A 72,089-nucleotide genomic window follows, 5' to 3' on the forward strand; every position below is an offset into this window, starting at 1 on the left:
GATACAGTCTTTGATGGATTCGAATTCGGACTGGGCCTCCTTGTCCCATTCGAATTTCGTATTGTGCCTGATCAGTTGCCTCATCCGGTGCGTCCTTGTGGCAAAATGTCTTACAAACTTGCTGTAATACTCGGCCATTCCGAGGAATGACCGCACCTCTTCTTTGGTCGTGGGGGCTTTGGCGTCCTTTATGGCCTTGACATTCAATTCTTTCGGCAAGATGCCATGCGTTCCTATCTCGTGCCCAAGGTAGGTCACTGAGCGAGACCCGATTCTGCACTTGCTCCACTCTGCTGTCAGTCCTCTGTTCTGTAGCACTCCCAACACCTGGTGCAGTTTCCTGTCGTGCTCATTCTTGTCGGAGCCCATCACCAGGATGTCGTCTTGGAAGTATTGCACTCCCGGAATGTCTTTGAATAGCCTGTGCATGAGCTTCTGGAACACGGCCGCGGCGGATGCCAGTCCGAAGGGCATTCTTCTGAATTGGTAGCATCCAAATGGCGTTATGAAGGCCGTGTATTTCCTGCTCGCTGGGTGCAGTTCTATTTGGTAGTAAGCGGACGTGAGGTCTATGGTGGAGTAGTGCGTAATCCCTTTAGTCTTGGCTAACATCTCTTCTATTCTGGGGAGTGGGAACCTCTCCACTATGAGATTTTTGTTGAGCTCCCTCAGGTCCACGCAGAGCCTGACCTTGCCGTTGGGCTTTTTAACTACCACCAAGGGCGATAGCCATTCCGCGCTGTCCACCGGCTCGATGATCTCCAGCTCCTCCAGCTTCCGTAGTTCCTGGCGCACTGCCTCGCTAGTGGATATCGGTATGTTCCGAACCTTGTGCACGACTGCTTTTGCTCCCTCTTTGAGGACCATTTTATGCACGAATTTCTCCAGCTTGCCAACCGTGCCTTCAAATACTTTGGAGTAAGCCGCCTTCCAGTCTTCCTCCTTCGAGAGGGGCCATTCCTCTGTCAGCAAGATCTGTTCTCTCCCTCCTGGGTTAAGTACGATGCCGAGGGCACCCGCATCTCTCCATCCCAACACCGACGGGCCCTTCTCCGCCACATATAGTGTGCACGTGGCCGTCCTTCCTCTGAATTCGAATTTCAGGTCTCTGCATCCCACTAGGGGAATGGCATTTTCAGTGTACGAGATGGGTCTGATATCTGGTGGCCATAGGTCGGGTCCTAAAACCGGGGCAAAATCTTCCTCCCATATCGACCTCTGCACTATCGTCCAGGGGGATCCTGAATCCACCGCTACATGTACCTTGACGCCTCCGATGTGCATGTCAGTGCGGGGCTTGTCCTTTCGTTTCCCCGACACGTCCAGCACTTGGTCCTCTATGCATAGCACCAGGTCGTCTTCTTCCGGTTCATCTTCCCCACTCGCTTCGGCTGTGGCCGCTTCGATGCACTTTACCGTCGACTTCATCCCTTTCTTCCGGCAGACTTTTTCGAAATGCCCCGTCAGTCCGCAGTATGAGCACTTGGCGCGAAACGCGGGACAACGTCTGTCCTGGGCCGCGTGTGCGGCGCTGCCACACCTGTAGCACACGAACTTCGTCCCCTGGCTGGAGCGAGGCATCTGCTTCCCAGGCCCTCTCGCGTCCTTCCTCAGGTCTCCACTGACACTTCTCTGTTTGCTGGAATGGGGTGCCTCATCGATTTTATTGATCATCTGTTTTGGCGCGCTTTCTCTTTTTGCCGCGTCTGCGCCTCTCTTCGACATTTCCGCCTTTTTGACCATTGCCACGACTTCCTTCAGGGTAGTCTCATTCATTGCCCACAGCTTGTCTTGGACTGCTCTGCTGGTGGTGTGCATTACGATTTGGTCCTTGATGTATTCGTCTTGCAGGTTCCCATACCTACACGTGATTGCTAGTCGGCGGAGGGCAGCCACATAGTCGTCGATCGATTCTCCCGCCTCTTGTTTCCTCTGCTGGAAGTTGTAGCGGTCTATCGAGACACAGACCGCTGGGCGATAGTGGCTGTCCAGGTCGTCCAGTGCATTCACGAAGACATCCGTTTCTTCTGCACCCCTCTCCTTAGGCACCAAGTTCTTATAGACCCGTACCCCTTCTGGGCCTAAATTGTGGAGCAATAGTCTTTTCTTTCTATCCGGTTTGTATTCACCTTCACTTTCGTCCTCTAGTGCCTCGATGTAATTGAGGAAGTACTCTTTCCAGTCTTCCCATTTTAGTTGAGGTTCGCCTGGTCTGGTCAGGAACGGGACGGGCGCCATTAGTGTTGACGCTTGACTCGTCATTCTGGCTTCTCCTCTGGGTCCTCCTTCCTGGGCTCTTTGGGTAGGCTCACCGGACGCTCCTGCGTTCCCTGCCGTGTCACCTTGGCCCCTTGGGCTGCCCGGAGTATTGTCCCTTGTGGTGTGCGCTGTCTGTGCACCCTTCCCCCCTTCCTCTGGAGTGGGGGCGTCTCCTTTGGTTGCCAGGGTGCTGCCTGGGGGTTCCTGGAGCCTTGGGCCGCACTGACTTGCTGCTATGCCTGGGAACGTTCCTTCCTTTGCTGTTGCGCTGCTGCCACGCCCTTGCTCGTGTGTGGTACCTGTGCTTCACTGGCCCGTGGGTGCAGGCTGTGGAGGTGTCTTATGTTCTTCTTCTTTTATTTTTCAAGCACCTGGTGGTGTTCGAATCTCAGCCTCGTCGCCACTGTAATGTTACTTGCTCCCCCACAGTATACACGGAGACTTCTGGTATCAGGAAACAGGTTTATTCATACAACAAGAAATTCAAATAGCTAAGGGCGCCGAGCGTCTGGCTATGACCATCTCCAGCCGCCAACTGTCACTCTCCTGTTCGCGCCTTTCCTTTCATAGTCCTGCGCGTGCGCCGTGCCGCTCTAGCTTATGACGTAACGCGTCCTCGCGTAAGCGTCCATAAGCTAGAGCGCATACCACATCTTGTTTTATAGGTGCAGTTTCTGTTGTCGTTGGCACAGTTGGGTTGGATACATTCTGGTTCTTTCTGGCATCCTGCTACCGATAGGACTGTGATCAGAGGGAGGAAGCAAGCAGCTTACATATCCTCAGCCCTGGCATTGGCCTCTTGCCAAGCTTTGGATGGTTTAAAAAGGTGGCAATGATTTGGTCATGCAAATGAGTTGCAACGTCACTTCGGGATAAGTCTGAGCTACTGAAGAGAAGTCAAGTGGGAAATTGTTCTTCTAATGTTCAGCAAGATGGTAAATTGATTTAAGATAAGCACAGTTTGGTTGCCCATGTTGCTGTGTAGAGAAATATATCTGCCAGCAAAAACCATAGAACCACTGATCGGCATTAGTGACCAAAATGGGAGCAGGGCCCAGCGGGACAGGCACAATGCAACATTCACGAAAAAGGAGAGATAATTTATTGGGACTGACACAATGAAGCATTCATAGTAAGGAGGGATAATCTGTGAGGTGCCTTTTTTCCAGCATCATTCATCACGCCTAATGAATGGTAAGGTCGTCAAAAGCAAAATGTGTACAACAGATATCTCGAGCAATTAATTATATGATATTGCGAGCTACAGCACGCCATCCACACGTCGGTGCATTGCAACAAAACAAAAACACACACAAAAAAATGAGCATAGATGACAACCTGTGAAACGGCAGTGGGTGTCACAAACAGCCACTTGTAAGCCCTCTCAAGACAGAAGTAGTAGGCAAGACGTGGTGTGCCCATGTATTAAGCACAATAGGCCGGAGTGTTATGGCTTCAACGAGACGACATTCAGTCATGTGCTCAGCTGATCCGTGGTCGATGACAGCAGGTGGTTTGAATTAAATTAAAAACGAGATTGCATTTTTTAAGGTCTTCTACCCTTCTACCCAGCTAGGTTAAAATGTAGGACGGATATAAGGACTTCCATTAATAGAAATTGACACTACTCACTTTTCTTAAAACTAACAGGAGAGTGTGTTTTGTTATTAGAGAGTGTTTTTGTCAGATGACTGTTTCATAATTTTGGAGTCAACATTGGGAGAAAAAAACGGGGGTATCGGATTTTATACTGCATCTCACCTAGTGTTTTCAATCTTGCTTCTGTAACACCAACAAAAAAGCGTAACAGGGAAAATACAATAAAAAAAATTCCCCTCCCCGTCACCCGTGATTGAGTGTGCATCAACCCTTCAACTAGCTATGTTGTTGGGTATCTTGTGGTATATATCAGCATCTGGTGGGCACACGAGAGTTATTAATCTGAGTTATTTATCTATTGACATCAACCCATTGCTCTGGATCTAGGGTGGCAAAGCACTTACGAGTCACATGGCTCAACACCTCTAACAATGGTTTTCATACACCTTTGAACTTCATATGAGTGCCATTGTCAAGATAGACCACAACTGATGATACCACTGGGATATAAGAGGTGTATCACTTTTCTTTCAGTTGCAAGCAATGGATATCTTTGCCACCCATAGACATTGCAACATCATGTTAACACTTCTGCCTGGTGAGGCTTTCACTTCCCTCTGAGCTAAGCCAGAGTACCATCGTTTTGAGTTGAAGTGGTAAAGTGTACCCTAGTACACTATTAATATTCTGGCGACTTCCACCAAAAAGAGTTTTATTTTGATGCCTGCTGGGTCTGGTATCTGTGTCTAATAGAACTGAATTCACATTTGAAATGACTCCACTAGTATCTATTAGTTAGAGAAAGAGGGTTTCAAATCTCGCCTAGTCCCTGGTGAGTGCCTGCTTGAGTTAGTGTCAAGCACCCAATGTCTAATTTGAGCTTATCTCAGTCTCTCCAGATCTTCTAGATGTGATTCTCTTACAATGTAAATATGATTCAATTTGGTCTCTGTGGTATATATCAGAGATCATTCTACACTCACCCTTCTACCATTTCTGAAGGGGAATTTCATACAGGGCTGGACAGATTTCAGGAATAAATTAGTTTGGCATGTAGGGGAAGGTGGTTAGTCCCATCCATATTAGCAAGTTCGTCCCAGACTGTAACGAGGGCTCAATATAAATTGTAACATCTGTTTTTGTCAAGCCACAGATTGACCCATCGATGCCTCCCTACAATACAGTGATTCATGTGAAACCAAATCTTATCCTAGCTATGCCTGAACCACTCTACTGCTCTCCATAGCTGGGTTGATGCAAAATGTAGATATACATCTGATATGTCATACCTCCTATTGCCCTGGATTCAAACAAAAACGTCTGTGAGATACATGGTCCAGTCTTGCCCCATATAAAATCCAATACTTTCTGTATCTGATGTATGAAGAAGCATGCAACAAGGAAAGGTAGAAGCTGACACATTAAGAGTAAACATGGTAGAACATTCATTCTAAAAGTGATTTGTTATCCCTGACCAGGATATGAGCAACTCAAGCCCATCATCCAAGACATTTTTGGTTGTCAGCTACTAATGGTAACTAGTTTACAGGTGTGAAATGTTAGGCATAATGTTTTATTTCAAGGTATTTTGTGGAAAGGGGCGACCACTCGGTCCCCCCGAACGTATGGCAGAGTGCCTCGATCCCCCCGGGAAGCCATTTTGGGCGGGAGGCGCGTCTCGGCTGGTATGCCCGAAGCGGCGTAGCCGGGGCGCGCTTTTTCCCGCCCTAGAGTGGGCTGGCCTAGACACTGACGCAGCCGGCCACGCCCTCGGGGCAGGCAGGGGCGGGTTTACGCCCGCCCTGAAGATGGATAAAAAGAGACGCAAGTCCAGAAGACATCCTCTTGTTCCTGTGCTCTGAAGCTGCACCTCCTCGCTGCACGTGAGCTCGAGACGGAACGAAGAGCCAATTTTGAGCGTTTTACTCGTTCTTGTTTGTTTTTCAGTTACTTTGTTGGAGAATGCCGAAGAAGGTGGGAAAGCGCATGACTACCGACCAGATGCTGCGTGTTCTCATGAAGGAGATGTCCGAGCTAAAGAAGCGGGTGGACAAGAATGAGGAAAAGGGTCCAAAACGTCCTTTGGCGGGAGCAGCCCCGGGAGGGAAAAACAAGAGGCCCAGGAGGGGGGCAGCGGGTGAAGACATCCCCGGTCCCAGTGCCCCGCTCGAGGCTCCAACTCCCGTGCCGGAGGAGGGGAATCCGATTCCCGTTGTGGTCACCCCCGTGTCCGAGGATGATATGCCGCCCGAGCTGGCAGCACAATTGGCAGCGTGGTTGGGTAAAGGTAACGAGGGCGCCACGGCTGTCGAGGCGCAGGCGCTGATAAAGCAATTGCGTGAGAAACGTGAAGCAGCCAAGGTGCCCGTGCCGGCTGCAGTAGGGGACAAGACACCAGGGACGATTGCGACCACAGAGGCAGCGTCAGGTGCAGGTAAGCGGCCATTGCCGATCGCGAGGGATGAGTCAACACCCTCTCGGAGAGAAAAGTTGGGGCAACATGTTCCTTTGGCAATTAAGGAAAAGATTTGGGCGGGGGAGTATGTGAACATTTTTTCATTGCTTGTTGACCATTATGAGGTAGAGCATGTAAAGAGTCAGAAGGATCTCATGCATCCGAGTGTTTGGCGCGCAAAAATGGCCGCCTTTAAAGTGAATGAGAATATTGGCAATTGGGGCAATGCCTGGGGAATCTTTACATCAATCTTGGGGGAACGTAGACCGGAGTTGCTTTCCGAGTTCCCAATCTATCAATCACGAATCATGGGGTATTCGACATCGCACCAGGGTAATCATTGGTTTTGTTACGATAATATGTTCAGAAAAGAAAAGGAGCATAATAAAAGTTTAACCTGGGATTGTTATGATGCCTTGACTTGGGATAAAATGAAGGAGTCAGGAATGTTGAAAATGCCGTTGGTGGGAAGTAATGTTGGCGAATCCTCCCGGCAGTATGGGGGGACGCCCTTTCGTTCAAGTACGGGTGCCGACGATCACTCGAAACCTACCGGCAATACCGGAAGAAAGGGTTTCTGCTTTAATTACAACAGAGGTAAATGTACGAGACCGCAGGGATCGTGTAAATTCAAACATGAATGTAGTGGTTGTGGGTCGTCCCATCCTGAGGCCTCGTGCAGAGCCAGAACGGGTGATAACGGGGGGAGAGGAGGTGCCAAACAGGTCTAATATAGTCCGAGGGGCGCCTTTACCCACTCCGATTGATACCCTGGCGATGATTCCTTGGCTCAGTGACTACCCGGATCGTACTTCTGCTGGGGTGCTGCGGAACGGTTTTTCGTATGGTTTCCGCATCCCGGTAGGGGACTTTCAGGGTGTGGATAAGTGTAAAAATCAACTTTCCGTCCTGCAGCATACAACCGTAGTACAGGATAAGATCCGGAAAGAGGTGACTCGAGGTCGGGTCGCCGGCCCGTTTAGTGTACCCCCGGTCCAGAATTTTGTTTGTTCTCCCTTAGGGGTAGTCCCCAAGAAAGACCCTGGTGAGTTCCGACTGATTCATAATTTATCAGCTCCACGAGGTCTTTCCGTAAATGAGCCAATCGATCCAGAAGTGTGTTCGGTGCGGTACGCATCCTTCGATGAGGCCGTAGCCATTTTGAATCGCCTGGGGCCCGGGGCGCTGATGGCGAAGTCAGATATCGAGTCAGCGTTCCGATTGCTCCCGGTACACCCAGACGACCAGCGTCTCCTAGGTTTCATGTTTCAGGGTTGTTATTACATGGATAGGTGTATGCCAATGGGGTGTTCTATATCCTGTGCTTATTTCGAGAAATTCAGTAGTTTTCTACAATGGGTCTTCACAAAGAGAACGGGTTTCCAAGATGTAATGCACTACCTTGATGATTTCCTGTTTCTTGGGGCAGCCGGGGGTCTTGAATGTGGCCGGGCCTTGGCCGAATTTTGTGTGTTGATGAAACAGTTTGGTGTGCCATTGGCGCCGGGTAAAACAGTGGGTCCTACGACTTGCCTCGAGTTTCTGGGGATCGAGTTGGACTCCATTGAGGGGTGTTTCCGTTTGCCAGCCGAGAAAGTGTTGAAGTTCAGGGCTGCGCTGCAAATGTGTATAAATGCTTCGAAAGTTACGCTGCAACAATTACAGCAGGTGGTGGGACAGTTGAATTTTGCCTTGAGGGTAATACCAATGGCCCGCCCCTTTTCCCGTTCAATTGCCCAAGCGATGGTCGGCCTTAAAGAAGCCCATCATCGTACGAGACTATCGGCCGAGATCCGCCAGGACATGCGTATTTGGTTAGCATTCTTGGCGGATTTCAATGGTAGAATCGTCTGGAATGAACCAGCCGTGTCTTCTGAAGAGCTGGGGCTATGGACAGATTCGGCAGGAAGCATAGGTTTTGGCGCCATCTTCGGCACGAAATGGTCGGCACAAAGATGGCCGACATGGTGGCATGAGAATGGTCTGACGAGTAATATTGCTTTCCTCGAACTGTTTCCCATCTTGGTGGCCTTGAGAGCATGGCCCGATGGGTTCAAAGATCACTCTGTCATATTTTGGTCTGACAATATGACCGTGGTCGAGTGCATCAATAGTCAGGCAGCACATTGTAAACTGATTTTAAGACTGCTTAAGGAAATTGTTTTACTGTGTATGCAATTGAACGTGCTATTCAGAGCAAAACACGTCCCAGGGGTGATGAATCAGGCGGCTGACGCACTGTCTCGTTTTCAAATGCAGGCTTTTTCGGGTTTCCTTCCCTCAGCGGACCCAGAGCCGGCACCCTTTCCCGAAGCTCTCTGGTCTCTCGGTGCCCCGAACTTCGTCACCTCGTGGGAGAGAGTCTAGCACCAAGGACGAGGAAGGCATATGAAGGGGCGTTTCGGGCCTATTTAGCCTTTTTGGGGAGTGATAAAGAGCGACTTTGGGGTCACGAGGAATGGGTAGTGAATTTCCTGATGTCCTTACGGAGGGCTGGGAAATCGGTGGCTACGGCCCAGAGGCATCGTGCTGCCATTTCCTTTGTTGCCAGAGCACACGCTATCCAGGACCCAACAGCGTCTTTCGTTGTACAGAAAGCGCTGCGTGGGTGGCAACGCCTTGAGGGTCGCAGAGTAGATGAAAGGCGCCCGATAGGTTTGGATAGATTGTCCCAGTTGTTGCCTACACTCCCTGCCACATGTTCATCTCAGTTTGAGGCGGTGCTGTTCCGAGCCGCTTTTACGCTAGCATTTCACGGAGCAATGCGGGTAAGCGAACTAGTTGCAAGGAACAAACTGGATGTGGCGGGGGGTTTGTGCCAAGAACACGTTCAGATCAGGGGAGAAACAATGACTGTCTCCTTTGTAAGGTCCAAGACTGACCAAGATGGGATGGGTGACTGCGTCATCATACGCAGGATTCCTGGGTCCTCCATATGTCCGGTAAAGTGTTTAGAGGATTACCTAGCACGAAGGGTGGCATCATGGGGGGGGACTTTGTTAAGACACGCGGACGCCACCCCACTGACGAAATTTCAGTTTCAGCGGGTGCTTGCGATGTCAATTGCCGCTGCGGGCTTGAACCCGGGCGAGTTTGGGACCCATTCCTTTCGGATAGGGGCTGCTACGGAAGCTACAGCCAGGGGTCTTAATGTTGAGCAAGTGAAACGAGTGGGGCGTTGGTCCTCCAATTGTTATAAGAGATACGTGCGGTTGCACATGTTGTGAAGCTGTAATAATGTACTCACGCTTCTTGTTTTTGTTTGGTTTTCAGTTTCGCAAGCCTACGAGGCGGGGCGGACTATGCAGTCGACCCTACACCGGGCCAGCGGTCAGACATCACCGGCTGTGAAAAAGGAGGTGTGGGTCGTGGGCCACTCATACGTGAGGCGTGCCGCAGACGTATTCAAAGCAGGTGACATGATTCACGTAGCTGGGGAATACGGGTACAGGATGTCCTTCTACGGAAGGGGCGGTCTCTGTATTGACCAGTTTCAAACATTTTTCGAGGGTTTGTTAGGGCGGACAAGGTCACCGCTGTCTATAGTTATAGTGCATGTTGGGGGCAATGATTTGGTCACCATCGGTAGACGACTACTCCTGGAGGCAATGCTTTCCACTGTAAGTTGGTTGGCGAGGAGAGTTCCGGGGTGCACGATTGCATGGTCCCATTTGATTCCACGAAGGGTGTGGCGGGGGGCTATCTCTATACCTGCTTTGAATCATTCTGTTAGAAAGCTTAACAATAAAGTGAGTAGGTTGTTCCGTTCCAGGACATTGCATTCTATTTCTCATAGCTGTATTAATGATGACAGTATGTATTCGGGGGATGGTGTGCATTTGTCTTGGGTGGGGAATGAGTTACTCTTAGGAGACTTCTTAGCATGGTTAAAATCTTTGAAACATGACCTTTAGGTAGGAGTTTTGTGGGGGGTCCGGATAGCCGGTCAACTATCCGGCCTGTGGCGGTAAGGTCATGATCGGTGAGCACTAATTGGAAGATCCCTATGAGTGGGCGTCACCCAACACGGATGGGAGCGCTCGGGGGAGGTGGCCTTTGGCCCCTCAACGGGGAGGCGGTCCCTTCTAAGGATGGGTCGCCGAAAGAAGAGGAAAGGCGGTCAAGGCCCCTTCCTGTGTAGGAGGGGTTACAGCCCCCTCCTGGGGAATTTCCCGGGGCCAGTGACATCTGCGACGGCAGATGCGGTAAGTTGTGTGGGGTTGGGGGGAGGTCTACGATACCTTCTAGATACCTCACACGAGTCTTTGAACGACCTTTAACTGGCGTCGAGTTGATAAGTGCCCCCGTCAAGTCAAGGGAAATTGGTAGTAGTTGCACGTGAGTACGCCTCAGTGCTGTCGCCCCTCCCAAGTGGGGGGGGTATGTCTGGTTAGGGATCTTGACACCGGTTACGACCTTGCCGTTGGCCCTTAAACGTTAGGATGTACAATTTCAATATTTCAAGTAAATGTTTTGTAGGATGTTAGTTCGGCTAGGAGAACCTCTGTATTAGAGAATCTGTTAAGGTTAGCCAAACATCGCAATGTGGTATGAAATTGTACATTAATGTTTAAATGTTTTAATTTTTTGTTTTAATAAATACGGCCGGGAGGGTCACTCCCTCCCACTTCCAAAAACTTCAAGAACTGTTTCCGGTTTCCCTCATTTGGGGATTGTGTTGAGAGGGGGTGGCGGGTATCTCAGCCATATGGAAAGGGGCGACCACTCGGTCCCCCCGAACGTATGGCAGAGTGCCTCGATCCCCCCGGGAAGCCATTTTGGGCGGGAGGCGCGTCTCGGCTGGTATGCCCGAAGCGGCGTAGCCGGGGCGCGCTTTTTCCCGCCCTAGAGTGGGCTGGCCTAGACACTGACGCAGCCGGCCACGCCCTCGGGGCAGGCAGGGGCGGGTTTACGCCCGCCCTGAAGATGGATAAAAAGAGACGCAAGTCCAGAAGACATCCTCTTGTTCCTGTGCTCTGAAGCTGCACCTCTTCGCTGCACGTGAGCTCGAGACGGAACGAAGAGCCAATTTTGACCCACCCACCAGCCCCTGAGGACAGCTAGTTGTTTTAATAAAGTTGATCAGTTATTCTATTTCGTTTTCAGGTTGTTTTGGTGTTATGTTGATATTTAATGTGTAATAAAGATTGGTCTAATTTTACAAGTTTGTGATTAAAGAACTTCGGATTCAAGGTCCATTTATAAACAGGCGTTTTTCGGTCATAGTGGCCAATGTAGTTTCGTTTAGTTAGCATTTGTCATATTTATTTCGGTCAGGCGGTAGGCGGTAAGGTCATGATCGGTGAGCACTAATTGGAAGATCCCTATGAGTGGGCGTCACCCAACACGGATGGGAGCGCTCGGGGGAGGTGGCCTTTGGCCCCTCAACGGGGAGGCGGTCCCTTCTAAGGATGGGTCGCCGAAAGAAGAGGAAAGGCGGTCAAGGCCCCTTCCTGTGTAGGAGGGGTTACAGCCCCCTCCTGGGGAATTTCCCGGGGCCAGTGACATCTGCGACGGCAGATGCGGTAAGTTGTGTGGGGTTGGGGGGAGGTCTACGATACCTTCTAGATACCTCACACGAGTCTTCGAACGACCTTTAACTGGCGTCGAGTTGATAAGTGCCCCCGTCAAGTCAAGGGAAATTGGTAGTAGTTGCACGTGAGTACGCCTCAGTGCTGTCGCCCCTCCCAAGTGGGGGGGGTATGTCTGGTTAGGGATCTTGACACCGGTTACGACCTTGCCGTTGGCCCTTAAACGTTAGGATGTACAATTTCAATATTTCAAGTAAATGTTTTGTAGGATGTTAGTTCGGCTAGGAGAACCTCTGTATTAGAGAATCTGTTAAGGTTAGCCAAACATCGCAATGTGGTATGAAATTGTACATTAATGTTTAAATGTTTTAATTTTTTGTTTTAATAAATACGGCCGGGAGGGTCACTCCCTCCCACTTCCAAAAACTTCAAGAACTGTTTCCGGTTTCCCTCATTTGGGGATTGTGTTGAGAGGGGGTGGCGGGTATCTCAGCCATATGTTCCCTTGGCTGATGGGAAAGGATATGGGTCTTCCAGGTAGACCCCCCAACTCAGATGAGAGGGATACCTGGATTTTGGATTTATCAAAATGTATTTTATATCCAGAGATATTTTCAAACTGCTACAGCTGATTAATAACCTCTGGGAAAGATGACAGCATTGAGCTTAGGGAGAGGAAAACATCATCCACATATAAACTAAATATATGCTCCTCAGCCCTAAACAAGATCCTCATGAGACATGTACCCAATCTGATTTTACACACCAAGGGTCCCATGGCTAGGGAAAAGAGCATGGGATTTAGGGGACACTCCTGCCTTGTACCTCTGTGGAGGCCAAAAGACTGCAAGAGTTGACTGTTCAAAGCTACACTTGCTGCAGAGCTCAACTAATTAGCCAAGATCATGTCACTGGATTTCAGACTAAATCATACTGCATCTATAACCTGTGACAAGTGGAACCAGTCTACCCAGTTGAATGTTTTCTCTGCATCCAGTAAAAGCAGGACATACCGAGTTTTCTTTTTCTTAACCTTTTTGAACAGGTGGATAGCCTTCCATATTATCGTACTCATGTTATTCTTGACGAAGCCACGCTTATTAGGAAGTCATTCAAAAATTAGGCTAGGATTTTAATGCATAGCTTCATATCTAAGTTAAGAAGTGTGTTTTGTCTGGATTATGCACAATACAGAATGCACTTCCCTGGGTCAGGGATTACGGTGGCAATTTCCCACTCATTGTGACCTTTTTAGACTCAGCGCAAGGATTAAATAGTCTTGTCAATTTCTGGATTTATTTTGCAACATACAATTTATAGACCACTCCCACGTGGCTCTCTAGGCAGTGTGCCTTAACATTTTGTGAAGATTTTATAGAAGTTTCACTTTCTCATCCAAAATAAATGCTGCCAACTCTACCTTTTGTTCTTTCATAAGACTAGGGAGCCCCGCTTCCAGAACATACTGATGTTGTTTTTGTTGTTGGGACTAAGGTTCTCAAGAATAGATATTGACATAAAATCTCCTAAACTCCTCTAACTTCTCGTCCTCTTTTATTAGATCAGATCAAAGTACTTTATTTGGTTAAAAATATAACCATAAAAGCATAACATATGATATTACATACACTATAAAATAACCAAAAGTTCAATAAAAGTGTAATTCCATAAAAACAGACAGTGAATAAAACGGAGTGGTAAAGAATTGTTACCACGTAAAAATGGTTTGAATCATTACTTTTTTTTAAAATAGTATCTCTGTCCATTTAATTCATCAAAGTTTGACCCAAGAGTGGTTCAAATTGATTAAAGGTGGGGGTGAAGTGGCCACTCGAAACAAATCCAGTTCTACCCTTCATGGGATTGCTTTGTGCTTATTGCCATGGGGACGGGACATATAATGTTCTGGGATAGAAATCACTAATGCTCCATGTGGAAATGGGACCATCTCCTATTTGTGGCTGCCATGATTGGAGATGTGGGACAACATATTTGCTCCTAAATTTTACAAGAATCATATCTCCTGCAATGTCTTATGGTAAAGGTCCTAGCCAGCCCACCCTTCTGACAGATAGTATAGTACCATCGATGTTGGTTGGCAGAGGTCTATTTTTGGTTAGCCAGAACGTGACTTTATTTCTTAAATCCTGTAGTCTTTCATGGTTCCCTTTGGTCAGTTCTGGTCCTCCCGCGAGGACGCACACAAATGGGACGGCCTCCGGTGGCAAATGTAGGAGATTGGTTTTGTGTGGGATATTTTCACTGTTTGGCGGTAACCCCTTGTGCAACCTAGATGCTTTGTTCGGCCCAGCTCTGTAGTAAGAGCTCCGTGCTGTTGGGCCTGCTTTCGAGGGGTTCAGAGCTGTTTTTTTTGGGTTGACTAATTGATTATGGGTAGTCTTGCTTTGTGTGGCGGATTCAGGCGTTTCTGTGGGGGGTGGGCGCTGTGCCTGGGAAGGTCCTGCCAGGGTTTTTGTGAGTGGCGAGTTAGCCTTAATCGCTTCCTCGAAACCCGTGAGCCTATCCCCTAAGCTGATTATTTTTTCTATCAGGGGTGATACTAATGTTTCCAACATTCTTTCGATTGAGGCCAATAGAGAAGCCTCAACAGGTGCTGTAGTGGCAGTACTGACAGTGCTGGGAGTGTAAGGCAGTGGAGAATTTGGTTTTAGTTTTTGTTTTTTGCCTGACTCCCCATTTGTTTAACCCCATCTCTCTTCCTTTTGGTAGAGGAGATCTGTGGTGACCCTGTAGGTTTGAGAATTGACTCTGATCGTACTAAGAGGGGAGTACCCTGGGAGTTTTCAGTTAATTGGGGTTGGCTGCAGGGCTGGGGACTAATGGCTGCTATATTGCAAATAGGGGCATTGATTTGCACATTACCTGAATCCACAGGAGCGTACGTGGACTTGCATAGTTTATTTAGTTCATCCAGTAGCGATAAACCTGGTACTACATCAGGGGTCTGTACAAGGAAACATATACTAGGGGGATCGTTCTATTCTCTCTAGTTCACTTAAAATAGGGAGAGTAACTCTATTATAAAATAGTCCATTGTCCCCTTAAGAGAGTGTCTCTGGGAGGGAGTATTTCTGGTCTCCTCCTCCTCACGGGTCATAGCGAAATGGGTTCTGACAGTCACAACTGTGTCAGAATCAGCCACCAGCGAAACGTTCAGCTGTGTGAAGGCTCTGCAGGGACCTGTAAGGGAACTGTAAGGGAACTGGGAAGTATCAGTAGATAACAGTACCTTATGTCTTTAGATTAATCCCATTCCGTGGTCAGAAAATGTAAAGGGGGGTGCCCCGTCCCGGCCTCTTCTGGCCTCTGATGGCCGCAGATGGCCCCGCCCTTGTCCCGCGCTTCTCCCGGGTGTGTCCCTCTGCGCGCGTCCCGCGCTGCGGACCCTTAGTTCTGTAATAACGGATCGGTGAGAGGGTGGGCGGTCTCGTGCACAGGTGTGGCATGCACGGAATCCTGGGAGTTGGAGTCCCGTGCTCGCGTGCTCCCGACCCCACAGCCACCAGCAGACCGCAGTTTGCACTATCCAATTACTATTCCCACTCCAGATAGCGCAACAGTAGGGAAAGCGTTGGATACCGTAAGGTTAAAAAGTACTATTCCCACTCCAGTGAGTGCAAAAGTAGGGAAAGCGTTGGATAGCGTAGGGGTAAAAATTACTATTCCAACTCCAGAGAGTGCAACAGTAGGGCAAGCGTTGGATAGTGAGAGTGTAAAAATGACTATTACCACTCCAGAGAGAGCAACAGTAGGGAAAGCGTTGGATAGCATAAGGGTAAAAATTACTATTCCCACTCCAGAGAGCGCAACAGTAGGGAAACATTGGATAGCGTAATGGTAAAAATAACTATTCCCACTCCAGAGAGTGCAAAAGTAGGGAAAGTGTTGGATAGCGTAGGAGTAAAAATTACTATTCCCACTCCAGTGAGTGCAACAGTAGGAAAAGCATTGGATAGCGTAGGGATAACAATTACTATTCCTACTCCAGAGAGTACAACAGTAGGGAAAGCGTTGGATAGCGTAGGGATAAAAATTACTATTCCCACTCCAGTGAGTGCAACAGTAGGGAAAGCGTTGGATAGAGGAAGGGGTAAAAATTACTATTCCAACTCCAGAGAGTGCATCAGTAGGGAAAGCGTTGGATAGCGTAGGGGTAAAAATTACTATTCCCACTCCAGTGAGTGCAACAGTAGGGAAAGCGTTGGATAGTGTAGGGGTAAAAATTACTATTCCCACTCCAGTGAGTGCAATATTAGGGAAAGTAAATACCTCATATATAAATATAAATAACATAAATATTAATACCAATTACAAAATAATTACCATATTTTACAATTTTATAAAATATATTAATTAATCAATTAAAATTACAAATAAAAATTAACTAATAATAAAAATTACCTACTAATACTAATTATTTACCAATTACCAATACATTAATTCACAATATAAAAATAAATAAAAATTAGACACAAAAAAATATTTAAAAAATGTAATTACTTACAATTAAATTACTTCCCAAGCTATTCCCCTATAAACACACAACCCAATACAGAAAATAATGTAATAAAAGTAACATATTTATCAATTATTCAATTACAATAAATTACAAATTCTATTTTAATTAATTACCAATTAATACTTAATTAACAATTAATTCTAAATAAATAACAATAAATAAAATAACATATTTAATTAATTATAATTACATTACTTCCCACCCTATTCCCCTATAAACCCACAACCTGCTACAAAAAATAAATGACTAAAATTAACATATTTATCAATTAATCAATTAAAATTAATTACCAATTATATTTTAATTAATTACCAATTAATAATTAATCAACAATTAATTCTAAATAAATACCAATAAATAAAATAACTTATTTACCTAATTATAATTACATTACTTCCCACCCTATTCCCCTATAAACCTACAACCCGCTACAGAAAATAAATTACTAAAATTAACATATTAATCAATTAATCATTTAAAATAAATTACCAATTATATTTTAATTATTTACCAATTAATAATTTATTAACAATTAATGCTAAAAAAAAAACAACAATAAATAAAATAACATATTTAATTAATTATAATTAAAATACTTCCCACCCTATTCCCCTATAAACCCACAACCCACTACAGAATTATATTACACAAAAATTAAAAATTAATATTAACTTACCGTAAATTCGATATTTTTGTTGTCTGTATTTTGTCTAGTCGATATTTTGTCCTTTTTATATTTTTGATTCAATATTATGTCCATTCTATTAGATATTAAAATTTTCTAGCCGATATTTTGGTAGTCTATATTATGTCTAGTCAATATTATGTCTATTCTATATTTTTTACTCGATATTATGTCTAATCGATAATAAAAACTCAATATTTTGACTCTATACTGCCAAGTCCGGCTTCTAAGGCTGGAACCCATTTGCAGCTCCATAGGTACTGGACCATGATAGGGCACATAGATTAAATCTATATCTGCCATAGTAACATTGGGAACTAACACCTCGCTCATCAATATGTATTCTATCCATGAGCATGAGCAGTCCAAGTGTGAGTATAACGTATATTCATGATCTATGTATGTATTTTCCTCCATGCATCTCCGAGTCTTAATTCTAACACCATGCTGTAAATTGTTTTAGAAAAAGTCCCCACCTATTTAGACACCTTGGACGAGCTATCACTCAGAGAGTCCCTGGCTAGATTGAAATCCCTGACAACAATATTTTCTCCTTTTGTGAAGCTGCGAAGAGTCTCAAACAACCATTTAAGAGCCCGACTTGAGCTACATTTGGGTAGTGAACTTTAGCAAGTGTTAGTGGGTTTCCCCACAGAGAGCTAATCAGCACCAAATTGCTGCTTTCCCTGTCAATTTTTGTGTCCATGACTACTAATGGGAGGTCCCTTGGAGCACAAATTGCAACACCATTATGTAATAATAATAATAATAATAAAGAGCTTATAGAGCGCTCAGTAACGCCATCTCGGCGTGTCCCCGCGCTAAGAGCTACTAACGATCACCATAAAGAGCCTATGTCCCTACACAGTGTACAGTTGTGTTTTGAGCTTAGCCCTAAACAGCGCTTCACTGCTCTCCAGTCTCAAAGCAGGAGGAAGTTTGTTCCAGTGTTGAGCTGCTTGGAACGCAAAAGATGGTCCACCCATTCTGGCCTTCCTTATCCTGGGAACTGTCAGCAGCCCGGAACCCTCCGACCGGAGGGTCCTTGTTGGTTCGTAGCGGCTGACTAAGTCCCTAAGGTAGGCGGGCGACCTGCCCCAGAAAATTCGGTGACAGAAGAGGAGGCATTTGAACAGCACACGTTTCTTCACAGGCAGCCAGTGAAGCGCATCCAGAGCCTTCTGAGAATTTGCTCTCCTGGGTCTTCTTAGCACCAGTCTAGCGGTGGAATTCTGGATAACTTGCAGGCGGCCAAGGCAGCCCTCGTTGTACCCTAGGAACAAGATGTTTCCATAGTCCATCCGAGAGGTCACCAATGCCTGTGTCAGTGTCCTTCTGGCCGCTATGGGTAGTAGGTCTAAGGTTTTGTTTAGGGTCTTCAGTACTCCAAAACATTTGCCCACAAGACGCCTTATGTGGCCATCACAGGAGAGGGTGGGGTTGATCCAGACTCCTAGATTCTTAGCCTCCTCACAAGGTATGGGAGTAGGGCCAAGGCACGAAGGCCACCACTCGGCTGACCAGCTTTTGCTTTTTCCCCCCACTACCAGCACCTCTGTCTTAGAGCCATTGAGTTTTAGGCAGTGGGAGTCCATCCACTCAGCTAGCGCCTGCATATAGGACTTAAAGTTGGAGGGGGTGTTGGTGGTGTTCTGCGATAGAGAAATAAGCAGCTGGGTGTCGTCGGCGTATGATACCAATTCCACCCCAAATGATTGTACCACCTTCGCCAGGGAGGCCATGTAAAGATTAAAAAGAGTAGGGCTCAAAGCTGAGCCCTGAGGCACTCCCTGGTCTAGTGGCATCTCTACCGAACGACATGTCCCTTGCTGTACCTGGAAACATCTTTCTGTGAGAAATGACTGTAGCCAGTACAGCGCAGGACCAACGACCCCAGCTTCACTCAGACACCGTAGCAGGATGGAATGCGCTACGGTGTCAAAAGCCGCGCTGAGGTCGAGCATGATCAGGGCCATTGTATGTCCTGCATCCGCCCCTGCTCTTAAAGTCTCGGTGGCACGTAGGAGAGCTGTCTCAGTTGAGTAGCCCGCCCTAAATCCTGATTGTGAGGGATGAAGTAGGTTCCCTCTCTCCAGGTGCTCAGTGAGCTGAGCATTGACCACCTTCTCAGCCACTTTCGCCACATACGGCAATAAGGAAATAGGTCTGAGGTTTTCCAGCACCTCGATGCTTACATTCGGTTTTTTCCTTATTGGCAGTACTATGGCCTTCTTCCACTCCTCCGGGACTCGTTGAGTGGAAAAGGAGGTCTGTAAGACATGTCTGATGTATGGTTCCAGGGCTACAAGACCCTCTGAGATGACCCAGGCCGGTGCCGGGTCGTTGGGGGAACCGGACTTCACGCTGCGACAGATCTTTATTAGCCTATCAGCGGCAGGTACCTCGAAAGGTTGCAACGAAGAGTCAGGAGCCACAGGCGAACCGCCTGCTCTAAAGTCTATGCCCTTTCCTGGTTGTTGGGTGAAGGAGGCATAAATGGCTTTGACTTTGTTGGAAAAGAAGTTAGCGACTCTATTGCATCCCTCCACGGTGGCCCTTAGGGGGGTGTTTGAGCTGGAGACTAATGATATTTCCTTGTATATTTTGAACAATTCGCGTGAGGAGCTCTCGGCGGCCTTAATGCGTGTCTGGAAATATTTAGCTTTAGCTCTATGCACCGCGTACTGATAGCTTCTGTGTGCTAAGCTATAACTGTTTTTACCCTGTTCGCTCGGGTTCCTTCTCCAGCTCCTTTCAAGTTTTTTACAATTAGACTTGATTTGCTGGAGTTCCGGAGTGAACCACGGGGCAGTGCGTTGTCTACCTTCTCTGGTTTTACCCTTACTCATGGGAACTAGCTCATCCAGGGTGGCAGTCACAAGCTGATTAAATTCATTATTGGCCTGATCACTGTCCGTGGCAAGCGGTGGTTGCGCTTTCTGGATGGCGCATATGAAGTTCTCTTGAGAATATTGTCTCCATTTACGTCTCATAACATTCTTCATCCCATTCTCAGTGGCCCTGTATGGCTGGTAAGAACATTGGAAAGGGACCAAGAAGTGGTTGGTCCAAGGGAGCTGACAGGGGGTAAGTGCCTTTATCATGTCCCAACTGGCGAAAATAGGGTCCAAACAGTGACCCCTCTCATGTGTGGCAGCAACACTTAGCAAGTCCAGTTGTAATCCTTGTAGGACTAGACGGACATCCTCTGCCTCCTTCTGTAGGGGATCCTCTAGATGTAAATTCAGATCCCCCAACACCAATACTTTATTGTGTTTAATCGCAATCTAAGTGACCCCTTCCAGGAAGCTACTTCGGAAGTTGCCCAGAGAGCCTGGAGGTCTGTATATTAGGATGCCCGAAATTGCCTCGTGTTGAGTCAGTTTGATGTTAAATTCACCAGCTTCGCTGTTATCAATTTTTACTGGTTTTAGAACACACTCAAAAGGGTGATTGACAATGATGGCAATACCACCTCCCCTTCCCTTTTCTCTATCAAGTCTATGGAGGGTGTAACCTGGCGGAATTGTATCCACTATGTCAGGATCAGAATGTTCTCCTAACCAGGTTTCAGTTAAGAATAGTATATTCAGGGCCTCATCTTGTAAGAGATCCCACAGTTGGAGGGAATGTTTGCTGAAGGATCTATAATTTAAGAGCCCCCCAATAACAATAATCGCTTCAGGGTCAGAGACAACCGGCGATAAACACCTCCCTTTGAATGTACAATGAGGACATGGACCCAGGTCAAGTGGCTCCATCAGGTGGCGACAGGCCGTGAGTGGAGGGGGGCAGAGGTCTCTCAGCCTCTTACTTGTGTAGGACTGCCCGTGGCACGCCCGAGATGTAGGGGTCTGGGCCCCTGGCCCTGGTCGGCCGCGGACGGGCGCAGACGGGCTTGGCTTAGGCGCGGCTTCGGCGCGCGTCCGGCGCGCCCGCTGCGCCAGCCCGCTGCGCCGTCTGGTCCCAACACACATATTATAGGTGGAGAGGAGGGCGTGAGGCCGCCGCGACTAGAGCGCAGCCCCAGCCCACACCCAAGATGGCGCCCGCCGCCGCCTCAACCGGGAAGTAAAAACGGCTGGGCGAGGCTGTCACCGACGAGAATAGCGTGTGTAGGGGTGTTAGAGTTCCTAAAAACAATTCCCACTTAACTCTGAGAATAAAAGCCCCCCTCAGAATAAAAATGCATCAATTCACAAATCGCGATCTAAAAACACAATTAAACAGCGCTGGTACAGCAGAGACTCAATGCTGCTCATGAGGTAGCTCGCAGCCCTAGTCCTCCCTCTAGGGAGAGCTCTATCAGGCGTTTGTTTGGTATAGCGGAAGATTAATAGGTCAATGTATATGAACAGTGTTTCATAAAAAGTTGATGTAATTTCTGTAAATGTAAACTTGTCTTCTGAAGACTAATTATGTCAGTATGGGTGCCCTGGACGTATTTGCAGATTGACCCTCTTTTAATTGCACTATTCAGCCCTGTAGTGTTAAGTGATAGTATTTTCACTGTGCAAGAATCCTAGGATCACATATAAGCTTGTGCATGATTGTATCATGGATCTCCCTACTGTTGTTTTGCTACCTAGCAACCCGATCGATCATGAGTATCCTCCACCTTTTCCTAACTCCTTCTAACTAGCCATACAACATTCAAACATTTGTGACAAACATGCATTATTGTGATCTAGTTTTATCAGGAGGTTCAGGCATTGTCTCTCCTCATCCACCAAAGCAGAATCCAGAACCAATTATTCTGGTTACTGCAGGTTCTAGATCAAAAGGTTAGATAACTCACCCCCTGACCTTACTCCAATCTCGATCAGCTAGCAGCTTGCAGCCCACGAGGAGGGTTGACCCCCCAGTGTCTCCTTCCTACTTTAGTTTTGGGTAATTATAGTACCCCATTCCCATAGACCTCAGTGTGGTACGCTCAATAGGCACCCATAATTCCAAACAGTGGGCTTTGGTGTCAAGGGATGACGTGTTATCCATGATTCACAGTATCTTCTATACAGTCAGGGGGCTTCCTCATTTCCTGAGCACTGTCATGTAGTAAACTTACTTATGACCCTTATCTTTCACAGTCTTTTTCTTAACCTTCTAGAGTCTTGGAGTGCACCAGTTTTATCCAACATTTCCAACTCTGATGTATTGGTTACCTGGGTCAAGTGTTCATCTTGCGATTGGTCCTCTGACAGATCCATAACACTTTTTGCTACTTCCAGCATTTCTCTGATGTGACGTGGCTCCCCCTCTAAATGAAAGGTAATGCCAAACTTAAACTTATATGTCCCTCAATAATTAGTGTTGTCTTACCTGATCTTCTCCTTTTTAGGCTCCAAGTTCATCTTTTTGAAGAGTCGCTTGTGACACGTGATATGCCTCACTTCTTCCCTTCCACCGTAGTGATCTCATTAAATCCCTTGGGAGGTACTGCACCTCAAAGATTTTTAATTGTTAATCTCGGCAAAGTTTATAAAGTGAAGGAGGCCTCTCAGGATGTCTGCTTTCGGGCCGCAGGGTGATGCACAGTATTGGGTACCTCAGATCCCTGAATTTGTCTTGTCAGTCCATGCTTTCAGTCAAGCCTGCTTATTGCTCCATGGTACTGTTGGTAAACACATTCCAGCAACCTGGGCTTTGCTACTGTTGTGAGTCAGCAGCCGGTTTCGTACTGGGCATCTCTGCTTCACCCAAATCTGCCTCTGATCAGTGTAGGGGGTTGTGAGATTTGACCAAATTAGACACTGGGTACTGCAGCTGCCTAATAGGCCTTTGGTGTCTGGAGAACTCAATCAATTCAAGAATGGTTATGCACTAAGTATGGTAATTGTCTCCTTGTCTCAGATCTGTACAAAATGTTAGTAAACCCACCGAAACCTGTGTGATCCTGGGGCAGAGGACTCAGATTTACTCCTTACCCTACTGGACAAGCTAGGAACCCTGGCATAATTCTGGACAACAAGCTAACTATGATGACTCAGGTCAACTTTATCTCATCCTCCTGCTTCTTCATTCTCCAAAATGCTTCTTAAGATATTCAAAAGGATAATTCAAAGCTCAAGATGCATTATCACTCAGTCCCTCTTCTCCATCCAACTGGACTACGGCAACACTCTCTACGCAGCTTGCCTTCTCCAACGACTACAGACCATACAGAACTCTGCAGCCAGGCTCGCCCTGGATTTCCCTAAACAAAGTAACATCACCCCCTACCTCAGGGAACACCACTGGCTCCCTGTACAGAAAATATGTCATTTCAGGCTCCCGGCCCTTGCCTACAAGGCCCTACAAAACTGCAGACCACCCACTTAAACCACCACCTGAACTTCCAGCAGCCCAACAGACACCACCAACATGCATCCCTTTCTTCAACTCTCTCACCTCGTGCATTCGACATAGAAGATGCAGAGGTCCCTCCTTCTCCTAACTAGCAGCGAAGACATGGAGCAAGCTACCCTTTTATCTATGGACCTCCCAATCTCTTCCAGAGTTCTGAAAGTCCCTGTACACCTGGATATTTGGCGAATCAACTGGGCTCTGCCTATGCCTGGATACCCTTACAGGTGACAAGAAGCACTCCACAAATCTACTGAATGATTGATTGATTAATACTGGGAAGGAGAGCTGGGCAGAGCAGTTTTGGATGGAGAAAGGATTGGGATAACATATGTGCCCCACAACATATTAACAGTGCAAGGAAGGAAAAATGGCTAAAACAATGGTTTATTGAAATTATATTCCATCAAAATTTCAGAGATTGGATGACCTCAAATTGGTCATGTGTTGACAAAGGTGTGTGGAAGTGGAGATGCAGGGACACATCCACCGGGATTTCATATAGGTTACCTACTGGTGGTCGCCAATAGGTAGTTATAGTTAGGACCATGTTTCCATAGAAAAAGAGTTTATTGACTTGCCTATACCTGTGGTGGCGTTTGAAGAATGTTTACTCAATTTTCCCAACAAATTGTCATAGTGAGTCTTGTTGTGCCTGGGAAGCTTTGGGGTGATCCATCAAGCAGAGGCAGAGAAAAAGGGGGTCAAAAAATTGCCTATAGACTATTTAAACACACCTGCAGCCCAAACCGCTGGACAGAATTACACCAAATTTGGCAGAATGGTAGATTTTCATATTTTGGTGTAAATCTGTTCAGCAGTTTTTCAGAATTTAAAGCAACTCCAAATGTGTACATCTACGAACGTTAAGCCTCTGTGAATAATAGCAAGCTTGTGCAGAGATCTGCAGAGCTCTGAATGGCTGCAACACTTCAACCAGGAAGTGCAATTAGCCGTCTTAGGACTGCCGCCGAGTCCCACAAAAAAACATAAAAAAGAAAATGGAGCATGGTATGAATATCCTTATCTGTAAACCTTGGTCTTAGGGTCCAAGAGGGACCCTCCAGGGCAAACAAACACATTAAAAAACTTTCCTGCTTAATTTTGACGAATAAGCTGGAAAAAAAGAAAAAATAAAGAAGCATAGTCTCCCATGCTTGTTTATACTGAAGCCCCTGGTGAGCCATTTACCTGGGGCATGCACACACATGTGTAAAAAAAAGGAGGGTTTTGCACAGGGCCCCCAGCCTAGGGCATTTTTCAGACCTGGGGACAACTGGGGCTTATATTTTAATTATTGCAGGGGGGTCAGAGACCTTCACCTCCCCTGGACTGTAAATAAAATTTATAGGGGGTGCCGCGTGGACCCACCAGAACCACAAGGATGACCACATCCATGCGGCTTATGTTAAATTTAATGTGGGGCACTGCGGTCTCCATGTGCCCTGGGGACCATCACCTCACTGGAGCAATTAAAAAATGAATTGGAGGGATGCTTGGACCACCACCTCCCAGGTCTTTTGTTAAATAGCTTTTTTTGTAAAATGTTATGCGGGCTGCGCAGACTTCCCTGGGATCAAGGGACCACCACATACCTGGGGCTTAAATAACAACAATAGAGGGCTGTGTGGACCCCTCCCCCGAATCTCCAGGTACTACCATCACCATGGGGCTTTTGTTTACTGTATTGTGCGGACCCTCCTGTCGTAATTTGACAGTGATCAGGTTAGCGTTCAGCTTTGCTACACGAATTTCCCCTTATCTTGACCATGATGTTCGGGGGCCATTTTGGGAACACTGGCGTCCATTTTTACATGAACGCGCTGCCTCGTGGTCAGCATGCCCTTTTGTCCTTTCTCTGTACCACTGGCCACCTAACTTTCCCAGCAACAGGCTATTTTTAGTACTGGTCAAGCTTGCACATGCGTAGTCAAACCCTCTATACTAGTGGACAGTCATTACTTAGGAATGTTCCCCAAACTGACCAGTAGTGTTATAACTCCTCCCATAAGCTGGCTGTGTTCCAAAAATGTCCTTATATGTACCTAAACTGAGCAAATGTGTTCCGCCTACTCTTTTTATTACTGTAAAACTGTATAAAAGAGGTCTCACACCGATGTTCGGTGTGATACTTCTTGCATTGCCGAAGGGTGCTGTAGGAATGTACCACCACCCCATGGGGTCCTAATAAACTTGTCTTTTGCATTTCTAGTTTCCGTGCCAACATCTGTTTTACGGTGTTAAGCAGTTTTGCAGAATATGTAGATTTGGAGAACCCGAATACCACAAATTGGCGACCACGAAGGGACTCATCGGCGACTCGGATGCCCGAAGGAGAGGTCGTGACGAAGGATTGGAAACTCGCCATGGACGCGTACGCTGCCACTGAGTGACCCGAGTCTTGGCACCCATGGGTGTTTTCTTCCTTTCCTTCTGATCTGACCTTCCAGATGGTGCCGGTCCTCGACTCAGATCCTGATCGTTCGAGTTGTCGTACAGTGCCTGTTTGGCTGATTCGATTAAGGAACTTGGCAGTTGGAACCTGGATATTTGAGAATTTGGTAAGCTTGTGATTGGTAAGATAGTCTACGGACGCTTACTGTGGCTTTTTGGATTTGTTTTGAGTTAGCTAACATTTGGTTCTTTGATTTGAGTTATATGTGCAGTGCACTTCACATAGGCAGGTAGAGATATTTCTCTAATTTTGTATTTGTTTGAACGGCACACCTTGTGTGAAGTGTATTAAGTGCCATTTTTGTAATATCCCGTTTCCGTGATATTTTGACATGCCTGTTTTAAGCACACTTCGAGGAATGTGCTGTCTTGGAAAAGGTACCAATTATCGATTAAATGAATCTCAGCCGGCTCCCCCAGAGGGGACACCTAATCGCGAAATGTACGTTAAATTTGGCCTTCCCCCTATTATGTACAGTACATTGTGGCACAAATATACCAAATCCGATCATGAATTGCAATGGCCACTACATGGGTCGTTTGATTTACGAAAGGTTCAGTATGTGGAGCAATGTTTGTTTCAGCGCAGGTCTAGACAAGATATGTTTGATTGCGTACGTATGTGGGAGAAAGCGGTGCGTGAGCGAATGAAGCGTGAACAAGCCTTGGCGGACGAAGAACAGAGAAAGGCTGCTCGTGATAAAGCTTTACAGCTGGAGGAAAAAGAGTTGCAAGAAAAGAAAGAGAGGGAGGCACGGGAACATAATTTGCAAATGAATGGTCAATTCCCTATTCGACGTCCTCTTTATCCTGTCCTTACTAATGAATCTGATGATTTTTCATTATTAGACCATTGCCCGCCTCCATACGTTCCACCTACGGCCCCGACTGAGGATTCGGACTGAGACGATCAAGGGGGTAGTCGTACTAGGCTAAGTGTTGACCGAGCTGCGGAATTGCTTAGTTTTGCTCGAAAACTTAATCTTAAGTCGATAACTATTTCAGAGATTGATGGCCATATGCATAAGTGGTCTGAGCGAGAACGGTTGTATTTCTTGAGCCATTTTGGAGATGAAGTTGTAGAACGATTTAGGAAGTATTCAACTGATTTGGAGCCTAAGGATGTATCAGTTGGTCGTGAGAATATGCGTAAAGGTCTTTTTGTTCTTACAGATGCGGATCCGTTTTTCCAACGGTTGGTCCAGCTACGGGATGAGGCGTTAAGATTACGGGAAGCGAAAAAGGCATCAGATGCGCCTGCACCGGGATCGACGGAGAAATCCAAAGAGTGTCCTATCTTTGGAGCAGATAAGAGTTCTACAGTCCATGTAATGCCTATGCGTGAAGCTGCACCTTTATATGTCCCTCCTAAAGGGCAAGGTACAGATGATGACAAAATGTCTCTGGATGCAAAGGGTTATTTTATATATAATTGGGTTTACACACCGTGGAACAGAACAGATGTTATGGCACTTAAAGCTGCTCTGCCTGACCCCCGTAAGAATCCGGCAGCCTTCTATGAAGGGGTGGAAGGGGCTATTTCTTCGTGTGTTATGACATTAGTTGATATTGACCTTTTCTTTGGGTTAATCTTGCCTCCTGATATGTGGAGGGCGATTCGTAAGTTCGATGATCAAGCGATCCTGGGGGCGGATTGGAAAACTTTAGCCCAAGCTGATTTGGATAGGGAGCCTGCATGTAAGCCATGTCAATTAATTTTAGATCTCCAGGCGGCTATTTTTAATAAGTTAAAAACGCTTGTTCCTCCTAAAAAGATTGATTGGACCATGTTAGCCTCTTGTAAGCAGAAAGCGGATTAGTCGGTTTCTGACTTCTTCTCACGTTTTGAGGAAGCATTCCATGATTACAGTGGGCAATTATTAACAGAGGACACGGGTAGGCATTTATTCGTTGACAAGTATGTAGCAAACCTCCTACCGGAGATTGCAAAACGTTTAAAGACTAGTGAAAGTTCCTGGACCACGGCGACCCCTGCTTCTTTATTGACTATGGCTCAGTATTATGAGTGACAGGAATTGGAGGCTAAAGAAAGTACTGATAAGAAAGCGAAGGAATTAAAGACGAAAGTGGTGTTGGCTCAGGTTTATGCTACACAGCAGAGAGGGAATGATAGAGGTAGGCGTGGATCGTACGGTACGTCTTCCGTTCGTACCGACATTTCTGAGGATCAGTGTGCATACTGTAAACAGTTTGGACATTGGGCCTCAGACTGTCCGGTGCTTCGAGAACAACGTAATCAGCGTTGTTCGAGGAGGTGGAAGGACACGGAATAGTTATTCAGGAGTGAGGGGTGGAGCGAGTGATCGTGGCAGGTTTGAAGCGAGGGGTCGTGGTCAGGCTGATCATAATACTTTTGATCGACAGAATCAGTATCAGATAGCGGAGGGTGAGATTGCAGAGTCTCAGGATTATGTACATGCATAGGATTGCGTAGGATGGGGTGTGGAATCGGTTGAAGTACCAGTAGATCAAAGAGGTCCATATGTATCAGCGGGCATTTTGGGTTCTACTGATCAGTTCCTGCTTGATACAGGAGCTACTCGTAGTGCTCTGTCTAAAAACTTGGTTCCAAGGGCTCCCCTGTCTGACGAAATGATTACATCAATAGGGTTCGATGGAACACCCTCTCTTAGCCCATTGTCACAACCCCTACATTTCACATTGACAAATTTCTTGCCCCGTGCCCGTTTTTGTTGTCACCAAACACTCCAGACAATATTATGGGAATAGATATGCTTAAATATTTTCGGAAAACCATACGCTACGCTCCTGAAGGGGTACGGGTTATTTTGAATGACAATTACCCAGATGTAGAGAGATTGGGCCCCATGCAAGAGATCGAGGCGTTAGCCTCTCTCCCAAAAACGTTATGGGCTACTTCGGACACGGATGTGGGACAGATGATTATCCCTCCTATTCGCATCACTGTAAAGGAGGGAGCGTCTCTGCCTCGTGTACCACAGTATAAAAATTTCCAGGGAAGGTGAAGTTCATTTAACGCATATTGTACATGATTTGATTATTGCAGGCGTGGTAGTGGAAGTTCCCTATAATGTCTGTAACAGCCCTTTCTTCAGATTTTAAAGAAAGATACTAATGACAAAATCTATCGGTTTGAGGTAATATGAATTTTTATGGTCAATTGTGTCCCCTAACGTAGACCCCAACGGCTCCATGTACGTGCTTCAAGTACATGTATGTTCCCTCCACAACCAGCTATGAAGACGCAAATACATTTGCGTCCAACGTTAACATGTCCTCTTTCAGATCCACCATGAATGAGTCAAATATTCCATTCCTAAGTATGCCTTGCCACCGTCTTTACATGGTGCACTTTCACGTTTTCCTGGCTCTGGCGAGTTAGGCCCTGATTCCTGCCATCGAGCCCTTTCTGCCTTCTGTCTCTGAAATCTGCAGCCTGCCGCTTCCATGACCCTTGCCTTACTCCCTGTGCGGCGAGCGGTGCCTGGCTCGACCTGCTTGCCTGCCAAGACTGTATTTTGCCTTCAAGTTATCTGCTCCGCTCCTCGAAAATACATTCCTGTCTAGTGATTTAGGAAAACATCTCCCCAGCTGCAGAGCAAAGGGCCCGGCCTTTCTGTCTCCGTGCAAGTAATTCATTGCTCCTGTTACCATGGTAGGCCCATGGCCCCTCGCATCTCATGTAGACACGTAGACACATATGCACGCACTAGCAGTCAGTATAGAATAGCCTCTGCCCGAGAGACCTTTCCTTCTAGATAATACAGTTCCTCAAACACAAGATATTAGATATGATTTGGGTTTAGGTTGTTCTGACACACCAGACTTCTGTCTCCTCATGTAGGGCTAAATGTCAAGTCCCCTTCACCCTCCAGTTCGACGTCAATCACACGTCATGCTGCTGCGCGCGCATCTCTGCCATATATTTCTGCTGACACTGCAGGATTCCTCTATGGATCCACCTACCTGTGATACGTTTCATGTGACGTTGTCTAGCACACACCTCCGTGTACGCCCTCGTGCACGCCTTCTGTTACGCACATGTGTTCTTATCTCTTTTCTCTCAGCTGTTACGCCTTCTGTATCCATCACCATTAAAATGCATTTACTATATATATTGTAACCTGTTATTAAAGTATTGTCTATCCCTTCCTGAACCTTCGTGGTGATGGAACATGATACCTGGATCGAACCAATTCCATTTTATGGAATAAAACCCTTATAAACTCAGATGCCACGGACTCTGCCTCTCATTTCTGATTGAGTTATTCTTATTGAACTTTACCGCATAGAAATTCCGTACAGGTAATTTTAATTTACCACATAATTGGCGCCCGAATAGGGACCCCTCCCCCACCTTACGCGCCGGCGGTGCGTTGCAGGCCTGGTCCCCTGCCACAGCCGTGACGGACAACTACGCGTACCCGCAGGATTTCCTGTATCTCCCTCAGGCCAACGGAGGTGACTGAGGCTGCGATCGACACCCAGACGAGGCGGTGAGGAGTGCGGAGGATCCCAACCAGAGCCCAGCTGAGAGAGCAAGGTCCGAGGTGTTCAGAGGCCCACCAGTTCCGAAGTTCCGAAGTACCTATGTCACGAATCGAGTCGAGTCCAGTCCGGTCCAGTCCAGTGTCGAGTTTCCGAGGCCTTCCGTTCCGTGCTTCCCGGTGAGTACCGTTGCTGGGGACGCATCTAGACGGGTGCATTAATTTGTGTCCGGTCAAGACGGGTTTGGGTACACAGACCCGGTCTGCACTGTTTAGCAGTGTATCTGTACTGTTTAGCAGTATATCGAGTTTTCAAATTATCAAGTTATTGTTCGTTTTCCGAAATGTTTTTATGTGTTTTAATGTCGTGGTATGAGTGATTGTTTGATTTTCATTACTGTGTTTATTGTATTAGTGGTGTCCAAATACGAGTAAGTATCAAGTACCAGGTATCACGGCTAAAAATGCCGCTGTTTTCGAAATTGAAACAGATAGGAACTAGAAAAGGGATACTCGAGGAAGCTGTTCCCATCCCACCCAGGGACACTCCAGGGTATTTTATGTACCACAAGCACGGCTTAGACGCTGTATTATATCTCGACTTGTGGGTGGATTACACCAAGGATTTAGCAGAGAATCAGAGATGGCCCGCTACAGGGACATGGGATGCCGATTGCATCATGAGAGTAGAAGAAGCTTTATGGAAAAAGAAAGCCAGACAGTCACAGAAAGATGCCATTGAACTATGGCGTAAAGAATCACACAGACGGACAGAGAAAGCACTCAGAAAAGCAGAGAAAAGTAGAGAGGATTCTGAAAAAGCCAAAGAAAAAGAACTTCTAGAAGAAGGGGAACGAGTTAGAATGGAACAACACGATAGACGGAGTAACGCAATTATGACAGGATTGTATCCAGTCCTGGCCGAGGGCTTGCCTAAGGCGACCCCGGAAACACCGAAAAATCTGCCCCCTCCATTGGTTCCGACTAAATTACGTCACAAGACCGCAGCAGACGTTTTTATTTCATCCTACTTGGATGATGTAGCTCCCGCATATGCTAGTATGCCTGCCCGTGTGCCACCTGCTGACGGTAACCCGCTCCCTGATCACCCGCCTCCAGTTCTGCAACAGCAAACCCCTCCTGGTCTGCTTCCTCCACCCTTACCTGCACCCCCTATTAATCCGCATAATCCTTTTGGGCCTGGCACGGTTCAGGCCCCAACTCAGCTACAGCAGGTACCGACCCTACAGCCAGGTTATGGTCAAGCCTCCGCTTCAGGAGGTGCTACCGGAGGTTATCGAACACCCCCACAGTTACACCGAGTGACAATGAGAGACCTAGCAAAGGCTCGGACACCTAAGGGTGTACCGGCAGAATGGCTTAGAAAAGAACTTACAGATTGTAGATATGACCCAGTGCCCGGTACAACAGGACCCTTGTTGCTAGCGTCCTTACGTTTGCGACATGTTACAGATTATTTGATGTTACTGCCAGGTATGCCAGATCACCTAGACAAATTGTATTATTTCATTAGAACAGGAAAAAGAATGGGAGGTGGGAGAAACAAAGATTGATTGGGCTGCATTAGAAACTGAAGAAGCGACCCGAACCCCAGGATTGGGTCTTGGGGACAAAACTAAAGCATTACCAGGATTGTTAGTACAAGTATTGCCAAGGTTATTAGCAACTAAAAAGGAGGACTGGGATGCAATCTCAGCCTGTAAACAGAAACCCGATGAAGACACTAGTGATTTCTATTCCCGATTTGAGAAATGTTTTATTATTAATAGTGGCCTGAAAGCAAGTAGCGAGTCATATCCACACCTTTTTGTATCTAAATTGGTCGAGAATTCCCTACCCCAAGTTAAGAATCGTGTACTGAAAGTCGAGAGCACATGGCAAGCAAACACGCCTTCACAGATGTTACAAATGTTACAGTACCACCAGAATAGAATTAGAGAAGAACATGATCACGAACAAAGACGTATGAAAGACACGAAAATGAAAATGTTAGTTGCTCAGTCAGTTCCAGCTGACGGTCAGAAAAAGGGTATGACACAGTCCAATAATTCGGCAGTTCCTGTTAAAGGGACATGCAACTATTGTAAACAGCCAGGTCATTATGTAAACGATTGTGCAGTTTTGAAACACAATATATCTACGGGTAAAACTAAAGAGAGACCACGTCAACCTAGACAGGACCAGGCCCAACAACACGTTCCACAGAATGTACAGCCTATGCATGCTCCACAACAGACAGTACAGACCGTAGCGGTACCACAGCCACAGCCGATTGCCGCAACACAACATGCAACGCAACAGATGTACCAGTATGCACAAACTGATTATCCCGATTATCAGCGATACACATGAAACAGCCTAGAGAGGGAGGTTGGCTTGCCTCTTATTGAGGTTCCTGTAGATCAAGAGGGTCCTTACGTACATAGCCAAGTATTAGGAAAAGATAGAAAGTTTTTGATTGATACAGGGGCAAGCAGGACGACAATAAGTCACGACGAGGTTCCAGGGGCACCCCTCTCAGGCTCACAGAATGTTTCCCTTGGATTTTCAGGCAAGCCTATTGTAAATGAAGTATCGAAACCAGTACCCCTTTTAGTTGGTCCGTTGTCTCGCACTACAGATTTATTGCTCACGAAATCATGTCTAGAAAACTTATTAGGCATCAAGACACTGAAGGCCCTAGGTGCTGTGATATGTTGTTCTCCGGAAGGAGTAAGATTGTTCTTGCGTGACTTTAAGGGTCACTATGTGTTGAGAGATATTGATCCCAGATTACAGAATGTTCCTGCACATTTATGGGCACAAGGCCCCACCGATGTAGGTTGTATGCACATCACTCCATACCGTGTCACACTCAAACCAGGAGTAGTACTACCACGAATCCGACAATACAAGTTACCTCCAGATACTGTAGTGGCTTTGCTGAAAATCATTGACGAGCTCATTGCACAAGGAGTGGTTGTAGAAACCGACTCGAATTTATGTAACTCCCCTATCATTCCAATTCTTAAACGTACTGACCCAAATGCACCCCCAGTTTATCGATTTACGAGAACTGAATAAATGCATTGTACCACAATATCCCGTGGTCCCAGATATCTCGTCTCTATTGACTGCCATTGATTCCGAAGCAACGTTCTTTACTGTAATTGATCTGAAGAACGCTTTCTTTAGTGTCCCAATTGATCCGGAAAGCCAATATCTCTTCGGATTCTGTTTAAGTGGTCGAAGCTTCAAATTTGCACGCGCACCTCAAGGATTCACAGAAAGCCCCAGCATCTATAGCCAAGCACTGAAAAGACAACTTGACAGTATACACATGCCTGACAACACTGCCCTGCTACAGTATGTTGATGATCTACTGATCACCGCCCGCAGCGAACCTGAATGTGAGCAAGCATCACTGACGGTTTTGAATTTCTTGGCTGACAAGGGGCACAAGGTGTCCCCTTCGAAGCTGCAATTCTGTGTTCAGCAAGTGGTTTACCTTGGGCACTTGCTGTCCAAAGGGGGGAGACAGCTAACGCCTGACCGTATCCAGTTAATTGTAAACATGTCACAACCCAAGACGCAAAAGGAGGTACAAGCCTTTATAGGCCTCACTTCTTACTGTAGACAATGGATTCCTCAGTATGCATTTCTAGCGAAACCACTCATACAGTTGACAACCCAGGAGGCAGCGACATCGACTGTCCTCCCTTGGACTCAGGAACATACACAAGCTTTTGACGAATTAAAGAAAGCCTTATGTCAAGCACCAGTTTTAGCGACACCGTGTTACAGTAAGCCTTTTACACTTTTTGTCACAGAACGTGAAGGTACTGCATTGTCAGTACTTACCCAGGATCAAGCAGGCTCATACAAACCGTGTGCTTATTTTTCTAGTACATTAGATCCAGTAGCTCAGGCTCTGCCTGCGTGCTTGAAATCTGTAGCAGCAACAGCTCTAGCAATCAGACAAAGTGATTCCATAGTGTTAGGACACCAATTGACAGTACAAGTTCCACATTCCGTGGAAGTTCTTTTAAACCGAACACAGACTCAGCACTTGACTATAGCACGACTGACAGGTTATGAATTGACATTGTTTCAGCCACACATAGAAATCAGACGTTGCAATACATTGAACCCTGCTACACTTCTGCCATTAAATGAGACAGACCCTTTGGCACATGATTGTATTGAAGTCATTACCATTACGACGAAACCCAGACAAGACTTGACAGACACTGCATTACCAGATCCAGACCTGACACTTTATGTGGATGGTTCATGTATGAGAACAAGTACAGGAGAGTTAGTGGCCGCCTACGCAGTCACGACCGAAACTGAAGTCATAGAAACAAATTGTATTGACATTCTGTCAGCCCAAGCAGCAGAGCTCATCGCTCTGACCCAAGCCTGTATTCGAGCAAAGAACAAGAGAGTTAACATATACACAGATTCACTTTATGCTTTCGGAGTCGTACACGACTTCGGTGTACTCTGGCGAGAGAGGGGTTTCTTGACCTCTCATGGGGCCAAAATCCAGCACGGTCCCCTCATTCAAGCTCTGTTAGACGCAATACATCTGCCTACAGCGATATCCATCATGAAGTGCAAGGCACATACGAAAGTCACAGATACAATTTCCTAGGGTAACGACCTGGCAGATCGAACAGCCAAACATACAGCTCAGACTCAGACTCACGCAACTGACCTGACAAAAACAATAGTCCAGACACCGACACATTGCATGACAGTTAGGGATCCCACCCTAGATGTAATTGACATACAGACACATGCTACACCAGACGAAATCAAGAAATGGATCGAACTAGGAGGGATCCAGACAGAACAAGGATGGATGACAAAGGGGAAAGCCACATGGTTTCTCCCCGACTCTATGGTTCAAGTTATCATTAACACAGTACACAGTCCTGCACATTTAGGAGAAAAAGCCATGCTAGACAGTATTCAAAACCTTTGGTTCAACAAACATTTACGAGCAGCAGCCAAACAAAAAGTGCGTACTTGCATGATCTGTTGTCAGTTCAACCCAGGTAAAAGCATCCCCGTAGAGCAAGGTGGATTTCATCCTCCCGAACACCCTTTTGAAGTCCTCCAGATGGATTATATCCAGATGGAACGTTGTCGAGGATTCAAATATGTCCTCGTAGTTGTATGTGCACTCTCCCGTTGGACAGAAGCATATCCAGTCCCAGATTACACTGCTCCGACCACTGCCAAGCAGCTGGTTCGTGAATTCTTCCCCAGGTATGGCTTGCCCCGTATCGTATACTCAGATAACGGTCAGCCATTTTCGTCCGAGCTTATGAAGCAGGTATCACTCCTGCTAGGTTATGAATGGAAATTCCACTGTGTCCGACATCCCGAGGCAGCAGGTCTCGTGGAACGTCATAATCAGACCCTGAAAATTCGTCTTGCCAAGATCTGTAGAGAGAAAGGCGTTGACTGGATAGTAGCTTTACCAGTTGCACTCTTTTACATGAGAATGATAGCGCACTCAAGAACAGGGCTATCCCCGTATGAGGTGGTCTTTGGTAGGCCACCGAATATGTGGGGGACGCCTCTGCCTCGTAAAATTACTGATGTTGACTGTACTATGCTGACAGATTACCTTGCCTCCTTGATGTCTGCACTACAATCATGTCGTTCACAGGTCGCTGCAGCCTTTCCCGACAACACCGAGGTGAAGCCACACGCGATTGTTCCGGGGGACCTGGTGCTCGTGAGGAACTTTGACAGGAGGAGTCCGCTGGAGCCCCGTTGGCAAGCGCCGAAGCTCGTGTTATTGACAACAAGGACCGCGGTCAAGGTGGAGGGCCGCAAGGGCTGGCTTCACTTGAGTCATGTTAAAAAACATTATGGACTGCCTCTGAAACTAGACTCTCAGGCCTGCCCCCTTCCAGAGACTGACACAAAGCTTCCCCTGGTAGAGAAAACTCCCTCCCAGGAATTTCGTATGAAGTTGAGGTCTAGCAAGTCAGACAGTTTAATTGTTTAAGTCCTCCCCTAGGTGAATCGGTTAGACAAGTTTCTGACATGTATCCCCTAGACCCCAATAGAGAGAGAGATAGACAGAAACAGATCAAGAAACATGAGTATTGTAAATCTCTCCGTAGTCACTGTATCGTGACCTTATTGATTATGTTTTTTCTGAGTCTTTTGATTATTGCTGCAAGTATACTGTTACACATATATTATCCTATTTTCAAGCGTGCACATTCTCCTTAAATGTCACTGCCGAGCATACTTTCAGTGAACTGCCCCCGCATGAGTTGTCTTACCGACTTGCGCTGCGCAACAATACATTCATCAGCATGTTACATCATTCCCATCAGACCAGCAATGCTACCAATTGTTGGATATGTGGCCGACTCCCTCCCTATCAGAAGTACAAGGGAGTTCTGCCCCTCTTCCCGTACCCGTTCACACACAATGGTTCCTGTGGTGCATGGTTTAGTTTAATGAACTCTTTAGATTCCGATTCCGTAGTTTACCAGGGCAATTGGGTATGGGGAAATCTGAACACAGTTCTGCATAAAGTATGTTTCCCTGACAAGGAGGGTCTTCCCCAAAGGACAGGGACTGATCTAGAAAACAAAGTATATGGACTAGGTAACTTTACACTTAACCTCATGATTCTGAATGTTGAATCCGAAACCGAACCAGTCTTGCCCGCTATGTCCGTATTACCAGTCAAAGGTGAATTATGTGTCAGAAAGAATGGTTCTGTACACCTGGGTCATAGTAGATGTACTACTGTGATCGAATTCAGTGATAAAGGCAAGTCTACATTTAAAGCTTCCTGTCATTCCTATTTCATTTGTGGTCATACAGCATACATACGCTTACCTCTAGATTGGGATGGTACTTGTTACATAGCATTCCTTCTGCCACCTGTTTTCCTAGCCCCTCCTGATTATCATAGGGACTCCCATCTAGTACACGTTAGACCCAAGAGAGATCTCCCGATTGTCGACTACACTGAAACGGCATGGGAGCAGTATACAGACTTCAATAAAGGTTTCTTTCCCTATTTAGGTGCTGTCTTTAATAGTAAACTGATACGTAAATTAACTAGAACCCTCGAAGCAGTAGTGAATGAAACTACTTCCGCCCTAGGCAACTTAACGGAGGAGCAGTCTGCTATGCGGATTGTTGTTCTTCAAAATCGTCTTGTCCTTGACGTCATTCTGGCCGATAGGGGCGGAGCTTGTAGAGTCATCGGATCGAGTTGCTGTGTTTTCATTCCAGAAAACGCACCGTCAGTATATAGAGCCATAACCCGTCTCCACAAGATTGCAAGTCAGATACATCAGAATCCAGGCACCTGGACTTGGTCCGGTTGGTTCTGGAGTGTACTATCAGCCTGGGGATGGAAGGTCCTATCCTTCCTCGGAATAGCCCTTCTCATAGTGTGCAGTTGTTGCCTATGTTTACAATGTGGGCCAGCAATTTGCGGCTTGTGCGCCACATCATGTATTCCCCATTCAAGTCCACGTTCAAAATCCCGCCAGAAAAAAGAAGAGCAAATGATGTTATATGAACAAATTGATAGACTAATGAAGATCGATATATCATGAAGGGTCCGTAGGGGACAAGGAGGGAATGAGGTAATATGAATTTTTATGGTCAATTGTGTCCCCTAACGTAGACCCCAACGGCTCCATGTACGTTCAAGTACATGTATGTTCCCTCCACAACCAGCTATGAAGACGCAAATACATTTGCGTCCAACGTTAACATGTCCTCTTTCAGATCCACCATGAATGGGTCAAATATTCCGTTCCTAAGTATGCCTTGCCACCGTCTTTACATGGTGCACTTTCACGTTTTCCTGGCTCTGGCGAGTTAGGCCCTGATTCCTGCCATCGAGCCCTTTCTCCCTTCTGTCTCTGAAAGCTGCAGCCTGCCGCTTCCATGACCCTTGCCTTACTCCCTGTGCGGCGAGCGGTGCCTGGCTCGACCTGCTTGCCTGCCAAGACTGTATTTTGCCTTCAAGTTATCTGCTCCGCTCCTCGAAAATACATTCCTGTCTAGTGATTTAGGAAAACATCTCCCCAGCTGCAGAGCAAAGGGCCCGGCCTTTCTGTCTCCGTGCAAGTAATTCATTGCTCCTGTTACCATGGTAGGCCCATGGCCCCTCGCATCTCATGTAGACACGTAGACACATATGCACGCACTAGCAGTCAGTATAGAATAGCCTCTGCCCGAGAGACCTTTCCTTCTAGATAATACAGTTCCTCAAACACAAGATATTAGATATGATTTGGGTTTAGGTTGTTCTGACACACCAGACTTCTGTCTCCTCATGTAGGGCTAAATGTCAAGTCCCCTTCACCCTCCAGTTCCACGTCAATCACACGTCATGCTGCTGCGCGCGCATCTCTGCCATATATTTCTGCTGACACTGCAGGATTCCTCTATGGATCCACCTACCTGTGATACGTTTCATGTGACGTTGTCTAGCACACACCTCCGTGTACGCCCTCGTGCATGCCTTCTGTTACGCACATGTGTTCTTATCTCTTTTCTCTCAGCTGTTACGCCTTCTGTATCCATCACCATTAAAATGCATTTACTATATATATTGTAACCTGTTAATAAAGTATTGTCTATCCCTTCCTGAACCTTCGTGGTGATGGAACATGATACCTGGTTCGAACCAATTCCATTTTATGGAATAAAACCCTTATAAACTCAGATGCCACGGACTCTGCCTCTCATTTCTGATTGAGTTATTCTTATTGAACTTTACCGCATAGAAATTCCGTACAGGTAATTTTAATTTACCACAGGTTTATTATTGATTTGAGAGAAATTAACAAGATAGTAGTGCCCCAATACCCGGTGGTGTCTGACATTACCACCCTACTTACTTTGATTCCGCCCACAGCCACTACCTTCACCGTCATAGACCTGAAAAATGCTTTCTTTTCCATTCCCATCCATCCTGATAGCCGATATCTGTTTGGCTTCACATTAAATAATAAATCATATAGATTTTGTCGAGTTCCTCTAGGTTATACTGAAAGTCCTAGCATTTATAGCCAGGCTCTAAAAAGACAGCTTGATTCTTTTGATTTACAGTCTGGAGTGGCTCTCATTCAATATGTTGATGATATTTTACTTGCGACAATAAGTATATAAAGGATCCCTGGAAAGCACAGTTCATTCACTCACAGTTCATTCACTCCTTCCCACTAGAGATAATCATTGGTCATAAACTACTTTATACCATTCACAGACTTTTCTTCATTAAAACAAAAGAAAACATACATAAATAGATAAAATTCAGTGCATTACAGAATTTATGTTGTTAATTAAAAACACAGGAAAAACAATCCATACAGTAGATAAAAAATCACAGTACCAAATTAATTCACCAATGTATATGTGTAAATCAGTGTAAGGCCTAACATATGACAAAGTATCAACAGATCCTAACCTCAAGCGTAACCAGGTCCAAAGGTGACCTACCTCGGGACGTGCATTGACATCTGATCGAATCCAAGCGATCTTAGATACACCAGTCCCTCGCACTCAGAGAGATGTTCGTGCTTTTATAGGCCTAACGTCTTTTTGTAGGCAGTGGATAATGGGGTTTTCACACATTATAAAACCTTTGTTAGCATTATTGTCCAAAACTACACCGATTCCCCTTGAATGGACAGATGAATGTCAGAATGCTTTTGAACAATTGAGACAAGCCCTTTGTTCTGCACCAGTACTAGGTACACCAGATTATACGAAGATTTTTACATTATATGTATACGAGAAGGATGGGTGTCCATTGTAAGTCCTAGTGCAGACACACGGGGATAAACAGAGACCGTGTGCGTATTTCTCGGCAGTACTTGACCCCGTAGCACGAGGATTACCTGGGTATTTTCGAGCAGTCGCAGCAACAGCAGTGGCTATACGACAGAGTGAGGGAATAGTTTTGTCACATAAATTGTTAGTGTTAGTTCCCCATGCGGTAGATGCTCTGTTAAATCAAACAAAGACCCAGTACTTAACGAGTGCACGTTTAACAGGATATGAGCTAACGCTGTTGGCGCCACATATCACACTGAAGAGATGTGCTACTCTGAACCCTGCTACTTTATTGCCGTATCCAGTTGCTGAGGGCCAGGAGGAAGAACACCATGATTGTATTTTTCTGACTGAAGAACAAACAAAGGGTCGTATTGACTTACAGTATACGCCACTTCCAGATGTAGATGGAGAACTGTGGGTTGATGGATCGTGTTTAAGGTTGCCAGATGGTACAACTTCTGTAGCTTATGCGATCACGACACTTAAGATAGTGGTAGAAGCAGCACGAATACCACAGAAATCGGCCCAAGCAGCGGAATTGATAGCCTTAACAAGAGCATGTGAATTAAGTACTGGTTTATGTGTGAATATTTAACTGATAGCCGGTACGCCTTCGGAGTAGCGCATGATTTTGGCCTACTCTGGAGGGAGCGAGGGTTCTTGACTTCACATGGAGTGCACATTATGCATGGAGAACTAGTGCGTGATATCCTGAATGAGCTACTATGTCCAAAGAAAGTGGCGATAATTAAATGTAGTGCACATAAGAAAGTGGCACACAAAGTAGGACAAGGAAACGCTTTTGCAGATTGCATAGCGAGGGAAACTGCTATGTTACAAAATGCCTCGCCGATGTATGTGGTGAAATCGCAGGCTGAGCGATGGCATGATGCTAGAGAGGAGATACTAGACATTCAGAAATCAGCGTCTGAAGCAGAACTTGCAACCTGGGCAACGGAGGGAGTGTTGGACGATGAGGGTTGTTGGAGAAGTAAAGATATGGAGAGATGGAAATTGCCTGCAGCTTACTTGCAAGCAATGGTTCAAATGACACATGGATTGGCACATGTTGGAGCTTTTGCAATCACTAAATTGCTTACACAAGTTTGGGAGCATTCTGAGATTGCCAATACGGCCAAAAGAGTAGTGCAGACCTGTCTGATATGCTTGCAGTACAATCCTGCTAAAGGGACGTATACTCCAAAAGGAGGGTTTGTTCCACCTACTGCACCATTTGAAGTACTACAAATGGATTACATCCAGCTTGAGCGTTGCAATAATCTTAAGTATGTCTTAGTGGTGGTGTGTGCTTTTAGTAAATGGATTGAGGCCTTCCCCACAAAGGATAATACAGCATTAACAACAGCTAATGTCCTGCTCAAAGAGTACTTCCCACGCTATGGTGTTTGTAAATTTCTGTGGAGTGATAATGGTCCTCATTTTGTTGGGAAAATTGTGGAATACGTCATGAAGGGATTGGGAATTCAGCAAAAGTTTCATGCTGTATTCCATCCGCAGGTCTGGTGGAAAGGTATAATGCTACTCTGAAACTGAAGCTAGCAAAGATCGTGGCATCTACGTCTTTGAAATGGCCGGACGCTCTGCCTCTAGCATTGCTATCTATTAGATCAGTGCCCCATTCCCGAACTGGCCTCACACCTTATGAAGTGGTGTTTTGGAGACCTATGAATATATGGGGAGTTCCTAAGCCTCGGTTGTTACATGATGTGCCTTGTATAATGATGAACGATTATTTGGCATGATTAACAAATGATTTACTTTCTATTCATCAACAGGTTTGAGAAGCGCTCCCCGACAATTCTATTGGGGAGGCTCACAACCTTCGTCCTGGTGACCACGTTATGATCCGGTCCTTTGAGAGAACCAGCAGCTTGGAGCCTAGGTGGCGTGGCCCTGAGCAGGTGTTGCTGGCGACTCAAACGGCTCTGCGAGTCACAAACAAGAAGCGATGGGTGCATTCTACTCATTGTCGTCGTGTCTCTCCGGATCTGGTGAACCCCACTGTGCTGTCTGATTATCGAGACATCTTTGACGAAGAGCCCAGCTGTTACGTCTACTGAATCGCAGGGAGCCTTCCCGGACCACACTGTCTCTGGTGGAGAGAGATATAATCTACGGTCAAGAAAAGCAGTTGTTTTGTGCGAGACTGGTTGAGTTACCGCTCCAGGTTTGTGAAACGAAAGCCGGGAATATCAAGGGGGGGATCAGTTCTGCCAAGTGTAGCGACACCCGTCTTGAATCTCGGAGAAGAAACCAACGGCTACCTCGGAGCTCAGCACTCATATATATATATATTTTTTTAGTTGCTTTCTTTTTGAGACATTTGTACTTTGAACTATGGCACCTTCTACGATGCGGAATAAGAGAATTCTTGGTGGTGCAGTACTTTTCATTATGACCGTAGGGGTGATAGCGGTAATAGCATGGGTGGTAGAACGACTGGTTCCGGCAAGAGAATATTTATTGCCTACTACCCCAATTCCATCTGAACATTTTCATTTCACTTTGCCCTATCATGAAGAACGACATAGACAGACTTATCTAAATAACAGTTTCATTCAAATTTTACATCACACCCATAATATGACGAACACTTCGAACTGTTGGGTATGTGGAATGTTGCCTGGACATCAAAAGAAAGGAGGCACTCCGCTTATTCCTCTTCCGTTCTCTCACAATGGTTCTTGCAATGCTTGGTACACTCTTCTGTTCACTTTGAGATGTCCGACAAAAGGTGGATTACTTTTTCGGCTCAATATAGTCTGTTATAATGATCAAGATGGTTACCCGCAAGCAGTAGGAACTAAATTTGAATGGGAAGAATATCAACCAGATAATGTATCTTCGCCTCGAGTTTATACAAATCAGAGAAATGTAAACATGTCTAGTCAGCACGTGATTACAGTTATTGATACTAAAGCCGATTTATGTGTCCGAAATAAAGGTACAATCCCAGTAGGAAGAAGTGAATGTAATACTACTCTCACCTTTGACACTCCAAATGGTATCACCTTTGTGGCTTCACGAAACACTTACTTTATTTGTGGAAATAAAGGTTATCATCGTCTCCCTATAGGATGGTTAGAAACATGTTATATATCTTTTGTATTACCTCCTGTGTTTATTGCCCCGCCTATGTATCATAATGATTTTGTGTTATACCATGATTTTATACTAAATAGAGTGAAGAGAACATTAGCAATTGACGAAATTGATCAGACAGATACCTCCCTGCAGCAATATGTTGATTTCAATTTAGGCCTCTTTTCATTTGTTGGTGCTGCTCTAAATAGCAGAAAGATCAGACGACTGGCACGTGTTGTGGAAGCCGTTGCTAATGAGACAGTTTTTGCTTTAGGGAATTTGACTGAGGAACTTCAAATTACCAGAATTGTAACACTCCAGAACAGAATGGTTCTAGACGTAGTGTTAGCTGATCGTGGGGGTGCATGCCGCATTATTGGAAGTAGTTGCTGTGTGTATGTGCCTGATAATTCACCTTCTGTATATGATGCTATTTCTAAATTGCACAAAATAGCTGCTGAAATACATCCTGATAATAGTACCTGGACACTTTAGGGTTGGTTTTGGACTTTGCTCAGTACTTGGGGTTGGAAACTGTTGACAATTTTATGTATAATAATTGGGATACTCTTCTTTCTATGCCTATGTATTCAGTGTGGCCCTATGTTTTGTTCTATGTGCATTTCTGCTTGTATTCCATCCAAACGAGCTATTGGCAAGAATGAGCAAATGATCAATAGAGAAATAACGAATATTCTGTCAATCAATATTGACGTTGAATACCCTGATTATGTCCATTATGAGGTAGCTTCAGCTAAACGCTAAAAGGGTAGTCTGTCGTAATTTGACAGTGATCAGGTTAGCGTTCAGCTTTGCTACACGAATTTCTCCTTATCTTGACCATGATGTTCGGGGGCCATTTTGAGAACACTGGCGTCCATTTTTACATGAACGCGCTGCCTCATGGTCAGCATGCCCTTTTGTCCTTTCTCTGTACCACTGACCACCTAACTTGCCCAGCAACAGGCTATTTTTAGTACGGGTCAAGCTTGCACATGCGTAGTCAAACCCTCTATACTAGTGGACAGTCATTACTTAGGAATGTTCCCCAAACTGACCTGTAGTGTTATAACTCCTCCCATAAGCTGGCTATGTTCCAAAAATGTCCTTATATATACCTAAACTGAGCAAATGTGTTCCGCCTACTCTTTTTATTTCTGTAAAACTGTATAAAAGAGGTCTCACACCGATGTTCAGTGTGATACTTCTTGCATTGCCGAAGGGTGCTATAGGAATGTACCACCACCCCATGGGGTCCTAATAAACTTGTCTTTTGCATTTCTAGTTTCCGTGCCAACTTCTGTTTTATGGTGTTAAGCAGTTTTGCAGAATATGTAGGTTTGGAGAACCCGAATACCACACCCCCGAACTCTGGGGTCACATCACCTCGCCCGGTGCTACAATTGACATTAAAGGAGGGGTCCCATAAACCACCATCTCCATTGGGCAAACTGATAAACGGAGGGCCATGCCCCTCTCCTGGAGTCAATTATGGCACTGGAGACCGCCACCATCAATAGCTGTTTGCTTTTGCTTGGTGGGAGCTGTCAAGCAATCACTCAGTTTCCAGTGAGCAGGAGCTGTCAAGGAGCTCCTGACCGCTGGAAGTGGAGGTTTCATCTCTTTACCTGCCTGCAGACGTACAGGCAGGGAAAAAGGTGAAACTATTGCTGCTGCATGTAGGGAGCAGCATTTCCAGCAGCCACCTGGGTGCAACATCAATGCCGGCTTCAAAAGGAGGCAGAGAGCTGTCTGGGACCGCGGGTCTTGAGGCGTCTCCCACTAATCCCATGCTGCACACTGGGTGCCCTGGATGAGCCCCGGGGCACCCAGGACACCCAGGACACATATCAGGTCTCTAGGGGATGTGGTTCCCAGTGCTGAAATCAGACCAGGGCTGTGTGGTCTCCCTTCCCAAAACAGAGCAGAAGAGGGCAAAACAGAGAGAATTCAGACACACAGATACCTACTCAGAGACTCACACACCCATTCACAGACCCAAAGAGACACTCATAAACCCACTCACAAAGTCATCCAGAGACTCATGCACCCACTGATAGACCCCGTCAGATGCTCATGCACGCACTCATAGACCCAAATAGACACTCACACACCCACGCACAGATCCACTCTGAGACTCACACACTCACTCACAGAACCCACCCAGAAGCCCATGCACTTACTCACAGACCGACTCAGACATGCATGCAACCGATCACAGACTCACTTAGAGATTCACATATTCAAAGACCCACTCAGAGACTCATGCACTCACTCACACACCCACTCAGACACTCATGCACTCACTCACAGATACACTCAGAGACTCATGCACTCACTCACAGATCTACTAATCAATCAATCAATCATGGCATTTGTATAGCGCGCTACTCACCCGGAAGGGTCTCAAGGCGCTGGGGGAGAGAGGTCCGTTACTGCTCGAAAAGCCAGGTCTTGAGTTGTTTCCTGAAGGAGAGATGGTCCTGGGTTGGCCGAAGGTCGATGGGGAGGGAGTTCCATGTCTTTGCTGCCAGGTGGGAGAAGGATATTCCTCCGGTGGTGGCTCTGCGGATGCGTGGAACGGCAGCGAGGGCGAGGCTGGTCGACCTTAGCTCGCGGGTGGGCGTGTAGAAGGCCAGGCGGTTGTTGAGGTACTTAGGGCCCAGGTCGTGGAGAGCCTTGTGTGCGTGGGTGAGGAGTCTGAACGTGATCCTCTAGCTGATGGGGAGCCAGTGCATGTCTCTCAGGTGGCTGGAGATGTGGCTGTGTCGGGGGATGTCCAGGACGAGTCGTGCGGAGGCGTTCTGGATGCGTTGGAGTCTTTTCTGGAGTTTGGCTGTGGTTCCGGCGTAGAGGGTGTTTTCGTAGTCCAGTCGGCTGGTGACGAGTGCCTGGGTGACCGTCTTCCTGGTTTCGGTGGGGATCCATCGGAAGATCTTCCGGAGAATGGGCAGGGTGTTGAAGCACGATGATGAGACGGCGTTGACTTGTCTGGTCTGGAGTCCAGGATGAAGCTCAGGTTACGTACGGGGTCCGTTGGCTTGGGAGTGGTGCCTAGGGCAGGGGGCCACCAGGAGTCGTCCCAGGCGGAGGGGGATGATCCCAGGATGAGGACTTCCGTCTTGTCTGAGTTCAGTTTCCGGCGACTGTTCTCCATTCACTCGGTGACGTCTTTCATCCCTTCGTGTAGGCTGGTTCTGCATTGAATTTAAAAGTTTTTATTGAGCCAGGTGGTTTCATGGCGCTGTTGAGGAGGAATCCTGACTTAGATGGTAGAGAGGTTTAAATTTTAGTAGATTTCATGGTGCTGCGAAACTCCAGGTAGGTTGGTTTTTATCTCAATAGGAGAGGTAGAGTGTTCCAGAATTGCGGGGCTAGGACGGAGAACTTAGAGCCTCCCATTCTACTCTTCTTGAACCTGGGCACCACCAAGAAGGACATAGAGGAGGAACGCAGTTGTCTGCTGGGGATGTAGGGTTCAATTTTGGACTTGATGAAAGACAGGGCTGTTCCCGCGAGGGCCTGGAACGTGATGCATCCCATCTTAAAAAAGTGCCCTTTCTCTGATAGGGAGCCAGTGGAGGGATTTTAGAAGGGGTGTGATGTGATGTGATTTGGGTAAGCCATAGACCAGGCGGGCAGCTTGGTTCTGCACCAGTTGGAGCCGCCGGATAGCGTACGCGGGTCGCCGTTGTACAGAACATTACTGTAGTCTAAACGGGACAGGACCATAGCCATCAGGATCAATTTGAGTGCTGAAAAGGAAAAAAAAACGTGAGATCTTTCGAATAGTGCGCAAAATAAAAAAGCAAGAGGAAACCACTGTGCTGATCTGGGAGTGTAAGGTGAGATGTTGATTTAGGGTGATCCCCAGTGTCTTAATGGAGGGAGAAGGAGAGGGGGGGGGACCAAAAGATAGAAGACCAAGGGTTGAGTTTACCGCCAGTGAGGAGAAGCTCAGTCTTATTAGGGTTGAGCTTGAGATGGTTAAAGCTCATCCAATCCCTGATAAAGACCATCACCGACTGAAAATTATAGATAGAATCAGGAGAGTCAGAGAGGTTAAAAATGAGCTGGAGGTCATCAGCGTAATTAAACACCGTGACCTCCATCCTCTGCAGGGCAAAGATAAGTGGAAAGATATACAAGTTAAAGAGAAGGGGGGAGAGAGAAGATCCCTGGGGGACACCACAGTGTACTTTGCGGGCCTCGGAGGAAAAATTTGCCAGATGGACATCCTATGAGTGGTTGCTCAGGAATGAGCTAAGCCATGCCAGGGCAGAGCCTCCAATGCCTGCCGCCTCGACACGGGAAAGAAGGATGGTATGATCCACCGTGTCGAAGGCGGCCGACAAATCGAGAAGAACCAGTGCCTGTGGGTGATTAGCATCTAGCCCTTCTCTAAGGTGTCCAAAACGGAAACCACCACTTTTTCGGTGGTGTGGAGAGGGCGAAACCCTGCTTGGCACGGAGCGAGGTAGTCACTGGCCTCGATGAAAGAACTGAGGACTTTAGTGGCGTGGCGTTCGAGGACTTTGACCAAGTAAGGAAGAAGGGAGATGGGCCGATAGTTTGCTAGCGCTGTTGGATCTACGCCTGTTTTTTTTACAATTGCGACGATGATGGCTGATTTGTGACAAGAAGGGACAGTTCCTGACTTGAGGGTCTCATTAACCTCTTCAGTGCTCATGACAAGGTCAACTCGTCATGGGTTTTACCTGCCCTGTGCTTATGACGAGTTGACCTTGTCATGAACAATGGGAAAATGAAGGACCCAACACACAGAGGGGAAAACCATTAGCACCCAAGGTGTTAAGAAAGGTAAGAGGAGGGGAAGGACAGGTGAGGAAGATGTCGTGCAAGATGTAGGCCGGGCAGATGTCGGAGGGGGAACCAGACTTGACACAACGGAGCAGAGAGAGAAAAATTTCTTTAGACAGGGGAATTATGTAGTCTTGGTGATGGGTGTTGGGTCGGGGTTTGAGAAAGCTGGGGAGGGGGAAGGAATGTTGACCTTAATGTTCTGGCGGTGGCTGGGTCGTTGGTGAGGGAGAGGATCAGCTGGGTGTCATCGGCGTAGGAGATGATGTTGAGGTTGTGTTGGCATGCGATGGCTGCGAGGGGGCTCATGTAGACGTTGAAGAGGGTAGGGCTGAGCGATGATCCCTGTGGTACGCCGCAGATGACCTCGTGGCCTCGGATCTGAACGGGGGGAGGCGGACTCTCTGGGTTCTACCGGCGAGGAACGAGATGATCCACTCCAGTCCCTTCTCTTGGATTCCGATGTTGCTGAGGCGCTGCACTAGGGTGCGGTGGCAGACAGTGTTGAACGCTGCGGAGAGGTCCAGGAGGATGAGGGCCGCTGTTTCCAGATTGTTGAGCAGGGATCTGATGTCATCAGTGGCTACGATGAGGGCGGTCTCAGTGCTGTGGTTGGATCGGAAGCCGGACTGTGAGTGGTCGAGGGATCCGTTCGTCTTGAGGAAGGCGGGAAGCTGTCTGTTGATGGTCTTCTCGATGACTTTGGCAGGAAAAGGGAGGAGCGAGATGGGGCGGAAGTTCTTGAGGTCGGTGGGGTCTGCTGTTGGTTTTTTCAGGAGGGCGCTGATCTCGGCGTTCTTCCAGCTTTCCGGGAAGGTGGCGGTGTTGAAGGAGGCGTTAATGATGTCCCGGAGTTGGGGTGCGATGATGGAGTCAGCCTTGTTGAAGACGTGGTGGGGGCATTGGTCGGTTGGGGATGCGGAGTGGATGGTGTTCATCGTGCGGGTGGTGTCTTCGGACTGACCAGGGTCCAGGCGCAGAGGGTGGTTGTGGGGGGTGTTGGTTCGGTGGTTGGGTGCGTGGTTGGTGCACCAAAGCTGTTGTGTATTTCGGCGATCTTGCGGTGGAAGAACGAGGCGAGTGAGTCGCAGAGGTCTTGCGAGGGAGTGATGTTGTTGTTTCCGGCGCTGGGGTTGGAGAGCTCTTTTTGAATGATGCCGAAGAGTTCCTTGCTGTTGTGGGCGTTGTTGTCCAGTCGTTCTTTGAATGCTGTCTTCTTGGTGGTGCGGATCACCTGGTGGTGTTTGAGGTGGCGTGCTTGAGGGCAGTCATGTTGTACTAAGACTCTCATGCACCCACTCACAGACCCACATAAACACTTATGCACCCATTCACAGACCCACTTACACACTGATGCACAAAATGACAGACCCTCTTAGACACTTTAACACCCCCTCATGCACTCACTCACACACTCACTGTCAAAGGTTAGTGGTCACAGTTAGGAAATAAAAATTTAAAAACCTTAGAAATGTACTTAAAAAACCAATGGTTACAAGGATGTTATAGTTAGGCTCAGATATCATCAGTAATGTCACTGATCATGACATGAATGCTGTAATATGTAAGATCATAAGCAGTGCATTGTGGTAGCATAAGTTATAGTTAGCTCCGCTAACTATAACTGCTGAATTTCACTGGTTTTGTATGAATTAAATAAGAGCCTTATTATAACGTCCCTATAACCTTTGTGTTTTTTCAGTAAATATATAGATAAATCAGTATAGATATATAGATATATATAGTTACTGTGTGGACCATCTAAAAAACAGACATGGCCCATGAACTAATTTAGGAGTAAGCAGTCGATGCTTGGATTTTGTGTAGAAAATCAAGTGATAATAGCATTATGGGCTAATGCTAACATCCCCAATGCACGATAATGGCAACATAGACAATGGGAATTACTGGTGAAGCAGAATGTTTTGGAGTTCCTCCAGGTGAAGGCTCTCATCTTTGGATCGGATTCAATACAAATCTTTAGGACCTGATCTTAAGCATTTGAAGAGAGTTTTTGTGGCCAAAATATCTGTAGGATATGTAAATTGATACTTGTATAGCACACTACTCACCCGCAAGGGTCTCAAGGCGCTTGTACGAATGCCGCTGTGGAACCCATCCTGGCTTTCCCTGTGAGGCGTCCACTCCTGGGAACCCCCAAGGTGGAGGCCAGGCATCCTTAGCGTTGTGGGGGCCGTTGTGGAGATTAAGCAAGCTATTGCCCAGAGTTGCAGAGTGGGACTCCATGATTGGAATAGGCACTGAGGCGAGAATTATCAGGTCCGTGGAATTTTTGAGCCCAAGACCGCCCAGGCAGGGAATTGAACCCTGGTCCCGGGCTAGACCTCTGCATCAGGGTCTGCCGCTCTAATCATTGAGCCACACTTCTCCTTACACCTGTGTAAGGATAATAATTCCAACAGAAAAGACACAACTCTTTATTAACGACAGCTATGAAGGATAAGGAATTCAGAGACTAATATATGTATTTGATGGGATGGTGGTGAAGGGATATTTGATACATGTGAAGTACTCCTAGAGGATTTTGGTGACAGGCAGCTTTGCTTTAATCCGTGACCATTGCTAATTGTTGTGTTGAAATATATTTAAGTCAATAAAACAGGTGTAATCCCAAAACGGTGTGGATGAGTGTTAAGAAATTTCTTTTATCACACATTATTGTGGGATATTTAGGGTTGTTTTTGTTATTTTTTGTCTTTTGAACAATGATCCTCTAAAACCCTGAGATTTTCAGTAGCTTCAAAGAAAACATCTGCACCCAAAATTATCCACATTGGCAAAGCCACCCTTTCAACCAATTCAGTAATTACTGGGTGTCTCTTATAAACACCCTTTTGCGTTGTTTTCTGTCTGAAATCGCATTTCTGGATATCAATTTAATGTGGCCGACTGCATACACCTGCTCAGAATTCAAATGGTTAACACAAAACCTTTGCTCTTCCAATACACAATGAGAACCTGCCTTTTATGACCTGCGTTGTGCTGCCGAAAACACACTACTTAAATTCATCCCTGTGGACAATCCAGTTTCCTTCTCTGGCAGATTTCAAGATGTGCCTCTGCAGCACTTTTTAATGACCTTTAGCACTGTGGGGATCAGGCGCCCCTTTCAGCCTCAGCGCTTTACTTCCATGTGATTGTACTTGGGAAGGTAGAGACCCTTTCATGGACGCTGAGGCAATTGACCCGTGGTGAAGTAAGAAAGATCCCTTGGAGCCTTGTGTAGCTCTCATAATTTTCTTTGCTGTGTTCTTAGATGGCTTCCTGTTCCATTAGCTCTTTGCCATCTGTCACCCTTATGACAGTACACCGGGGAAAGAACAGTTTGCTGAATTTATTTCCGACAGTACTAACAATTTCAAATCCACATTATATGTCTCTGCTGCTGTAATTCAGCAAAGCTTTTTTTGATGAATGCTTTCGGATCATCTCAAACTGCACTCCCGGAAGAATCTTGTGGAAAATGAGTACAGCTTGCAAAGAAATAACGCTTGTTATTCTGAGCTGCAAATAAACAAACATTAACATGCTGATGCTGGTGTGCGAAGCGTGATGCATTTGTAGGATGTTTACTCACGAGGGTTAGGTGCTGGGATATTTCACTGGTAGCTGACGAATTTCAGTGGTTTCGTTTTGTAACAATAACAGCACTTTAACTGGGAATTTCAAAACTTTGTTAAACGCATGCATTATTTTGTTATAAGCAACCTATCTACAATTTGAACTTAAAATGTGTTTTTTTAGTGAATTTCTGGCTGTTTGATCATATTCAACATAGACCAGCTTTTTGGACTTCATCATCCGTTTATGAGTAACAATTATAATGTACACAAATTAGCTGTGCATGTTAGAGAATACCAACAGTCTCTGTTCTATAGTTGTAATAGACAGCTAACACCTGACATCACTTGGCTATTGGACATGTGCGGCATGACTGAATGCACACCATGATTTATTGTAAAACTCTGAAATCTCTAAATATACCAAGGGCCTCATTTATCAGAAATGACGCATCGCTGCGTGAAAGCAGCGATGCGTCACTTCTCAGTGCGAACTCCTTGCGACATTACTGATGCGTCATATTTAATGTATGACGCATCATGTCGCAAGGAGTTACAGATACGTCAGTATTTCTGACGTATCTGTAAGCGCAAAAGTGACGCATTGCTGGAGTGTGTCACAAAAGTGACGCAACTCCAGCAATGTGTCCTTTCACATGGGGCAAGCCCCATGTGAAAGGGCCTGCGTCATTCTTACGCCTGGTGTGAGGTAGGCGCAGGATTTTGACGCAAAGTCGTCCTAAAAGTGACGCAGTGAAATCTCATAGATTTCGCTGCGTCACTTCTACGACCCTTCCTTGCGTCAATATGCCCCCCTTGCATACATTATGCCTGGCGCAGGTATAATGTGGCGCTGGGGTTTACAAAGTGACGCATCTACCTAGATGCGTCACTTTGTAAATATGGTGCAACAAGGCGCATTTTTTACGCCACTGGTGCGTCACAAAAATTGACGCACTGGCGGCATAAAAGTGACGCAAGGGCTCATAAATGAGGCCCCAAAGATTGTGTTTGCAGACCACGCCTCCAAACTTATGCCAAGGGCCAAAGTTCACAGTACACTTCCTTCAGCTGTACATTGCAGTGGAAGGCGACAGGGCCTTGCAGGCCAGGCTTTCAACCCCGTCAGCAGGCATCCTTTGGCTGTCAGCAGCGGAAGGTGGGGCACAGGACCTGACATGTGGTAGGCATCTAACCCCACAGAACATGGCTTTCTGATTGTGCACAGTGGGGGTGAGACAAAGGGCATAGCAACCATATACCCAAGGGGTATTGTCTACGGCCTGGCAACTGGCCAGGCTAAGCAACACCACCCTCAGGCATCCAATTCTTCTTTTATTAATTGTTTACTTTTTTTTAATGTCTGCTATATAGTTTTGCGGCTGCTATTGAAAGGGATATCCATTGGCAGTGAAGTAACTGATTTTTTCCTCTCAACGAGAACAAATCCCTTTCATGCACTGATTTCAATATGTGGAGAAGTACTGCAACTTGGAATCCTCTCCCTCCTATGCCCGTTGTACTTCTGTGCATCATCTGTTCTTTTTGCAGTTGTACTTCTAGGGCCACATATTCTCCTTCATCTCATAGCTGCCTCAGCAACTCTCCACTTGAATACTTATTCGTATGAAAGTCACAGAGACGTTGGATCATGCAATTTGTCTCAATTGAGTACATGCCATGAGACTCAATTGTCCAAAGTACAAGTTATCTTGAGTCATTGTAGTTTCTGCCCTGAAGGGTGTGTGAACCTCTGCCACACCAGTGACTCCCTCACTGGGTGTGTGCCAGCAGGAGGTCTAGAGGAGGAAGCAGGCACCAAAACCTCATCAACCTCTTGTTGTAAAAGAGCAGTTTTCTCTGGATCACCTTTTGCACACTGCTCGTCGTAAGTCACCTCTAAACCATTCGATGATTTAACAAATAAAAGAGGCAGGCGCTGGAAATTGGAAAGCAGGAAACAAGTTTTAATTCTCTCCGGAGCAGAACACGTCAGTTCGGACAAACAGGGTATCGTCACGAGGTGCTCTAACCACATCTCTGTGGCTTGGCCTTTTATACACAGGTTTATTGCTTTATTACATACAACACATTCTTGTCAATACTTTGATGTTCGGAAAGACATCCTCGGAATCCCCGCTTCAGGCCCATTCCCACACATATCTACAGTAGAGGTCCTCACCCCAATCTCAGCAGGTGATGGCTATCGCGCAGCTGGACATTCCGTCGGGAGCGGGAATGTGTGCGATCGGTCGGATCTCATGGGGTGGAGACATTGATTAATGTCAGCTCCTTTGAAAAGAGGCGAGTTTCTACTGTAGGGGACAATGAACTGCATCCGCAGGGCTAGGTGATGGCCTGGGATCAGCTCGGACAATCGGGCAGGGAGGAAGGGGGTTATCAAAGGGCCTGTTCACATGAAAGGGATGAAAGGGTATGTGGGTTTGGCACGGGGTGTGGCTCTGAGGCAGGGTCGCGCTGAAGGTGTGTTTATGGCCCAGGCAAGCTAGTTCGAGGGCTGTCAGTGTGCGGGGGATGCTAGCGAGGTCAGAGAGATGTGTAGGCGATTGGAAATGCGTGGAGAAGCCATAGTGTCTAAAATGGCTGCCGCTTACGCGCTCGTACAGGCCTAAGAAGAGACAAGATGGCGCTGGTAATGTTCACGCTGAAAACTAGATTTCCACAGTCCTCCCTTGGAACATATCCCGCCTGCTTGTCAGTCTGTATCAATCCTCATTATATTGTGTATTTCTAATTCATACAAAGCTTTCATATGTTCTGCTTCAAAGCCCAAAGTCTTAGGGCAGATACAGTTTGAAAAAAGAGAACATAGAGGTGGTAGACATTGTATACCCAGGCAGCAACCACATATTATCAGAACCGGCACCAGTATGACCATTAGCAACTTCCAACCCCAGTCTTTTATAGTACTCCAGAACCAGCTCCCAAACGACCATCCTTCTTGTTCTTGATGAACCTCTGAGGAAAGTCTGTGGAGGTGTTCAATCGCCTTGTAGACTGAGGGTGAGTTGTCCGGTACGAAAGTGCAACAGCTAGATCCGATGATGCGACATGCTCCACCACGATCCGCTAGAACCACGTCTAGAACGAGGCGGTTTTGAAGAGCCACCAGGCGGACCGCCTGAAGCTTGGCTGTGTTGTTCGTGAGGATGCCAGCTGTGGTGTTCATAGTCGTTTCGACTGCCTGGGTCAGATGTCGGATGGCATGGCTGTTTGCCATCGGACCCCAAAATGGAATGAGTCCCTTTACTACATCGAGGAACTGTGATGCAGTGGAGTCTGCTTGCTCAATGTCCTTTGCTCGCTTTTGTCGGTGATGGTTTGCTGGTGCCACATATGTAGGAGGAAGGAAAAAAGCAATGAAGCATGTGCCTTCCCAGCCCTTTGGGAGCCAGGTGTAGGCTTTGGTTCCACAGACAAAGTACATATTCGGGGAGGCAACAAAAGAGGGTGAATCAGTCGTGTGCAAGGTCTTTGTGATGTGGCAGGAGTTGTGACCCACTGATTTTGTCCCATGACCTTCAATGCAGACAAGGCCAGAGACGTTCACCACAGATGGGCCACAGTCAGTGTGGCGGCAGTTCGCTTCCGGAGATAAGAGAAGGTGGGTCTGGCTGGATTGTTGAACACCTGCATTTCAATTTGTTCCTTTGCAGGGATGTTCATTTGAAAGGTGGTATTGGATGTCAAAGGGCAAAAGGGAGCAGAAGTTTTTCCGAATTTTTTCAGCCAGAACTCATTGTAGAAGTGTTAAATGGTTTCGCCAGATGTTGCATTGTCCTTGTAACTCTCTTGCAAGAGTATCACCCAGGCAAGGCAGGACCCATGAACGGAGAAAGGCGAAGGGATGAAAGGGATAGAATGTTCAGTTGCATGTGGTAGCAGTCCACAGATCCAGCAGTTCGTGGCATTGGTAGCAAGGTTGTGTTGGTGCAGCAACTGCACGAATGAATTGTTCCAGAACTCTTTGCGTCTTTCTCGGAGCTGGGGTGAAAATGAAATGAGATAGTGTTCTCTCTTGGTGGTGGGTTGCTCAATCGGTATCAAAGTCTCATGGGGGGGTACACTTTCTTCCACGACCCAGAAGGTGGCCATGAGGAGGAGGCAGAAGAGAAAAGCTATGAAGAGGGTAATTGTCTTTGTGCTATGCAGTGTTTCAGTCTTTGGGTCTTTACGGTGGATCTTCGGACATCCGGTTGTTTCCATCACCTTCATGCTGGGAGCTTCCATCACCTTCAAGAGGCTCGATGACTGGCAGGACCACACACCTCGTCTAGCTTCTCTCCTGGTAATCTTTGTAGTGCTGGCTACCGCTCTGAGATCTTTGACTTAGTTAGTGGTCTGCTTGGTCGAGACACTCTCCTTTCGTCGCAAGTTGTACCCTTTTCTGGACGGCACAGTGGGATCTGGAAATTCTGCCAATTCGAGTGTCTCTGTGTCAGGGTAGCAACTCAGGGCTGGTCTGTCTTTGTTCAGGAGCTCTTCTTGGGTGTCCATGTCTTCCCTTGTTGTCAGGGTCAGTGATATCTTCTTGCAGTGATGTGCATGCAGCCAATTTCATTTTCCTTCCACTCGGAGTGTAGTTCGGGTGGTGATCAAGACTTGCCAGGGGCCCATCCACCTAGGTTCCAGACTCTTCGTCCTTTGGAAATTTCGAATCAAGACAAACTCTCCGGGCTGGATGTTGTGTCCGGGGCCCCTGAAAGCGTCTGGTATGGCTTGTTGCACCTGTTGGTGGATAACAGTTAGCGTTTTTGTCATGTTATGTAGATAATCAGACATTCGGATGTCTGGTACATCATGGATGGATGTTGGCTTTGGTGCGGCCCAGATATTCATGGGTCGGTCAAAGACAACCTCATATGGAGTCAGGTGGTGTTTGGTAGGAGTGGAGCGCATTGATAGCAATGCCAGTGGGAGGGCATCTGGCCATTTCAGTCCAGTGGTGGTAACTATCTTTTCTAGCTTGAGTTTCAGTGTGGCGTTATGTCGTTCTACTAGGCCTGCAGATTGGGGGTGGAAAACTGCATGAAATTTGTCATTTACACCCAACCCTTTCAATATGAGTTGGATAACTTCGGCTACGAAGTGGGGGCCGTTGTCGCTCCACAAAATCCGACAAAGGCCATAGATTGGGAAGAATTCTTTCAATAACACCTTTGCAGTAGTGATGGCGGTCTTGTCCCGCGTGGGATAAGCTTCCACCAATTTCCTGAATGCACACACAATGACGAGTACGTATTTCAGACTATGGCACCTTTCCAGCTGGATGTAGTCCATTTGAAGGACTTTGAAGGGATGGTCAGGGACACCAAACCCTCCCCAAGGTACTACAGTCCCTTTTCCTGGCTTATCTTGCAGGCATATCAGGCATTGTTGAACCAAGTGTTTTGCTGCGTCTGCTATTTTGTCAGTGTGCCAAATTCTGGAAACAAGTTCAGTCATGGGAGCAGATCCTATGTGTGCCGGGGAGTGTATCATGGTCAGTATGGGGATCAGATAGGAATTGGATAACAACCATTTGTCTGCATCTTTCTTCCGCCAGCAGCCTTCATCGTCTTTTAGCACCACCCATGCCCATTCAGTCAGTTCATGTGGTGTGCAAGTCATTTGAATGTCCTTTATAGTCTCCCTAGCATCTTTCAATTTTTCTGCTTGTGACTTGGTCACGTACATGCGGGTTGTCGTCCTATTTTCAGCTGTGGTTCGGGCAGTGATGTCAGCCAGTGCGTTTCCCTGTTCTACAATGTCCGTCACTTTCTTGTGTGCTTGGCACTTTATTACATCTAGTTTGTTTGGGGAGGAGGACTGCTTCAGTCAGGGCGGAGACTAGGTCTCCATGTAGGATCGGTGTGCCGTGCAAGGTCAGAAATTCCCTCTCCTTCCAAGGGAGCCCAAAATGGTGAACCACCCCGAAGGCATACTGGCTGTCCGTATATATGTTGGCCGTCGTCCCTGCTGCTAGGATACATGCTCGTGCGAGGGCCATCAGTTCTGCTGCCTGTGCGGATCGTTGCGTGATACGAGCTGTCTCAACAACAGCTTGGGCTGTGGTAACGGTATATGCAGCTGAGGTGGTTCCGTCGGGTAGTTTGATACACGAACCATCTACCCATAGCTCTCCGTCAGGTTCCGAGAAGGCAGTGTCTCGGTGGTCTACTCTACTCCTAATCTGTTCGTCAGTGAGGGTCGCACAGTCATGTAGGCGAGCGACATTGGGGTCGTTCTCGGGTAAGGGCAGCAAGGTAGCCGGATTCAGGGTGGTGCATCTTTTCAAAGTTATGTGGGGTGCCAGTAGAGTCAGTTTGTACCCAGTCAGTCGTGCGCTAGTCAGATGTTGGGTCTCGGTCTGGTTCAGAAGGGGGTCAACCGAATGGGGCACTAGCACTGTGAGCGAGTTAGAAAGTACAATTCCCTCACTTTGTCGTATGGAGACAGCAGCAGCGGCTACAGCTCGAAGGCAGGCAGGCAAAGCTCTGGCTACGGGGTCAAGTGTGGCAGAGAAGTAGGCACAAGGGCGTTGTTTGGGGCCAATGGATTGGGTTAGGACAGATAAAGTGCATCCCTCCTTCTCGTCTGTGTAGAGGGAGAAGGGCTTGGAATAGTCTGGAGTTCCTAGAACGGGAGCTGAACAGAGGGCATCTCGTAATTCTTTGAAGGAGGATTGGCATTCGGGGTCCAAGGGAGTGGGATGGGAACATCTTTGGCCAGAAGGGAAAGTAAGGGTTTAACAATAAGGCTAAAGATTGGCAACCACTGTCGACAGAATGAGGTGAGGCCTACCAGGGAGCGGACTTGCTTCTGGGTTTTAGGGACGGGAGTTTCCAAAATGGTCTGAATTCTGTGCGGCGTAAGTTTACTCCCTTCTTTAGATAAGAGGTGGCCTAGGAATGTCATGTGGGGTTGGCAAAACTGCAATTTCTTTCTGGAGACCTTGTGGCCATTCTCTGCAAGGAAATGGAAGAGCTGGATGGTGGCTGTGACTGCAAGTGGAGTGGTGTCAGCTGCTAGAAGGATATCATCTATGTACTGTATCAACACTACTCCATCCGGCAACTGAACTGCGTCTAGCTGTCTCTTGAGGGCCTGGCTATAGATGCTGGGACTTTCGGTGTAGCCTTGGGGTGCTCGACAAAATCTGTACGAGCGAGATTTTAGGGTGAATCCGAAGAGGTAGCAGCTGTCTGGGTGAATGGGTATGGAAAAGAAGGCATTTTTGAGGTCGATGACAGTGGATGTGGTGGCAGTGGACGGGATCAGGGTCAGAATGATAGTGATGTCAGAGACTACGGGGTATTGTGGCACAACTACTTTGTTAACCTCTCACAGGTCGATGTTGAAGCGGTACGCTTTCTCATCTCCCTCTCCTTGCTTCTTGACAATCGGTAAGATAGGGCTGTTACATATGTTGCTGACTACCTCCTCTACCACTCCTGCGTCTACTAATGATTGGATAATCTCTACCAATGCCTTCTCGCCTTCGGGTGATATTCTATATTGTGAGAGTTTTGGAAGTGTTGCGTCCTGTCGTACAGTCACATGCACGGGGTCAATCGTCATCCGTCCTACATCTGAGTCGGTCTTCGCCCATAAGTTCGAGGGAAATGTGTCGAGCAAGGATATGTCGGTGCCAGTCACAGAGAACATGCATAGTGTGGGACAAGGTCTGAGCAGATCGGGGTTATCATATAAAATGACTCGGACTCCGTCCGGTGAGCATCTAATGGTGGCTTGGAAATGTTTCAACAGGTCAAGACCCATAATGGCATCGGGGTGTTGGAGGAGAGCAGAAATGTCGTGTCAGTGGTGTTGTTTTCCAAGTCGAAAAGGATCAGTGTGGACAAGGGATTAGTGAAGGGCGTTACATCAAAACCTATTGATGTTACATGTGAGCCAGACAAGGGTGTCCTTGTAATCAGTCGTTTGGATAAAGCACTACGTGTTGCTTCTGTGTCTACAAAAAATGGAGACTTCGTGCCTAGGACCTTAGCGGTAACATAAGGGCCTTGCTGGTCAACATAGAGCTCAACTGGATCCCTCCCTTGCCTTTGGCAGTCCTATGCAAAGTCGTACGTGTTGTCGTAGTCAAACTGTTACCTCAAGGGATTACTCGAAAGGTGATCTTAATGAGGACAGATGATGAAGCTGGACAAAGGGAGACAGGAGTCTTCCTTAGGTTATAGTAAACCCCTCACTCACCACCTAGTGGTGACATGCTTCATCATCGGGGCCACCCGAAGGCCGAGTGCCAACAGGGTGTGCTGCAACACCTGGAATACAGTGGAGCGGGATTCTTGTGAGTGGTGCAGAAAAAATGTTAAAAAATGTCCTGGTATATCTATGACAAATGGATTTTATTTTAAGATTACTGGACATTAAATAAAAACGTGTTGCGATACAATTACAGTGAGTTATGACTGTGTGTATCAGTATGTGCAAGGTCTACATGTTTCAACACATACATAGCAGTTAGCCGGGTTTTCTGCAGGACCGAAAGGAAAATGGGGGGTCAGAGTACACTAACACCCTGCCAGCCCTAGATTCCTGAGCCTTATCTACAAAAATCTGTAGTAGGCTGATGCTTCAAAACCCTAAAATAGGGTATGAAGAAAATATAAAAAAAGACCTGTGGAGAGAAAAGGATAATTAAAACGAGATCGCTACAAGCCTGTAACGTCGTGCAGTGCTCATCACGTGTGTCTCGTGGTTTCCTCACACAGTACTCATTCAGACCTTATCGCGTTGTAATGTGGGCTAATTTTTCTGGATGACCCAACATTCAGGAAGGACTGGGCGTTAATAGCCTGGCATTGCACTCATGACTGGATTATGTTAATACTCAAGACTGCCCTGAGACTTCCTGAAAAAATACAGATTGAAATCCTAGCTACAGAGGCGCATATCAAAACAACCATATCTGGATACAAGAAAAGACGAGATGGAGTTAACAAGGAAATAAACAAATACAAGGACAATCTAACGCAACAGAAGGTCACCAAATTTCAGAAAGACCTGAAACGGTTCTCCTTCGTAAAGACATACCCTTACTCCGACCCTGACTATGTGACCCCTGAAAAACAAGGCTCAGACTCTGATGCGTCAAGCAATGCTTCCAGCCACAGTAGTGGCTCAAGAGGCTCAAGTACAGGGAGCGGCAAACAGAAGTCTAGGGGTGGCCGTAGACCTCAAAACCAATGGCCACAGTACAATCAACCTATGTTCCATGGCAACTTTAACCTACCACCTCCCCACTTTCCTATGTATGGTTGGCAACCACCATTCCAACCAAACTTCCCACCGCAATCCTACCAACAAAATCAATTCCGGCCTCCTTTTTTATCCAGGGGCGGGCGCGGAAAGGGAAGAAGAAGACAACCGAATCAAGTACACTGGGAGTAACCGGACCCAGTGAGCGATCACACCAGGAACAAGGCAGGGGCAAGCAACATGAGAACCTAGTTACCAACCTTTCCAGCAGACCTCTGTCAACCCTATAAGAGAGTGTACTCAACCAAGGACTAGGTTTCGTCCCCGCAGCTCGCCTGGATAAATTCCAACTACACTGCGAATTGGTGGAGGGGTTTATTATAACCTAAGGAAGCCTCCTGTCTCCCTTTGTCCAGCTTCATCATCTGTCCTCATTCAGATCACCTTTCAAGTAATCCCTTGAGGTGGTACTCCTTTCTTGTTTACTAATACTAGTCCAGGGGACCAGGAGTACTCTCCATGCACACTCTTGTGTGAATAAGCTTCCCTTACTCTCTTTTTGTTTAAGTGCAGTCAAACTGTTGACATTGGTTCTTTCGGGGACGGTCAAATGTGTTTGTTTTACCGGGCCTTTCCTCACTAGCGTCGCTTGTGTACCCTCGCCCGCGTCCTCTATTTCTCGGTCCGTTTGCTGAGTCCCTTGCCTCCTTATTCTTGATCATCTCTAGCAGAACCGGGCACTGGAACTTCCAATGTCCAAGTCCTTTACAGAACGCACACTGGTTCTCACTCAAATCTCTACGTCCAGCGTAGGATGTGGGTGCATCACTTCTAGGAGGTGGGTTTTAGGGACATTCGGTTGATAGTTTCCTTTTTAGGGTTCCTTCAATATAGTCACCCCTTGCAATTGTGCGATCATAACCCTTTCTTTGAGGTCCTTCTTCTTTTTCTCCGACGCCCTATCATTTTCGTTCTTTTGATGTTCGTAGTACTGGGCCATCTGAAGGATAGCCGCGGGTTTGGAGGCCGCCCAACTACTCTCGCTGGTCTGTAGTTTCTGTGATACTTCCTGCAACAGACCCTTGACATAATTTTGGACAAACAGGTGATGTCCGGTTGCAGTGGTCATGTCCTGACCACTATAGTCAGAGAACACCGTCTCGAATCAAGAACAGTATTCGGAGACATCTTCTTGGGGTTTCTGACGGCAAGCAGCTACGATCGACCAGTCTGCCTTTTTCTCAGGGATTAGCTTCTTCAATTTCTGATGAGCTTTGTCTGGGAGTTCCAAAATAGCTTTTAGGGATTTCTGCCCGGGACCTCGTTGTTTATCTATGCCATCGAGTTGTACCCAAGTATGTCCGAATAGCTCAAGGTGGTCGACTTTCCGGATTTGCTTCCACATATCAGCTGGCAGACATAGCCCAAAAAACAAGTCGATGTCCGCTAGGGTCATAATAGTCGATCCTAAAGCTGTACCTAGTTCCGTATAAAAGGCAAGTCCGGCAAGGATTTTCGGAAGTTCAGGATATCTTGTCGATCCCAGGGTTGATATACCCAGTTATACACTACTCTTCCCTTTGCGTCCTGATGGTTAATGTCATCATTAGTTCCCTGACCTCGTGGAGGGACCCAGTAGGGAGCGGCCTCCTTTATAGGCATCATCGTATCAATTTTCTCCATTGGGGGTTCGGTTGCTACAGGAGATGCGCTTTTAGCGATCTGTCCTTGTTCAGTGAGGTGGCAGAAGACTTCCAGCGAGAAGAGTTCCGTCACATCACACTCGCTCTCATCTCCTATGTCTACCTTTCTGTACAAGTTTGCAAGGCGTTCAGGTCTTCTATTTTGGTATCTCTCCTCATAGGCTGTGAGGGTGTGGTAGCAAAAGCATACAACAAAGTGTCGCCTATGACTATCGGCATATGAGTTGCATATGTCCAAAATGTAATCTTCTGTTTCTTTTCGTTCCACTAGTGTCTTTGCTATTTTGTCAATACCCGCTTGTTCATTTTTGCTCAAGCGGTTTGTTCTTGTAAGTTCTTTTTCTTTAATTTCGGGTTTGTCTGAAGCTTCCGTTGATGCGGTATTTAGTAGGAGAGGCTCGGTCGGCGCGGAGGCCGTGGGTACCGAGGCCCTGGCACTACCTTCATTTAGGCTCAAGGGTTGTTGGTGCTGTACTGAAGGATGGCAAGGGGCATATGGAGGAGGCATATAGATGATTGGGGGACCTAAGAGTAAATCATTGTTTGCTTTTTGCTTTGAGGGTCGCTCGGGGTAGAGAGTGGAGGGTGTTCTAACAGGGCTTTGGCCCGATGTTTCGGACTCTCATTCTCTCTTAACTCTCTCTCTTTCTTTGATCTCTTCTTCTAGTTTTCTACCAGCTAGGTAAGCTGCCTTCCGTAGCTCTTTGTCTGTCTTCGCTTCGTCTCTCTTTTTACGTTGCGTTGCTTCTTTGCGCCACATGCCGAGACTATCAAGCATGGTTTGCGTGGTTTTATGCTTACAAAGGGCTATTTCTAGAGCTTCTATTTTATTTATATCAAAAGATCCTATCAGTGGCCACTGACTTTCTCGATCTTTCTTAGTATTTTTATGCCATAGCTTACTATAGGCTACGGCGACTAGTCCATATTTCGTGAACATGTGATGTCCTTATAAGGGGTGCCTTCCAGTGGAGCTGGATGATCCACCTCTAATAAACGGTCCGGGCTAAACCAACTACCAATCAGTGGGGAGAAGATAGGCATGACGTATAGCGGTCAAAAAAAAGATTTCAAACAATAGTGGACAAAGGTCCGTACTACCTATCCTTCGCTACTTGCAAAGACTAGACAGAATATTTCTATTCTACGTTATTTGCAAATAGGGAATATCTCAAGAGAACCAATAGAACCAAACAATCAGTGGGGAGAAAAAGAGGCAGCCCTTACTGATATGGACAAAAAGTCCGCTCTACCTATCCTTCACTATTTGCAAAGGGAGAGAGAATATTCCTATTCTTCACCGTTTGCAGGCAGAGAATTTCTCAAAAAGAACCAATCTTGTTTACCAACTGGGGTTAAGCGATTCAAATTAAATGATCTTTAACTAGTATTTTCAAACAATCAATCAAACAAAAAGAGTTGTGTTGCACAACCTTACCCGGACCGTATGGACAGTTTCTCGTCTTCCACTTCCAGCGCCCGATCGTCCTCTATTCTCCGTTATTGCCGCGGCACTCCTGAGGGGTCCCAGTCAGGACTGTAGATCACTCGAGAGAGGTCTGCTCGGAACCGGTGAAGTTCGGATGATCGGCCGATCGTTGCAGTCGTTCACTCTGTTGTCAGGACCTCTCCCGCTGGATCCACGTGTCGCTGATGGGCCCCACGTTTGGGACGCCAATTGTAAAAGAGCAGTTTTCTCTGGATCACCTTTCGCACACTGCTCGGCGTAAGTCACCTCTAAACCATTCGATGATTTAACAAATAAAAGAGGAAAGCGCTGGAAATTGGAAAGCAGGAAACAAGTTTTAATTCTCTCCGGAGCAGAACACGTCAGTTCGGACAAACAGGGTATCATCACGAGGTGCTCTAACCGCATCTCTGTGGCTTGGCCTTTTATACACAGGTTTATTGCTTTAGTACATACAACACATTCTTGTCAATACTTTGATGTTCGGAAAGACATCCTCGGAATCCCCGCTTCAGGCCCGTTCCCACACATATCTACAGTAGAGGTCCCCACCCCAATCTCAGCAGGTGATGGCTATCGCGCAGCTGGAAATTCCGTCGGGAGCGGGAATGTGTGCGATCAGACGGATCTCATGGGGTGAAGACAATGATTAATCTCAGCTCCTTTGAAGAAAGGCGAGTTTCTACTGTAGGGGGCAGTAAACTGCATCCGCAGGGCTAGGTGATGGCCTGGGATCAGCTCGGACAATCGGGCAGGGAGGAAGGGGGTTATCAAAGGGCCTGTTCACATGAAAGGGATGAAAGAGTATGTGGGTTTGGCAAAGGATGTGGCTCTGACGCAGGGTCGCGCTGAAGGTGTGTTTATGGCCCAGGCAAGTGAGTTCGAGGGCTGTCAGTGTGCGGGGGATGCTAGCGAGGTCGGGGAGACGTGTAGGCGACTGGAAATGCGTGGAGAGGCCATAGTGTCTAAAATGGCTGTCGCTTACGCGCTCGTACAGGCCTAAGAAGAGACAAGAGGTCGCAGGTAATGTTCACGCTGCAAACTAGATTTCCACATTGTGGTGGTGCAATTGATGGTACTCCCGAAGCACTGACTACTTGCTGGCTTGCTTCAGTATGCTTGAATGCCATAATAGTGATGGACTGAATATGTACAAGTCTGCCACTCTGAAACAACAAAGGTAAAATTGTAGTTAGAAAATGGGTGAGATCCTTATCTCTAGAGACTGTGAACTTGTTTTGAAATAGTGTGCATTGCTTATCCAATGAGGTGGCTTCTTTTATTTTCTTTCTTTAACAACTTTATTCGATTTGATACACAAATCATAAAAGCATATAAATAACATCATAAAAAATATTTCATAAGAATACATTTGGCTAAAGTAAGCTAAAATGAAATGAAATGAAAAATTACACTTGTATAGCGCATAACTACCCGGAGGCCTTGCAGCGCTTTTGACTGAATGCTTGTGGTGAGCTCAAGGTAGATCAACAAGTTTTGCGAACAAGTGGGTTTTCAAGGCCTTTCTGAAGGACATACGGTTATTGTTCTCTCGAAGGGAGAGTGGGAGGGAGTTCCAAAGCTTGGCCGCAGTGTGGGAAAAGGAGCGACCGCCCCAACGAGCTTTGTTGATTTTAGTTGTAGTTGCTAGCTGTAAAGAGCTAGAACGGAGGGCTCTGGATGGGGCATAGGGCGTGGCTATGGGGTGTAGGATTGCCGGGCCAGTGCGGTGAAAAGATTTGTGCAAAATGCACATGGCCTTGAACTGCACTCTGGCCGCTACTGGGAGCCAGTGAAGTTCCTTTAGAGCTTTCCTCAACTGACTGCCAGCGGGGGATGTTGTACAATAGTCGGGCGGCACAGTTTTGTGTAACTTGAAGCCTATGGGTCACTGCTGCTGGGGCTCTTATGTATAGGGCATTTCCATAATCCAGGCGGGAGAGTATCAGGGCCTGGACCATGATCCTCCTCGCCTGGAATGGGAGCAAAGGGAGCACTTTGCGCAGCATTTTCATCAGCCCGATACATGTAGAGGCAGTCTTGGTGGCTTGGACCGAGAAATCAAGCGCTTTGTCAAGCCAGATTCCGAGGCTCTTTATCTGAGGTTTGGGGGGGAGGCAGGCCAAGACATGGAGGCCAGATGGATGCAAGGACGGACGGGGGGGGTTGCCCAACAGCATGATGTCTGTCTTCTCCCCGTTGAGTTTAAGACAGGAAGATTGCATCCACCTGGCAACAGCCTCTAGACAGGGACCTAGGGTGGTAGACGATCCCTCAGAGTGGTCCAAAGAGACCACCAGTTGGGTGTCGTCGGCGTAGGTAATGATACGCACACCAAAGGGATGGACTATCCTGTCTAGGGGTTCCATATAGGCATTAAAAAGAGTGGGGCTCAGGGAAGAGCCCTGGGGAACCCCACACCTGAGTGGGTGCTTGGGGGAAACTGTCTCGCCCTCAAACACCTGGAAGAATCGTTCATCCAGGAAGGAGCTCAGCCATTCCAGGGCCGCGCCCGACACGCCCAAGCCACTCAATCGTTGTAATAATGTGGCATGGTTGACCGTGTCGAACGCGCCACTGAGGTCAAGTAAAATGATGGCGGCTTTACCTCCCCGGTCTAGCACAGCTCTGGCTTCTTCCGTCACCGCTAAGAGAGCGGTTTCAGTTCCGTGCTGCGGGCAGAACCCTGTCTGAGAGGCACGGAGCAGACTGTTGGACTCTAAATAGTCCACTAAGATGTTGTTGACGTGCCTCTCAAGCAGTTTACTCATCCATGGAAGTAAAGAAATGGGGCGATAGTTAGCCAAGTTGTTCTGGTCCAATGTGGGCTTTTTCAGCAGAGCTTTAACCATCACACGCTTCCATGGAGAAGGGACGGATTTAGAAGTGATGGAAGCATTAAGGACATCCAAGATGACCGGACGAATAACGAATAAAATACAATATCATTAGTGTAAATCCATAACATACTATGTATTAACAGGGAAATGAAGTTCATTGATATACTCAATTTCCCCTTGTTATTCGTAACTTTAAAGCAGCTCTTAAAAAGTTTACAACACAATAAAGAATAAAAGTATCGGTTGACAATTTTAAAAACAACAAACCTACCCGTGCCTGCCTAAATCTAGCTTTCCTTAACAGGTCCTTCAAAATAAAATTGCTGGGGAAGACGTAATACGGGCAGAGTAAGACTAGATGAAGAGTGTCCTGTGGAGACTTATTGTTGCAGCCACAGGCCCTCTCTCTTCTAAATTTGTAATAAAGCCTGCTGGTACTGCCAATAAATGATGGATGTAATTTAATCTAACATGGGTTATCAAAAAACGATCATGGGCACTTGTCAATAATGTTAGATAGCATTCTATGCCATGTGATGTTTTAATTAAAGTATGATCTCTCACCAAGTGTTTCCCCAGTTCGACAGTTTCACGCTGCACCATGGCAAACTTTACGTACAATGTTTTAATATCACCTATGTCTTTTGACCTTATTGTCTCTGGTTTGTCAAATAGGTCTGCACTCCCTAAATTAACAAAGGATTCCCTAGCATATTTCAGCCATGGGATTTTCCGTTCCTACTCCAGGGACAGACAATCCCGCACTCTATTCCTAGGGTTACTTCATTCAACGCGAAGACAACGGAGGTGCAACCTTGTTGCATAATGGGGTTTGCTGTTCATCCTGACTAGTGAGATGGTTATACAGTCCCTGAAAATGCTGCTGCAATTGATCTGGGAGAATATTATTACTTAGCCCCAGCTTGTTCAGGTCAGAGAAACATGGGTTATTAATGCAGCCATCAGTTCCCTATCTCTAGGCTTCTGTTTAAGTGCCCCTTTCAACTTTCTCAGGGCCCCCGAACATTAGCTGTCAAACCACCTTTGGGGGGCCCACTAGACCCCCGTGAGGGGGACTTCAGTAAATTATCTACCAGATGTGCAATGTTCATAAAAGCCTCAATTAGTTCCACCCCTACCACATCTAAATCTAGACATTTTATTATTTCCTGCTGCCCTCTATTAAATAAATAGGAATTAAAGATGCCAGTATCGACCTGGGTCAACCTGAGCCTTCTACCTTGATCCGTGGCAACGACTTCCGTTCACCCTGCCTGTTTACCCATCACTTGCAACTGTGACTGTGTTCCAAGCAGTAAAGTAAGTGGGTTGTGATCACTGAACACACTATATTCAATATCAAATCTCAGTACATCTCCCTTTATTATGGGGGTGACTAATATAAAATCTATGAACGTGTGACAACCTCTCCCTTTGAATATAGGAGAAACCAGGCTATTCCTTTTAATGGTAATCATGTCCATCGTGTGGGTTAACCCATATGAGTGCAATATGCCAGTGAGTTCTCTTCCCACCTGGTTTATGCTCCAGATGAGGGCCTTTCCTTAGTGGGCAGCATAGCCAGTCAGTCTATGCCACCCTCAATTGGGGGCAGAGGTGACAGTTAACGTCTCCTACTAGTATCAATTGAGATTGAGCCACCCCCTTCCCTCGTGTCATTTCTGGCCAAGTACTTAGTTCATGGAGGCTACACGCACCCTGCGAGTTTGACATTGCATTGTAGAAATTTATTAAAATTACCCTTAAGAATTATTTATGAGTTTTAACTCTTGAACGACCTTTGAATCCCAGGCCAGATTCTTCCATATGCCTTGTAATCTCACATCTAATAACATGATCAAACCCCCCTTAGCTCTTCCGGATACTGATCTGACTGCTTGGGGAAAGAAGGATTTATAACCTGTAAAAAAGAAATTCTTGCTTGTCTCCCATGTCTCCTGAAGACATATTATATGAAACTCCCTCACATGGGTGAGCCATTGCTCATCACCAAATTCGCTGGATAGTTCCGCTATGTTCAACAAAATAATCTTTATTTCTCCTCCACTACTCCCCGCATTTATAACAATAGGCCCACTGCTACTCCACGGACTTGCGAACACCCCCACCAGGTTAGTTTCCTGATTATCAGCTGCGCTGGACATAGCCAGGGATAGCATTGTTATCCCTGTAATGGGTTCCACACTCCACTTTGCTTCTCCAGTATTAACCAAATGATCTTCTGACACTTCCCCAAACCTCCCTGGGTGGGAGTCAATCGACGTCATTCAGATCCCTCAGTAATGGGAAAGCATTTGAGGGTACCCCAAACCCAGCAGCCCAATCAAATTGATGACCCTTTCCCAAATAGCACTGAACATGGTTAATTCTAGGCACTGGTCTATAAAAATATCCCTGTGGCAAAGGTTTGATGCTGGACTCTATGGCAAATACACCAGTTGAATACAACAGTATACCCTGGGCCAATACTGGGTGTCTGAATGAGACAAAAACACAGTCCCCCGGGAAGGCTTTCCTTGATTTTCCTATCCAGGCGACTCTCCTTGCCATAAGGATATGCTGATACTCTTTGATGTTAAAACCAGCATACTTGCACATCTAATGCGCCACTTTATTATTCAACTGAAGGGTGGTCTCCTCCTGTGTGTTGTCACCCAGGCACTCCTGTCAATACCACCGTATATAGGCAGCTTGCCGGTGGGAGATCTATCACTGGGAGCTCTGCCCTGTGAGGGACCAACAACCTGTCTCCCCCACCTTGGAATATTGAGTTTCAGTGCCCCTATTTAAGATAGGCTGCCTTCTCTCCAACTCGGCTACATCTTGTCCTACCTCCATATCCCTAGAATTTCTTACAATTACAGTTTCAGATCTCGATTTGGAATGGTCACCTGAAACATTCGATTTAGGCAAGTAAATTTCATTTTCATTACCCCTCCCAGGTCTTTGGAAAAGCTCAGGGTCAGGGCCAATTGAGTGTGCTGGGATTGGGGTTTCTACCCCTCCCACTGCCCACTGTACCACCACTGGTACAATCGCTGCTCTAACAGGATTATTACAACAACACTCCCTCAATTTAACTGTATTTGCAGACTCACTATACATCTGATCAATCGCTGCAATTTTCTCCTCGATCATCCATAATTGACAAATTAGGGGATCTAACAATACTGTGACAAATGTCTCTACTTTTCTCCAATAATCGTTGCCACAGCCCAAATACAGAGAACTTTGAACTGAACCCTGTGGCATAGAGTGCACTCCTATGTCCATGAGATCCTCATGGGGGAATTTAGCAGGAGCTTGCTTGGGCTTCTGTTTTGGTCTTTGTGGGGCAGCACTCCTAGACAGTTTAGCCGGTGGCTCATTATTAATTGTTAATCCAGAGCCCGCCTTTTCCCCTCTTGGGCTTAAATGCTTCTTAGATCTGATCACCATCTCTTTTATCCTGGGACCCTGCTGCTTAGAAATTTCGGGGAAACGCGGGCTGCTTGAGATCGAGTACATTAGATCTCTGGGGTGCAGATGACTCAGCTGACGTAACATCGTCTAGCACAGCCATCGCCTCCCCCATGCCTACCATGTCTGTCGAAATATGTGTCAGCTCCTTCAGTCACAGTAGCTGAACCCCCCTCACATCTATCCATAGTAATTACGACATTTTGCAAATGCAAATGTGCAAGATCTATGCGGGCACTAGCGGGTGATTTAGCCCTGCTTATCTACCCCAGTGATGACCTCTTATGTATCGCCAAAATATCCAGCAACAATCTTTTTTCAGTGATCTGGATTTCGTGGATTAATACAGATTCCACTCGTGTCAAAAATGCGTCTAGTGTCCCGGCTACACTCCTGCACCCCCTAGAGAAGAGCGAGCCTCCTTGCATTTAGGGCGTTTAGCCATTATGAGTTATACAGTGGGCTAAACAGAATGAGGAACAGTACCTTTTCTAGCTGGCAGTTTGGCACCCCCTCTCTTGTGTTGGTCGTCAGAGGGTGGGCCCAGCCCAGTCTTCTCCGGTCTTCGACGGGCTAGGACGGACCCGCCCTTGGCCCTCGTGCGTCCCTTGAAGCGGGTGCCGCAAGTGATTTTAAGCACCTCCGGGTGCACAGAATGTTGACGGCGCCTCCAGGCGGGACAGGCAGTAGGGCAGTCTACGGGGTGGAGTCGCCCCTGGTGAACATTCAGTTGGGCGGTACTTAGATGTGCGGGTCGTTTTTATTGATCCTTAAGGATCACCAAACTTTTGCAACTTTCATAGAAACAATGTTATAGTGTTGGGTAGTCTTTCCAGAGCATGAAAGTGAACCTACTTTTCTGGGGTATGTGCTACAAAAGTTGGAGCCATAAATCCACTAACATTTATAAAGTGAGTTTTATAGTAAAACAAACTCATTTTTGTTGTTTGTGTCCAGAAACCTGGAAAGAACAACTTCAAACTCACGCTTTTAAAGGAGGGTTTAAAATGTTCTCAATTTCAAGGGGTTCCTGGGTATTTATCGAGTACTGGGGGGAGAATTTGTGAATCATTTGAAAACCATTAAAATGTTGAATTGATTCCTGTGACTATACTATTCCAAATTGAAGTACGTCCTTTCATTATAACACACAACAATGTACTCCTTGCTGCTGGAGATCCATAACAATTGAAGCTGACAAGTTTTTGGGTTGATTTTCGTTCATATTGGCATTAATAATGTTCCCAATGGTATCACAGCTAATGTACAGGCTGGGCAAAGCATCAAGAAGGTGAGCAGTGTGAGGACACCGGATCTGCACCAGAGTCCATCTTCTGGCTCTTTTTTCTATCTTTCCTGGAAAGAAGAAATTGTCAGCAAAGTTTGCCACATGTACAATATGTGCCAAGAAGCTGAGCACATAACATTGGGTATTCTGTCTGAACGTAATCAATGCATAAGTATACGCATACTTGTAATCAGAGGCAGTATATATTTACCAAGTCAAAGAGGGACACTGTAGACATGAAAACAACATCTGCTGTTGTATTGTAAGAAGGCATCCCTCCTAGATCCCATTGCCACAAGACCTTTATCATCAAAATCTAAAGCAAGCAAATAAGAGACAGGGGGGTCTATTGTAAGCTAAGCCTGAAAAAATGG

Source organism: Lissotriton vulgaris, chromosome 8 (genome assembly GCF_964263255.1).
Source record: "Lissotriton vulgaris chromosome 8, aLisVul1.2, whole genome shotgun sequence".
NCBI classification, from domain to species: Eukaryota; Metazoa; Chordata; class Amphibia; order Caudata; family Salamandridae; genus Lissotriton; species Lissotriton vulgaris.